The sequence below is a fragment of the Anarhichas minor genome, unplaced genomic scaffold, assembly GCF_050575085.1.
Source record: "Anarhichas minor isolate MPS153535 unplaced genomic scaffold, ASM5057508v1 ptg000007l, whole genome shotgun sequence".
NCBI classification, from domain to species: domain Eukaryota; kingdom Metazoa; phylum Chordata; class Actinopteri; order Perciformes; family Anarhichadidae; genus Anarhichas; species Anarhichas minor.
The window spans coordinates 1,171,140-1,243,228 of record NW_027466453.1 but is presented as its reverse complement, the minus strand read 5'-3'; the positions used below and the strand labels follow the sequence as shown (position 1 = coordinate 1,243,228).

Here is a 72,089-nt window from a genome sequence, read left to right as displayed (position 1 = left end):
GCACGCGACGCATTTAGCATTCTCATTTGAAAACTCTGTTAACATGTCACAATGACGTGCGAAGGAACGAAGGAAGAAGTCCATCCACACCGAACTTCTCCTTTGTCCTCTTTCGGTTGGCAAACTGCAAAACTGCATCTTAGCTAACATCCGATAAGAAATGGGGCGGATGCGAGGATAGTTGTTCCCACACAAATCTTGATGACAGGCATTCATCACGCGTGCAGTATTCCAAGAGATAGTCAGTGAAATAGCAGTTATACTGCTTACCTAGCACTTTTTGAGACAGAGGCAAACCTGGTCCTAAACACAAAGCTGTAGCCCTTTCTGGGTTCTGTTTCTTCTGCTCGTGAAACGACTGGGTAAATATTGGGTATCTCTTCTGTCTTTTGATATAAAGACGATAAAAAATAGATCTTCTTTGGGGACTGCATAGTTCTCTGAAATTAATCAGTTGTATTAATTCAAACACATTGACTGTACACACAGTTCCCATCTCATGAGGTCCATCCAGCTAAAACTAATCCAGACGAATTCAACAGTCCTGCAATAAATCCTCCCTCATGAAGTTTGTAATGTATTTTGTTTGTTTCTCTTTTAGAGTTTGCCGATTGCGGCTATGATTTTATGAGACCATCTCACACAGTACAACATGCATTGATCACTGTCATCGTCAGTGTGTAGGGGCCCTTAGTGCCGCCATCCTTTCTTTATCTTTTGGTTATTGCTTATCTCTTATCTCTCACTTATTTTCTCACTCTGTCAATATCTTTGTCTCTCTGGGGCTGCTGTCTATATTCAGACAGGCTGAGGCTGTGCTTGACCTGCCACGTGTTCTTCTGCAGATAGGTGTTAATGGGATTCCCCATTCTGCTCAGTGATCAGTCGGCCTCAGAAAAACACACAGACTCACCCATACACGTGACTTCACCCACTGATTTGTGTACTACCGTTTCCAAGACTGGATTTTGGCATTTTGGCCGTCGCCATCTTGTTTTTTTGTACCATGTGACCATAATTGAACAAAAGGGGGGAGCTGGGGAAGAGCAGGGCCTGGCGGGGCCAAGTACCTTTAGAACGCTTCATCCGTAATTAAGTTTAGCGGCGTTTTTAATTGGGATGCTAATTTTGGCTAGTGGAAAACAAAGACTTGTTTGTAATGTAGTAACTGAATAAAATAAACAGCCAACTCCTTAAAGTGTCATTAGTTCAACCGAACACTGAACAACAGCTTAATAACGAATCTGCCCTTCTTTGCATGACTTGCACCGCAGCATTGTTCTTGACAAAAGAAAACATCAATAGTTTTCTTCACTTAGCAATAGCGGAGTGTTTTTAGGTTGTGACTGTGCTAAAGTAGAAGTACAGGGCGGTTTCACCAGTGGTGGGCTGTCAGGGCCAGCAAGGCCTTCTCTGCTGACCTAATTGTTGATTGTCATGGTCTTCAACCAATCAGATCTTTAGTTTGACATGTTGGGCGTATTCTTTGACATGCCAGAGCCTTCTAACTGGCCTACTAGTACGTCAGCATTAACGTGCGGCGTGATTGGTCAGTGGGCTAGCGTGACTGTTGTGAAACTAGCTAGCAGAACTTTGTAGTAGAAAGAGTTAAAGTTTAAAGATATGTAAGAAGTTTTTACGTGACATTACATTTTTAGCGTTTTGGCATGTTGGGCGGTGACAATCCCAATATCTGCTGCCTCTGTGGAGCGGACATTTTCAGCCCTCAAACGCATTAAAACGTATTCAAGAAATACAACTGGGGAGGCTCGACTGTCTTCACTGGCGTCCATGAATCGAGAAGGAGTTCTAACTGGAACTGAACCGCAACCGATGTTCTGTACAACCGTAACCGCGTCATTGAACTCTTTGTTAACAAAGAAAGGAGGATGGACTTTGTCTTTAAGTGAACAGCAGCTTTGGTAAGTGACGTGCTTTGTTTTTACATCTAAGTAGCGTTACTACTGTGTTCATTTGTCTATGGTGTCGTTTTTATGATATGGTGAATATTGTTCCCTCTGATGTGAATAATATTTGAATGGTGCTCTTGAGTGTGTGGTGGAATACGTGTTTAAGCGCTGCAGTGTTGCTGGAATGTGCAGAAGCCTGTTGAATGGTGTTATTTGGGTTTTATGTTATTCTACCTGCTTTGTTGTCATATAAATATGTGTGACTGGTTCTTGTGAGTTTGTTCTTGTCATTGTGTTAATTACATTGATTTTGACTTTATGCATCGTGTGTTAATGACGCAGCATCCCGTCATGCTGGCGTCATAATGAGGTTATTAGGAGGTGGTTCAACTGTAGTAGGACAGCACTGAAGGCCCAGGTATAAAACACACGGCCCGCCACTGGGTTTCACACATACACACATGCAATACTATGCTACACACACACTGACCTGTGTGTCTGTGTGTTACGTAGCCAGTAGTCTCGTATTGGCAGACCTATCTCCAGAAAGACACTTTGTGAGGCCACAGCGTGCGGACTGAGATGCATCTGTAGAATCCTATTGGAATCACATTTCATTCCACCTGCAAATGTGGTTTGGATCCAATTTGCAATATCTGAATGCATCATAACTCAATCGTGTTGGTTTCAACATGGATTTGTTGTCGCCATAAGAGTTGACCTCTGTGTAAAAAGTATTTTGTGTTGCAGAGAATCCCTGTAATTTCATTGGTAGCTAGTTGCTAAACAAAGCCTCATCTTCTTCTCCTCTTCATAAACGGAAGCACTTTTTCTTCTTCAGTATTACTCTGATAGCATCCCCATCGTCCTAATGGCCTCATCAGTCATCATAACAGTCTCCAGTCTGCTCCTCATCACCGGCTAACGATTAGCTAACTTCCTCTCCTCCGGCTGTTTTCATTGATTAACCTGAACGACCATTAGCTTTTAATTAAAGGCATATTTCCAATGGCAGTTAACACTAGTGGTTGGCATTTTGAATGGTTAGAGACTCCACAGTTCTTTCACATGTGTTTGATGAGTGTTATCTCAACTCTGTTGAATCATGTGCTAAATAATAATGCTGCAACACAAATACTGTCTGGTTATACAATGATTACATTAAGAAGTAATTAACTAATCTAACTTTAAAGCAAATCATCTCTGTCCTTCACTGATCACCTGGTCTACTTCACACTTGGCGGGTGTATCACTGAGGACTTAAGGACGCTGTGTTGAATTTGGAGCAATTTGGACATGAGACACATTTAAAATGAATCAACTTTGAGTGAACAAGCGACAGCGCTCTGTGCAGCAGCAGGGGGCGGGGCTTGTCATGGACCAAAGGGATGTTGAAGTGGAGACTTTGGCCTGGTGGTGGTGCTAAAGGAAAATAAAAGGTTTATTATTATCATGACTCAGCATCTTATAGGTATGAGATCCATAACCATATGATGATGATGACTTTGTATCTTATAGTTACAAGAAAATATCTCATATTAAAGGAGATCTGTGTCTCAGAACTGAAACCGTCTTATAATTACAAGATCCTTTCTCAAGATATAAGAAAACCAACTCATAATTCTGAGATATGAATATTATAATTATTAAATCCGTTGTAGGTTTAACATTTTTATTATTTCAAGTTTGATCTTGTAATTATCACATCCAAATCTTATAATTACGTATTAATTACATATAATGAGATTTGTGTCTCGCACTTGAGAGATGTTTGTCATAATAATAGAATCTGTAACCATAGAAACAAGACTGTCTTCCCAAGAACAACGACAACATCAGTCAGTTCAGAAAATGCCCCAAAAGTGACAAAGCCTTTTAGCAGCTGTAGTATAAGGTGACGTTGTCATAGAGATAAAGTCTGCATGGGGGGGCTTAAACACCCGAGAGGCTGCTGCTTCTTTCACTAAAACAACCAACTACATCACGTCTTATGGCTTGATTAGACAGGCCCATGATATGATAACAAGCGCCGTCAAAATATGAAAGATAAGCTCTGCAACAGACTTCTAGCAAAGTTTGACATATGATATTAATTATTACAAGACCTACTTCAAACATCGTCCTTACTAATGATGAGCTTCTCTCCAGTGATCGACCAGCTCAGCGATCAGACGATCTGTCAGTGATGTCTCAGGGGGCACGGGAACACATCCTTACAACTCTTCATTCGACAGGGATTGGCTGGGTGGGATGACGAAGCTACTTCACTCTTCTTCACTTCACATCCATCCAGCTACACACCAGCTCATCAGGTAGAGACGTGTGGTACACTGGGGACATCTTTCTTGCGTTCTGTCGGAGCCCCTGCCCTGTCTTGTTTCCAAAGCTAAAGGTTACTATTTTACAGAAAGTCTGCTGTGGAAGCTGGTCAATTACTTTTGTACATTACAGGAACTTTATTTAAATGTCTGCCATCATAGAATAACAACACACTGAAGGCCCATCATCTTAGAAAGGCCAGTCATTACTTTAGTGTTGGGAGAAGGGACGTGAAGTGTGAAATGTTACATTACATATTACAATAGAATGGGTGCATTTTGGCTGATTTGTACCATAAAACCATTCAACTTTAAAGGTGTGTATTACAGTGAAATAATACATGTGTGCAATGTTGTTTTTCTTTCTTATTCTTTTTAACAGGAGGGCATCAAATCACACACTGTGAGGGACAGCAAAATAAAGTGCAGGTGACCTGGTTGCACATTACAAATAGCCAGTTTACTGTATATTTACAGTATATTACCTCTACACTGTGAACCATGTTTGTGTATTCCCATACCAATCTATTTAATATTCCCATACCATGTCTGGAGTTCTGTCAGCTGCTATTTGTTTTCTGAAGCTTCAAATGTTTTGCACATTACAGAAAAAAATGATGAATGTATGGGAGAAACATGATTCCTTTTAAATCAGCCAATACAAAACAAAGTCAATATCAATAAAACCAAATAGTTGTAATTGGTCTAAAACAACAGTCGTGCAGTAAATCCTCCCGTGATGGAGGCTCTGATGTTCCGTTTGTGTCAGAATAGTTTTAAGCAACGTATCCAACGGTTTGTATGATATCGCAATAAAAGTTACGAATACAAGTTTTTTTTAATTTTACATGAATACAGTCTTTTCAAAATACACAGGACACAACTAAGTTAGGTTTAGACAACAAAATTACTTTGTTACGTTTAGGAAAACATCGTTGTTTGGGTTAAAATAACTAAGTGCCGTTACTGAGGTACGCAAGTCACATGACAAATAAACCCATCCACCTCCCCTCCTTTCCTGGGCTTTTGTGGTCTTTATACTTCCCCGTTCATAATTAAGTGGATAACATACAGAATGAGTGGGATATCTACGACTTACACTGCATTATTCTTCATTGGTATAGCTATGAACGCTGGATGAGACCAGCCCGTTTAGAGACGCGTTGATTCAACTGTATGATCCTTTTGGAGGAAGTAGTTTGTGGAGCTTTAGACTTTTAGAGCAGGCTTATACAACCGGGTTCGGATGGGAGATTATGGCATATTTTTGCGGCTCAAAAGGTTCCATGTTCACTTGTTGTGTTGATAAATCAGCGTAACACATTTCCACTGCATGATTCCATCAGTTCAACAACAGCCTTGTCATACTCACCAATCTACTGCCCTCGCTTTCTCTTTGAACAGAAATAGTGTTTTCCATCATTTATTAATTCCAGTCGCTTCGCAGTTTTGATCGCTGTCAATGAAACTCAACACTTCCTGCTCAGATTTCTAACACAAAGCCTTCATACTGTCCACACAATCCATATTTACAGGACAGCTTTTATTGGAAAAGTCTGCGTCATTTTCAGAGTCTTTTGCTTTTGTCATCAGTTATTTTTTTACTGGAATTATGTGAAGTTGAATTATTATTATTATTATTATTATAAGTGACCTTTGGAGGAGCCGGTAGGTGCACTTTGTTGTCTTTGGACAGATCCAGTCTTTATGCTGAGTAACATATATTCAAAATATTCACAGGCATTTAATATATTGAAAGCTGCAAGGCTGAAGTCGTAGAGCCTCTTTCCTGCGCCTGGACCCTAATGAGTTTATCTATAATCTGCTTTCATTGCTGTATTTAGAAGTTTCCTCCTAAAAACAGCCAAGTGGTGTTTAATTGGTGGGACACGTTGCCCTGAGGTTTCAGCTGCAGGACGAGGGTTTTGATGTTGACATTCCTATTGATGTGAGTGATGATAGTTCCTGTCTGCTGGCAGAGGCACACACACACACACACACACACACACACACACACAGTAAACAGGATGCACCCTGTGGTAAGTTCCATTTAACCATCCGTAAAAGCAGGGCAGTTTCTTAGTGTTTATGGAGAGTTTTAATAGACTCCTAATTAACTCACTGAATATTAGACTTTTAGTGTGTGTGTGCGTGTGTGTGTGCCTTTCTTTGCAGTGTAGATGTACCTCAGAATTACATTATGGGCCCTCTCCCCCTAAATAGGGGCGTTTTGAGGCCGATGTCTTCACGCATTAGGCACCGCCTCTTGTGCCCGGCTGCAAGCCTGTAATTCGTGCATGAATGGGACCACTTCAATGTTTACTCACGCATTCAAAAAATGGTCACATATGCAGTCTGGAGCCCTGACCTCATTTGCCCTTCGCCCTCATTCTTTTCTTCCAACCTACTTCTCACTTTCTCTTGTTACAATCCCTTTCTCGCCTCCTTCTGTCCTTTCGTACACTCCATGATTCAGCTTGATGACTGCACTTTTGTTTGAATTAAAGGAATCTTGTAGCACTTGAGGTTTCACCTCATGCTCATCTTTACTGCTCTGTAGTGAGTAATGCGTCCCAGTGGAGACAAATGTCCCTCAAGTCATGGTTTAGTCATAGTTATGGGTTTACTTTAAAGATCTCTGCTGGAGCTTGTAAGGCTGAGCAGACCAACAACAGCACTGTGTTGGGGTGTTACTACAGGTACTGACTCCATGAGTTTGAAGGCTTATCAGACAGCACTGCTTATAATCCTGGGGCAGTAATGTAGAGCTCTGCCAATTTATAATGCTGACAATCATTACAATCTTACCAGTTGCAAATCACTAGGCGTGTCCTCCACTAAGAATTTGCATTGGTTAACTTTTATCTATTGGCGAATAATCGTCAAAACGTGTGTTTTTTCTTGCTCATTGATCTGTTTGATTTATGCATCTATGTATCTATAGAACATTAGTAAAAACAACTAAATCGCTTAGCTGTCATTTGAGAATAATGGACAGCGCTGTTTGTTGTGTGTGTGTGTGTGTGTGTGTGTGGTGCTTAAACGATGTGGAAATCAATAGAGACACGGTTTCTTATCCTGCTGCTTTTTGATCCTAATCCCATTTTCCACATTGTAGCGTTCCAGAGGCAGAAGGACAAGACAGGGAAGAGAAGGGACAGTCAGCTGGAGAGAGACAGAGCTACAAACAGCTGATTCTATTTGATGTTGTATGCTATGTGAGCGCTCTGATTAATAAATGGAAGCCTTTTCTTTCATTTAGAAATAGCCGTGTTGGTATTTACGTATGAACCTTTGTTCTATCTCCACATTTTCCCGTCACTGCGACTATTCAACTGTGAGATTGCCAGTTGAATCAGACACCGTAGATCGAATGGTTGACTATCGGGAGCACCCCTACAAATCATTGTTGGAAAATGAATGTTTTATGGTTATGGTTAAGGTTTGGTTCACTCTGTGAGTCAGGTGAAATGAATCATGGGGGAAGGAGAGGGAATCATATGGGAGCGTCTTATTTTCTTCACCGTACCTTTGACTTTATTTCCCTGCTTCCATCTTTTAGTTTTCCTTCAGTAATTCCCTCATCTCTTTAATCCTTTACATGACATTCATTTGGCAGACGCTTATCCCAAGCAATTTACAATAAGTGTGCAGCATAACTATCCTTCCATTATATTTCTCATGTTTTTCCCATTTATTTTCTTCTGTCAATGTTTCCTTTCACCGAGTCTCTTCTCTGTCTGGATTTCTCTTGTCAAATTCTCGATCTGTTCCTCTCTCATGTACCTTCTGCTTCATACCCCCATGTCCTGCTGACATTTAATCAGACGGATATTTTGCTGCCCTTAATATTTCAGCCATATTTATGATGAAGACTGTTTTCATCTGTCAGTCAAATGAGGAAAATTAATATTTTCTCTCTTGTGCTGAGAAACGCCGCCCCGCGACCTGAAACTGTCACAGGTTTGATCCTCCATCACAGGTTTGACACTCCATCCTGCCAGAGTGTTGTTGAGCAAAAATACAGGCCAGGCTATCGTTTTTTGGCTCATCATCACATTCTTATCTTATGCAACATACAATACAATAGAATAAAATAGATCATTATCGTCCCACCATGAGAACAGTTGTATTTGGCCCCGTTGAGATGAGATTACCATTACAGAGGAGGTGAGGAATGAAATATTCACTGTGCTCTTCTGTAATTTAACTTCTGGTTCTGGACAGTAGTTGAACCAAAGAGACATCACAGCACATGGTGTGTAATAGACATCGTCTATTGTTGTTTGGGACTTGGCTTGAGAACCAGAGGTTCAAGTCCTTCACGGACCGGGTACAGAGTATGGACTGGTGGCTGAAGAGGCACTGCCAGGTGCCCTAACTGCTCAGGGCGACTCATCCTTAGGACATCTTTCAACATTGATGCCTGTGTCTGTGTGTGTGCCAATTTAAGATATAGGTGAGTCAAAAATCATACTCCTTCTCAGACTCCAAACTTTCCAAGGATATCATAATCTCCAATGTCCATCGCAAATAAACATCCCAAAACCTGCTGACAAGTCAAAGAAAAGGATGCTTCATAAATCTTAAGTTTACTTCAGTATCAAAGATATTTGTGAATACATCACAAACATATACTGCTCATAGCTAATTCAGCATACTTTGACTAGCAATATGTGAACCATATACATATGTGCCATAGACAAGGGGCTCAAAGAGAATATCAGCAGCTACCTGTCGCTGACATGGCCATTTGTTGAACTTTCATTTGGTCTTGTTCTGCTGATGGCGTATTGGTTCACAAATAGGCCTCCATGTTAGTGTTAACATGCTCCCATATTTATAAGCAAAATCATTTTTGACTCTATTTTCATACAGAAGTTACTGGGTGGAGGTGAAACATGGCCCACATACATGCTCTGAAAAGGATTCAAATCAATGACCAGCACAGCTGACGTTACCACACGTCCCCAGAGAAATAAAGCTTTAATCTCACCAACAATAACAAGAACACATTAAACAGTACGTTGTTCTTTACAGATGCAGACTTCACAGATTACTGTAGAAACAGAAAAGCTGCTAATATGAATGGCTTATAACTACTTTTCAAAGCATTATTTAACTCTATGATAACCATTAATGAAGCTATTAGTGACATCATACAAAGCAACTGTTGAAAGATCGTAGAAAAGTAAAGTATAACTATTAGAACCTGTAACCTTTTTGATTTCAAAGTATAACCATTAAACATATAAACTCTTTTATTTCATGATAGATGTGATTAACCATATAAACTGCATAGACGCCTTATATAAAATAGTCACTCAAAACAATCCTTCCTCTTCTGAACAGGATCAAACCAGTTACATTCTGTTTCTGCCCTAGAAAGAGGAGGACTCATGTGTGAGGTTACCAGCATCACACCAGGATAAAAGCAGCAGAAGAACTGTGAGAGGGGGGGCTTTTTCCCCAACTAGAGAATGGGATAGACTTCTTGAATAGACCCTTAGGGGTCTTACCCCCTAAGAATAGAGGACAAGAAGACCCTTCTACTGGCTTACCCCTCAGAGGTGGGGAATAGAAGACGCTTTTGCTATCAGAGGAAAGATGGAGCCCCAGACATGACTGAGAGAGCCTGCACTTACAGGAAAACAGCAGAGCAGAGAGAAGGAAAGGGGAGATTAAGAGGAGAGAGCCTGGACTTTATACTTCATAGCAAATCAGTGAAAGCTGAAAAAGAGGAAAAGCCCGTTACAGTAGGAGTGTTAGAATTAGTTCTTCTAGCACTGTGATTGTTTCATTGAATTGAAATTGTTTTATGTGATTGTTAAACTTAAATAAAAACACAGCCTTACATTTTGTAAGTGTCTGAAACCAAACAAAGTATTCCGGTCCTTTAGAACAATTTTTAATAATTATTACTATTATTGCTTGGTTGCATGGGTCGTGTTTACTTTTGTAAGTGAGTGAGTGAGTGTGAACCCAGTCATAGCCCATTCATGGCTGCATGCTTAAGGACCTCTTATGGTTGAAGCACCTTTTATTGCCTGCTATAGCCTGTAACAGTTTGTGGGGTGTTTGGCTAGTCGCTAACAGCGAACAGAACTCCCAGCACACACACTGCTGTACCTCTCCACCACTCAGCCACAGTCAGGCAGCTTGGTGAGTTTTATTTAGTTCTTTGCAAGGTAGCGTGACGTGTCTTATACGACGACTTCGAATCACTTGCCTGTATTCATCGCTGCTTGTTTTTGAGGCTAAATGAAGTGTTCTAGGACGCCTTACATCCCATTAGTGTCGAGGTATTTGGTCATAAATTGATAGTTTGAAATGTATCACAATCCATCCTGAGGGGAACATGAATGGGTTGACCATATTTCAAGGCACTTGTTGAGACATTTCAGACTTCAAGCCGCTCCACTTATAATGTGTGAAGCATGGTTCATTTATTACATTCAGGAGGGCGTTTAAAGTGACTTACAGCACATTAGACATTGAACAGCAGAACATTAATAATAAATAAAGATATGCGCAGTATATATTGTTATAAAGCAGCTTTGTAGGTGTTTTAACTTTTGCACAAGTTCCTTTTTAACACAGGAGACGTTGTACGAGCAGCACGTTAGCAAAGCAGCGGCTTCAGAATTATACAGTGGGTACGGAAAGTATTCAGACCCCTTTAAATTTCTCACTCTTTGTTTCATTGCAGCCATTTGCTAAGCCTCTTAAGCCCGACACCCCCAAATTTGGGGGCACTCGGGCTCAGAACCCCTCAAAATCAAATGCGGAAAATAGCATGATTATTAGCCAGTAGTGTGGACGTGGCCACTTTTTTTTTTGGATGAAACAGCAACGTATGGACAACAACATCATATAAGTCACTTCTTATACACTCCAAACACAACTATAGGCTACTCATATAAGCAAAAAAATATCGTGGCATAAAAGCACCAAATCCGGGCCAGAAATCGGCGTTATGAGTACCGCAAATCAATGTTTGTACCCTCATGCTAACAGCTACCAAGTCATGCAATGCATTTAATAGCATTAGCACACGTGGCGGAACACGTAACTAACTTCTGTTTTACGATCCGTATAAACACTAAACAGTTGTGAGTGATCAAACGTACCTTCATGCTGAACTCCGCCGAAAAAAATCGTAGGTATGCGCCCAAGTTTTATGAAAAATATGGATAATAACGTCGGAGAATTTCCGTTCCAAAGCTGTAGTCCTTGTTGCCAACTGCATACTGTTGACTTCCGACTTGTTTCCAGAATAAGAGCGGTCAAGCAGGCTTGGGCGAGTGGTCAGACTGCCTGCGACCGGAAATTTCCGCCAGGGTACACGCGTCACTTCTGGCAACTTGATTGCTTGAAACTTTTGCCGATCACCACCAAACTCGACAGAGGTCTTCCTCAGACTCTGACGCGTCGAAGGAGGGGTTATTTTTTGAAATCGACCGAGGATAGGCTGAGATCCAGCCACATACACACACATGAACTGAGAAAATCCTACAGATGACAGCCAAAACTGGCTCTGATGAAGTTATGAATATGATTCCTATTATCTGTATTTGGATGTATTGAATCATATGAGTGATAAAGAAAGTGAAATATATAGTTATATAGTGTATAAAAGTATAATGTAACAGCTGGTTCGAAAATGATGACCTCGCCTGACCGCTTTGTACTAAAACCTCATTCTTAACTTTATTCCACTTTAACCTTTTTTTAATAACTACTGATCAGTTATGCTATGACTTGGGAAAGTTTTAGGGAGCTAGCTGCATTATTTCAAAAACCTTTTATCAATGAAAGTGCATTTTTTCCAGGCGAAGCTGAATATTTTCAATTTCAGCTGTGTAATGTCTTATTTTACTATATTAACCAGCAACATATACACAATATTACCTATCTAAACTATGTCACAGGTGTTGTGATCTGATTATATCAACAAAAATTATTAAAATCGACCTTGTAGTTACAGAACTATGGTCAGTTTTGTAGGGCTATGCTTTTTCGCTCAGAGACCTCAAAAACGGCTCCGAGCTTAAGAGGTTTGCTAAAATCAAAAAAGTTCATTTTATTTCTCATTAATGTACACTCAGCACCCCATCTTGACAGGAAAAAAACAGAAATGTAGAAATTTTTGCAAATTTATTAAAAAAGAAAAACTGAAATATCACATGGTCATAAGTATTCAGACCCTTTGCTGTGACACTCATATTTAACTCACATGCTGTCCATTTCTTCTGATCCTCCTTGAGATGGTTCTACTCCTTCATTGGAGTCCAGCTGTGTTTAATTAAACTGATTGGACTTGATTAGGAAAGGCACACACCTGTCTATATAAGACCTTACAGCTCACAGTGCATGTCAGAGCAAATGAGAATCATGAGGTCGAAGGAACTGCCCAAGGAGCTCAGAGACAGAATTGTGGCAAGGCACAGATCTGGCCAAGGTTACAAAAGAATTTCTGCAGCACTCAAGGTTCCTAAGAGCACAGTGGCCTCCATAATCCTTAAATGGAAGAAGTTTGGGACGACCAGAGCTCTTCCTAGACCTGGCCGTCCAGCCAAACTGAGCAATCGTGGAAGAAGAGCCTTGGTGAGAGAGGTAAAGAAGAACCCAAAGATCACTGTGGCTGAGCTCCAGAGATGCAGTAGGGAGATGGGAGAAAGTTCCACAAAGTCAACTATCACTGCAGCCCTCCACCAGTCGGGGCTTTATGGCAGAGTGGCCCGACGGAAGCCTCTCCTCAGTGCAAGACATATGAAAGCCCGCATAGAGTTTGCCAAAAAACACATGAAGGGCTCCCAGACTGAGAAATAAGATTCTCTGGTCTGATGAGACCAAGATTGAACTTTTTGGCGTTAATTCTAAGCGGTATGTGTGGAGAAAACCAGGCACTGCTCATCACCTGCCCAATACAGTCCCAACAGTGAAACATGGTGGTGGCAGCATCATGCTATGGGGGTGTTTTTCAGCTGCAGGGACAGGATGACTGATTGCAATTGAAGGAAAGATGAATGCGGCCAAGTACAGAGATATCCTGGAAGAAAACCTCTTCCAGAGTGCTCTGGACCTCAGACTGGGCCGAAGGTTCACCTTCCAACAAGACAATGACCCTAAGCACACAGCTAAAATAACAAAGGAGTGGCTTCGGAACAACTCTGTGACCATTCTTGACTGGCCCAGCCAGAGCCCTGACCTAAACCCAATTGAGCATCTCTGGAGAGACCTGAAAATGGCTGTCCACCAACGTTCACCATCCAATCTGACGGAACTGGAGAGGATCTGCAAGGAAGAATGGCAGAGGATCCCCAAATCCAGGTGTGAAAAACTTGTTGCATCATTCCCAAGAAGACTCATGGCTGTACTAGCTCAAAAGGGTGCTTCTACTCAATACTGAGCAAAGGGTCTGAATACTTATGACCATGTGATATTTCAGTTTTTCTTTTTTAATAAATTTGCAAAACTTTCTACATTTCTGTTTTTTTCTGTCAAGATGGGGTGCTGAGTGTACATTAATGAGAAATAAAATGAACTTTTTTGATTTTAGCAAATGGCTGCAATGAAACAGAGTGAAAAATTTAAAGGGGTCTGAATACTTTCCGTACCCACTATGTATATATATATAGAATTATAGTATATAATATAGTCCTAAAAGTGATTTTGCTTGGAGGTGCAATGCATTGCTCTCAGTGGGGCTTACAATGTCGTCTGATTCACTGCAGTATGTTGACAGCTGTCTCACCAGCACACACACACACCTGAGCACATTTGCATGGAAACAGAACTTCACAAATGCTGCACATTACGAAACAAAACACACATACACAGTGAGGACTGTACACAGCCAAGTGAAATACTGCAATAGGGCTGACTGTGTGTGTGTGTGTGTGTGTGTGCATTTCAAAGGCAGACTGCCATTTGACTCTGAAGCCTGTGCAGATGACTCACACAAACAAACAATAGGTGTAATGGGTCGTCACGATAGAGCTGACAGGGTCAATGACAAGTGACGAGTCAAATCTCTCACTGTCTGCTTTTCCTCCTCTCTGTTGGCTTCCCTCCTGTCGGATCAAATTGGACTCTGCTGAGTGTGTGTGTGTGTGTGTGTGTGTGCTCCTGTGGGTCTTATGAGAGGCAGAACAGAACAGAGAGATATTTTGACCTTGAAGAAAGAAGAGAGGAAATTAACTTTGTCAATTGCCGGCTGAAATAAATTGTCCCTGTCTGAAAGAAAACATCAATCTACCGAGCGCTGGTTATTCAGATCTCAGGCAGGTAAGAGTCATAGTATTCGTATCACATAATGATGCAACATTGATTTGCTCTCGGTTGTATTAGCTCCACTCATCGGTATATCAGTATAACAATGTACTCACACATTTTTGAGAGATCTCGAAAACATGACGACTTAAGGTAACTTCCCATATAATTCCTTATTAAGATTAAAACAAGACTCTTTAAAAATGGTCACATGTGGCCTGACTTGCATATTTTTTTATTTTAAAGCACTCCAATTTATCTAAAAAAAAGTGACTGAAGCTTCAAAGGCCTGTGTAAATGAATCCATTTTGAACAGACATTTACACATACCTGCAGTATCTTTTGATGGGAGTCTGATGCTGGAGGTGGTAGGGTAGCGAATTCACATCAGGAGTTGGATGAAAAGAGCACCTGATTGGGCTAAATAAAGAACACACTGTTTTGTGATTAGCTGCTTTGTGGGCAAAGAGAAAAAGTGAGATAAATCATCTTGAATTGTTAACAAACTGGATGGTAGAAGAAAGCAAGCTTACAGCTGTAACCGGGGGAACTGAAGAAAGTGTTTGAGAACCACTGGTCTACAATCATGACAGGGGGGAAAACTGAGAAGACAGTCCATCAGGTAAACAAATCCAAAGGGGCAGGCCGGAAATCGAGAAGTCTAAAATCAGGCAGAAGGTCGGACATGCAGATACAGGTTCCAGGAATCAGTTCGAAAGCAAATGCCAAGAAACAGCAAAGAAAAACAAATTTGACGGTTTGGCAGGGGATGAATGGATGAATGGAAGTGGTCTGGTAAATCAACTGAGTGGCTGATGAGGGAATGAGATGGGGTGGGTGAGAAAGTTCAAGTGACTGCAGAGCAGATGAGGGAAGTGGGAAAAGGTGTGTAGATGAGTGTGTCACTCAGGTGATGGGGAGAGGAGTCCATGGGCTTCTGGTGGATGGGTGGCAAATAGCAGTGGAGGAGCCTGGAGAATAGGGAATGCAGCTGGAGAGGAGGGACAGAGAGAGACTGTGACATTTTGTAATTTTGGTCCCGAGGCTCAGCCAAGGAGTAGATAATCTTTCTGTAACCTCTTGATGACACAGTTGGATTCATCAACCAGCGATTTCCAGCGTGCACTTGCTGGTTTGCAGCTGACTGGGGAGCAATGGATGAGCTTTACCAACTCAAAGTCAAAGGCAATGTGACTTTGACTGAAAACCGGCTTGCCTTGGAGGGTTTGGAAGTTACTTGCTGATAGAGATTGGTAGAAAGATGCCAAAGTATCAGTACTATCAAGATATGTCTTGTTTTGAGTATCAATATTAACATCAATAGGGCAAAAACCCAAGAGTGTGACTCTACATCACATTCTGCATAGATTTTCCTGTTCCGATGTGAGGGTCCTGGGACAAGAGGATGTCAAATGTGTACATATTGTAAAGCCTTCTGAGGCAAATTTGTAATTTGTGATTTTGGGCTATACAAAAATAAATTGAATTGAATTGAATGAAGCGATCAACTCATTAGTTCAAAGCCAACATGTTGAGTATCAAAAATGTTCCATCCAATACTTCTGTGTGGGCCAAAGTCTCAGAGCAAAGGACCAACCGACATGGTCAATGACAGGGGTCACCAACCTTTTTTAAACTGACAGCTACTTCAAGGGTACCGAGTAGTACGAAGGGCTACTTATTTGATACAAACTTCCTGAATAACAAAGTTGCACAGATCACCTTTTAATAATATGTGTGAAGAGACTGTCTGATCACATGTCAATGTTAATTATTCCTCACAATAATTATTAACAATGATTTCCACAACATGATAGTAGGAAACAGATATATTTAAACATTTATTTCTCTTGTTCTGTTTCAACATTTGAAAGTCAGAGGTATCACATCTCTGATATTTTAATAAATATCTTTCTTGACAGTTTTGTATGAATAAGCACATTTGTAGCATTTGGTTCAAAATCACACCCGTTATATTTTTGTAAAAATTATCACTTCTAACATTTTTTATGAAATCATTAACTGTCATATCTTCAAATCATGTCTCGTTTGTACTAACCACTTTTGTAACATTTTTGAACAAATCATGATCAACAAATCAACTCTGTCCCATGTTTATATAAATCATCAGTTATGAATATCCTGTGTTGTTTGGCTTTGGAGCGGATGCCATTTATGATCACGACAGGAGTCATCACATGATCAAAGCCGGTTACTTTTGCACATAGCGCCTGCTGGTGAATGATGCAGTGGTAATGTAGACAGTTTGGGAAGTCAAACCTCTAGTCTGGGCCTTTTCGGTCGGATTGCGTTGCCTCGCCTTTACCCCCGCCACCCCTGAGTTGTTGCCCCGCGGACTGTTCTGAGGATTTACGGACCTGACAACGGGGTGCGCTCGCGGCGCGCGTCCGGCGCCAACGGGAAGCGCCCACCATTCAGAACCTGAAAACCCAGTGCGGTGCGGCAGCCTCTTCCTGGCTGTCCGCCGTGCGCCTCTGGGTCCCAACTCTCTTATGATGAAATATTGTCATTTTAAAATCAACATTCATGCAAGCGTTTTTGATTAAAAATGAACAGCAACTAAAATGTTTAAACGGAGCTCGTGATTAATACTATTTTTAGAACATGCCTTGCGGGCGACTCACGTGGTCCCTGCGGGCGACCAGGTGCCCGCAGGCACTGTGTTGGCTACCTCTGGTCAATGAGCTCTCGGTAGTTGCATAACAACTGAGATTTTGGAAACAAGCTTCCTTCATAGGAGATCTGGCTCAACCTTGGGGACATTGTGAGGGATGCAGATGTGTGTCCGAAGCTTTGAGTGGAAGTTGAGGTGCTTTGGGGTTTTGATTAGGATGCCTCCTTGACTCATTTCCCCCGGAGGTTTTCAAGGTATGTCCAACTGGAGGGAAAACCCAGGGAAGACTCACAACATACTGGAAGTATTATATTTTCCATTTTGCCTTGGAATGCTTGAGGATCCCCCAAAGAGTGTTTGGTGTTGTGGCAAGGATGAAGGACTTCTGGGCTACTCTAATTAGTCGGCTGCCACTATGGCCAAGACACAAATGTAACTGAAGATATTCAGACATTTCTACTTCCTTCTTTTTGGGCGAAAAATGTAACTTCCTTTGCAGAATCTATGGGTTGCGGAACCATCGCAGTAGTGCCTTTCTCTTTCTCCTTATCATTTTCCCACTAAGGCACTTTTTCAGCACATGCCAGGCATCATAAAAATGGCGGCAGATCTGAGAGACCTTGCAATGCAGGCAAAAAGACCTGCACCTGCTTGCAGCCTCTTAAGCGGGAATGTCTACCAGCAGGAGCCGCTAGCAAGATGTCATCCATTGTGGCCTTGCTCCCAGAGCTTTAACCCTTCACGGAGGAGGTTTTTCCGACCCCGGAAAACTAAGAGCAGCAAACAGACAATTTTGACTTTTTCTCCTTGGCTCTAGACGAGAGCTGTGAAATCCGCGACACAGCCCAGTTACTCATCTTTGTACATGGGATAATGAAAGACTTTGAGATTACGGAGGAGCTGGCAGCAATGCAGTCAACGAAAGAAACAACGATGGGGAGTGATTTGCTGAAGGAGGTAAATGCTTTCTTTGACAAGCTGGGACTGAAATGGGACAAACTGGCAAGTGTTACAATCGATGGTTGTCCAAATCCAAATGGCTCCCTGTAGCATTTAGGATCCACTTTAATTAAATTCTCACCCTCACTTACAGAGAACTACACGGCCAGGCTCCTACATATGTGACTGAACTACTTCACCCCTATTCACCCGCCCGCGCTCTCAAACATCTCAAACATGTTAAATTATCTGTTCGTCCCACGCACTCGCTTTAAGACCCGTGGTGACGGAGCCTTTGAGGCAGTAGCACCAAAGCAGAATGCTCTGCCTGAACCCTTACGTTTTGCTGTGTCTGTTAACTCATTCAAAAATCAGCTCAAGACACACCTGTTTAGACTGGCGTTTGGGTAACAACTCATGTCCTAAGGCCTGCATTTAAACCATGTTTTACGTTTTTACTTTCTGTTTTTGTGCCTTTTAATGTAAATTATTGGCCCTTATATGGTCACATTGTGCTTTTTATGTTTGTAACTCTGCTCATGTTAAGCACTTTGTGACTAATATAAATACATTTTACTTACTTACTTAAATCTGACAGAGAAAAATGCCAGATTTTTTAAGCGTGAGAAGTTTTGTGAGAAGAAAGGCAAGGACGTCCAAGAGCTCTCAGATGCAGACTGGATGGCCAATCTTGTATTTGCTGTTTATGTGACTGCACTTATGAATGAACTAAATACCACACTCTTTGTACATGAAAGGTACAGCCTGGTGAAGGCTTTATGAGAAAGTTGCAGTTTCTTTCAAACCAGATGGAGGGTAACATTCACACCCACATCTAAGAGAAGCCACACCATCAGCTGATCACTTCTGCAGGTATTCCTCCATGTTAGGGTCACTGCATGGAGAGTTTTTAAGGCGCTTTGAAGACTTCACATGGATTCTTCTCCCTTCACAGTGATGTTCAGCTTGAACTCATTGACCTGCAGTCTGATACACTTCTGGCAGAGCTCAGTATAACTGCTGGATTTTTATTCTATTTTTCTCTCGAAGACGAGAACTTTCCACAAACGAGGAGATCTGCTCAGAAGATGTTGGTTCTCTTTGGATCCATCTCCATATGTGAACAAACATTCTCTGTGATGGAGTTTAATTAATCCAGATCCAGATCCTCTCTCACTGACATCACCTGTCAGCTGTCCTTCACATCTCACCTCACACATTCAACCTGACTTCAGAGCACTCGTTCAAGCCCAACACACACTAGAGTTCTCGCAACAAGAAAGAATAATTGAAAAACAGCAAATGAGGTAAATTGGACTTCAAAGAAAATAGCAATAGCACTTATTACTTTTTTGTATAAAGTTAATTTAATGCTGCTCTTTTTCAAAATCGTTTTTGTGAATGTTGATTAAATAGTGATATAATGTAGACGTTTTTACTCTGCCCGATTCTAATATTTACTCTGACCAGTGGCAGCTAATTAAAACCATACAATTTACAGCTTTTCATAAAGAGATAAAATTCATATTGAGGAGAATTGAGTTCAGCCTTTTGGGCCGGCCCTCCACAACAGGCCTAGTTTCTCATGTGGCCCTTTGGGACAATGAACTGCCCACCCTTGCTCTACATTAACTGTGTGGAGCTTTCCACAATCCATATTCGCCTGTGTGGCTGAGTTGTACTAATAACACACAGATGCACATACACATGAGCATATGTATGGATGTCTTTTCCTTTGAGTCTCTTCCTACACACATACACACCACATACACACCCATTTTTATTCCCATCACTCCTGTCATCCTCCCTGACTCTTCCCATTGACTCCCGCTTTCTTCATCTTCTTTCACTTCATCATCAGCTCAGTTGTTGTTCATTCAGCTCAATTTTCTTTCACCTTTCTCTTCATATATTCTCATTTTCTTCAGCTCAAATTTCCTCTCTCCTCCATGTACTCTGCTTTGCTGAGTTTAAACACCATTGGGGAAACGCTCCAACATCCAGCGACAAAACTTCCCATGACGTTTTAACTCCACATGTATCCTACAGAGTCTGCTCAGTTATAATTAGGCAGGGACTCCAACAAACATATGGAGGCACAGAGCAATTTACACCACACTGACTGCTCAGGAAGCCATGCAGATGTCTGCTATGGAAGGTTGGCTGTTTAAATTAGGTGAGGAGGAAGGTGCTTGGAAGAAACATTAAAGGTTTTGTGAATGCAAGTAGGAAAATACAGCTTATAGTTGTGAAAGTGAGGTCCAGGGACATTTTCTCTCGAAACACTCTTTTTATTCATGCCTCGGTTGTCTGTACGTCGGTACGTCGCATTCTCGTGAAGGCGATATTTCAGGAAATCATGGAGGGAATTTCTTCAAATTTGGCACAAACATCCCCTTGGACTCAACACTTAGATTTTGGAGGTCAAAGGTCAATGTTATTGTAACCTCACAAGACACATTTTTGACCATAACTCAATATTTCATATGGTAATTATGACCATTTCAAAAACCCCACCACATATGCATATGTATACAGAATCTGAGCGAGGCACATTTAAGGTTGCGATGCGGACTTGTGTGGCAGCTAACTGCGTGATGCTATCGCATGAATCGTGAAGAGGAATGCTCACATTGAGAAATGCTGACGACTGATTTAGGCATGAGAGTGAGGCGTTTGTGTTTCTGTTGCTGACCCCAGACACCAGTACAGATTATATCAAATCTGGAGTAGAGGGAGACCAGAGGCTGAGAACTACCGACCGTGATATCCTTCAAAAGCCCACCGATGGACATAAGTCACAACTTCCAGGTCAAAAGAAATACACCAGTACACCATGGAAGAGAGGCCGTTATGCCATCTGAGCATGCTTATTGTGGTTTGTGATGAGGTCAGCAATGACCAGGGCACTTTGCTTGAATGAGGCTGGTGTGATCTTGCTTAAGGACTTCATGATCTGAGCTGCTATGGAAAACTTGTGAGCATGTCATGAATGACCGTGCCTTTTGGCATTAAGCACTCCTTTTGCTTGATTGAATATCAAACCATAAAACACAATAAAACATCACGGTGTACTCAAGTTAAACAACGTAACAGCAGCATGAACATCATGATAACTCAAAAATGTATTTTCTAATTATGACAATTTCATGGAAAATGAAGTGAAGACATTTTGGTCAGACATGGATGTAATCTGATACAACCATGAGGCTGTAATTCTTGCTGCCCAAAGGAAATTAGGTAATCCCAAATCGAGAGAAAACTGATTCAGAAATCTTCAGGAACTAGATAGAATGAAAATGTCTCGAGGTAGTTGGACTCAACCTTTTTGCCTGGTGTAGGTTAATTTTGTATCAGTAGTCATCAAAACAGCTGCTGTCATCATCGTTGCTAATGGGTAGCTTGCTTTCTGCAGCCTACTTCTATTGATTAACCAACAGCCTTCAGACAAAAGAGGTCGGTGTTAATTGAATCAGCTGTATTTATACTGTTGAAGGCAGCTGCTACTGTGTCCCACAGGCACAGCATGTGTTGTAATTGAGAGTATTGATTTTATGTGGACAGATGGTGTTTTTAGATAAGGTACATCCACGACACTGGGGAGATATAAAGACACATTAAAGCTACCGAGCAAACACACACACTTTACACTGTCCACTGGTGTAATGCTGAGCCTTTCCTGAGCTGGATGTGCTGATGAGTGAAGGGTGGGGGGGCGGTTTAAATCTCACACACACACATATTGGCTGATGGGCTACAGTGGTGCTAAAACTTGCACTTCCTGTACATTGTCACTCATTGCAAACACATAAAATACACATAACAGAATATTTTCACTGAAATATTATCATAATATGGGTTGAAAGTGGATTTGGAGAATAGCATTTTGAATATCCAACATACACAGAGCAACATCAGCATCCATTTGGAGTTGTGTTTGTGTTCACCTAATGAAAGGAAGCAGGGTTGCCCGGTCTATGTGGGTGGCTGTGTCCGGTCCATGCCAATTGGGCAAGACACTTAACCCCAACTTGTTCTTGAGGACATCAGTGTATGGATGGGCGTGAATGGGTGAATGACATGTAGTGTTAAAGCGCTCTGAGTGAATAGAAGACTAGAAAGTACTAGTCCATTTACAAGTTATGAGACAAACCAGTCCAATACCACAACTCAAACTATGCCAACAGCACTGCTGTCATCGCCAACTGTATCATAATAGCTACAAAGTATTACCATGAATGTACACTGTGTCAGCATTGGCAGTTTTCTCTAAACATTTCTTGAACGTATATGTCCTAAAATGTAATCAGATACAGTATTTAATCTTAAGTAAAATACAGCTCTGTGAATGAGTAGACCAATTCAATGATTCACAAACTAACCTGTTGTTTGTCTCTTCCTCCTTCCTGCCTGGACAACAGGAAAGTACTGTTTTCACCTCATGTGCTTTCACTTTAGTTAATAATTCTGTTTGAACTCTTCGAATCTTTTCTATATTCATTCCAGTATTGTCCTGACTTATCGGGTGTGATTTCTCCCTGGGTTTGAGAGGCGGGCACTCTGCCCGCTGTGTGTGGTTGCAACGTATCCTAATACAACAGTTTGCTTGATATCTTAAGAAAAGTTACTCCTCATTTTGCGTTTTCCTACGAAAGCCAGCAACATGTGGTAATTTCTGCTCATTACATGCATACAGTCCTTTCAAAATAAACATTCGTCTTCACAGGGAGCAACTCAATTCAGTTTAGGCAACAAAACAACTTAGTTAGGGTGAGGAAAAGATCGTGGTTTGGGTTCAAATAACTCCAGAAGTGCTGTTACTCGAGGTATGCAAGGTACGTGACACATAAATCAAATATTTGCTGTTTTTATACTTCCTCGTTCATTAATACATGGATAACATACAAAATGATTTTTTTGGGATATCTATGAATTACGCGCATTCTTTTTTGTAGGTATAGCTACGAACACTGGATGAGACCAGCCTGTCACATGACATCTGTTGCACTTGTGTACATCCTGGTAGAGGGAGGGCTCTGCTGCTCTCACTGAGGTTTCTTTCTTTTTGCTGATAAAGGTTTTTTTGGGAGGAGTTCTTCCTTTTCTGGTGTGAGGGTCTAGGGAGAGAGGATGTCGTATGTTGTACAGACTGTAAAGCCCTCTGGGGCAAAATTGTGAGTTTGCAATAATTTAGATAAATTCTGACTTTTGATAGAATGTTTGAAAGAGTTACTTTTCTGACCAGGACCACAAATGTATACAAGAGCAGTAAACATTTTATTGTCATGTCATTCTCATTTTGTGCACAAAAAAGCGTGTTTTGTTAGTAATGATTCAGCTGTCTTGCATATTTTTGGCATTAGCAGCCAGGAAAATGTAAACTAGAAATAGCTAAATTGGGTAAAATTTAACCGCTGTTGCTGTAGCTAAAATATTATGCTTCAATTCCTACTGCCAATACGAAAATACTAATCAATCAGCTAAAAATGCAAGGTAAGTATTAGGTTAATACATAATATGTACATTTGTCTTGTAAAATCTAGCTCCAGTACCACTGGTCAGTGTGTATATAACTTATTTTGTTAAATATTCCAAAATTCTAAATGATTCCTTCCAAATGAAGCTGCTGTTCGTATTTGAAATGGTAGACAGAATATTAACATTTGAATGAAAGAGAGATAATATTAAATCTAGACACGACGAGGTGTTCAGACACACAGAATGTTGATCTGTTAAATGTTATACTGTTTGATTGTGTCAAGACTGATTTGTACAGACAGGTATTTCAAATTGTTTAATCACTGGTTTGATGTCTCCAAAAAAAAGTCATGAGTCAACTAACCCCATACATGTTGTACCTGTTCAGTATGATGTACATCTCCCCGGAGTCATGTCACGTGTCAACAGCAGACAAGCTGGCGTCATCAGGGAGACCATGACCCTGGCTTGTCCTAACATGTCGGTCTACAGGGGTCTAATGTGTACCAACCCATCTTGATCTGTAGGTCATAATGAAGTGTCATTAAATCTAGCTTGACTGGTGGATGTGCTGTACTTGAGTGTAGCAATATCTCATGTGCATTCTCATAAGCACAAACTTCATCTTTATCTGAGCGTTAGTGTGAATTCCCAGCAGGCAGTTGGGTCTGTGAAGGGCTCCTGGCAGGGAAGATGAGACACTGTGACCTTTCACCAACCATGGCCTCTGGGAGTTAGATAAAGGTGCTCTCTGGAGTTTTATATGCTTCACAACATTGACATTTGTGTATCTTGCTGCTGCTCCCCAGGCTTTATGGAAAGAAATGCTTTCTTATCACAACAGCAATACATGCAGAGAGGGTGTTTACAACCTATACTAACGAAAATGGTATTCAGTAAAAGATCACTAACATGAATGTGGACTCATTAGAGACGTGGTGGACATCAGAATCAGAATCAGCTTTATTGGCCATGTACGCTTACGCATACAAGGAATTTGACTCCGGTTTTTCGTTGCTTTCTACGTACATACACAGAATTTACAATAAACAGGAAAGATGTAAGCATACATATTTAACGACTATGTACAATATAAATATATATTCAAAAAGTGTATATATATATATATATATATTGAACATAACCCTATACAATGCAACATTGTATGTAACAACAGTGTCAATGGAATTAAGGTAATAGTGCAAACAGAGGTAGTAGTGCAGTATGTCTGATTAATTGTTCATCAGAGTGACGGCCAGTGGAAAGAAGCTGTTCCTGTGTCTGGTGGTTTTGGCGTACAGATATGCTGTGACTGAAGGCTCATAAGTTTGATCCATGCAAAAGCAGATGTTCCTCTGACTGACCCCTCTGATGAACTGTGCAGTGGTGTATTTCAGAGGAATGTGAGACGAACTAATTCCTTAACATGCTTTGCAGAATAAGCCTTAATCCTGCAGAGAGGATTAGTTGAATCTTGTAAGCAATCCTGTTTGCCAACCTAATGTGTCCCCTCTTGCTCTGCAGGTCAGAGGTCAGTGAAGGCAGTGGTACCAGTGGGTGGAGATGATGTCCATGCAAAGTAAGTGCTGTGTCACCACGGCAGCCAGCTCTTTTCTGTCTGCTGATATCTGCTGTATACATCTCCAGCACATAAACACAGTCACAAATGTAAAACGTCCAATGTTCATTTACTCCCAAACGGCTCACTGTGTTAAGTGAAGGTGATAATGATCGATTGAACTTGTCAACATGCAGCGGCCCATCTTTTGGCTGACTGAGGGTGTTGATGCTGCGGCACCTGATTGATCCTCACAACTCTGATAAACAATAACGAGTTTGAAAGTAGAAATCCTCATGACACTACAGACACCATATGGTTTCTTTGACACTCATTTGGCAGTTTTCTGACAGTTTGTCATTTCTGTGTAGTTTAAGTAGATATAGCTATTTTAAAGACATATCTGGTTTTTACTGCTCTGACGCCCCATAATACTATTACTGAATGTCCTAGTACCCTGACAAACATTAGAAGAATACATAAGCAATGTAGAAGGCTGCTCAACTTTAGTGCTGCTTCACTATACTTGAAACAGGAGGTGTTCAGCCTTGAGGCTATTGTATTTAAAAGCTGACCAGGTAGCTACAAGCATAATATTTCTAATCAAAAGTAAAATACAAAAACAAACAACGAGCAAAAAAAAAGGTGTGTTTTTGCCTTTGGCTCAATATCATTAGTATTAGTCACATTTCTATTACTATGACTGTTACTTTTACTGCTTTTATTATCATCAACATTCTATTATATCCACTACTGCTGTTATTATTAGTGACCATTGTCTAATATTATTTCGGGTATTATTAATGCTACAACTGTTATTACTACTCATTATATGTATCATTGTGGCCATATGGATTGACTGTGTTGTATTGTTATGAAGTCGTTCATTCTGTACTGTGCCTGCAGTGAGTGAGGCGGACAGTGTGGTGAAGGTGGCAGAATGGCAGCAGACCTACTACGCCTCAGACTCTGGAATCCAATCAGGAGCCACCACAGTCCTGGATGATGAGAGCAGCACTGAGTACAGCGGCTGTAAGAAGTACATTAGTACTAAAACCAGTACAACCACTGTCCCTGCTACTGCCACCACTGTGGGAGGAGGAAACACAGCAGCTGGCGGACTAGAGAGCCCCACAGGTGAGACGTTATACAGAATCATTTGGCTTCAGTCGTTCATGTTTTGGGGTTTATTTGATTTATTTCTGTCATTCCGTCTTTCTTCTCTCCCTTTATCTTTGGTTTCATCATCACATTCTTCCTCTGTTCATCATCAGATGCGTAGTCTGTATTGTTGTACATCTATGTAGTTCTTCCTTCTGTATTCATGGCTCATGTTTTTTGCTGGAATAAATGAACTGTTTTGACATCATATGTTGTCGACGATATAAGTCCATTTGCCTGTACATTCATGTTTTATTATTTTCGTTCATCAATCTGTCTGACAGACGATTTCCCAGACACAACAAAAATGGATTTTTATGAAACATATATTCATTTGATCCAGTGCTTATTTAAGATGTGTATGACATACTGATCAGTATCTAACATAGTGAACACCTTTAGCTTGTTGTGAGTAAATGCAGGTAAGATTACTTGTTTTGCTCCATCAGAAGAAGCAATTTTTCTGACATTCATCTGTCTTCAATATAACACCAACTTCCATGGTGTGAGATAATCTATCACAGTAAATATGAAGAACCTTTGTTCTATGCTCATTCACTCTGTTACACTCCGCTTCTCACCAATCACCTGACACTCACGGGACGAAATAAAAGTCTCCTCTAGGAAATAAGCCCTGACAAACAAGTTGCCTTACAAACGTAACTCTCCCACTTGGGCTGTTAGTTGAGACAGCTGGCTGTTTCAAGCTCAGTTGACACAGTGGTGCTGGCACTTTCAAAGCAAATGCATGTGCAAAATACAAATATATTATGTATGGTGTACATAAAGAAATGTCAACTGAATGTAAACAGTAATATGTGGGCTGTAAAAGCTATGGGCCATAATTGTCACATCTTAGGTCAGGGGTGGGCAATTATTTTTTCCAAGGGGCCACATGAGACAGGGACTGTTATTCCACCTCTTTATAAAAAGCAGTACCGTATTTTCCGCACTATAAAGCGCACCGGATTATAAGGCGCACCTTCAATGAATGGCCTATTTTAGAACTGTTTTTATATATAGGGCGCACCGGATTATAAGGCGCATAGAATAGAATAGCGTCGTAAGCGTGTCTCTTGAAAGGTGCCATTTTGGGGTCTTTATACACACAAGTGGTGTTGGACTAGGAGTAAGCACAGTACCGGTGTTTACCGCGGTGCGGCTTTGTAGTTTACTGAAACATTTTGACAGAGCGCCGTGTACAACCAGTATGGATCAACCAATTAACCAATTGATCCATATATAAGGCGCTCCGGATTACAAGGCGCACTGTCGTTTTTTGAGAAAATTAAAGGCTTTTAAGTGCGCCTTATAGTGCGGAAAATACGGTACATTGTATAGTTTTGATGAGCTGTGAGTGGTAAGAGTAAATATTATGATCAGTGGTGGAATGTAACTAAGTCTATTTGCTTAAAGTACTGTACTTAAGTACAAATTCAAGGTACTTTACTTTAGTATTTCCAATTTATCCAACTTTATACTTCCAGTCCACTACATCTCAGAGGGAAATATTCTACTTTTTACTCCACTACATTTGTCTGGCAGCTTTAGTTACTAGTTACTTTGCACATTATAATTGTATAATCAAACCCTTCCTAACTACCCAAACTGAACAACAGAGTATAAATGAGTTAAAATGAGCTCCACCTTAAACATCTGCAGCAGGAATAATGATCCAGAAAATATACAAATGTAATATTCATATATAATTAATGATAATTAAAACACTGACAGGGATCATTATTCTGCAAAATTAGTTATTTTATTACTATTGTTTGTAGTCCAATGACCTCATTTTGTGTGAAGGACAGCTGACAGGTGATGTCAGTGAGAGAGGATCTGGATCTGGATTAATTAAACTCCATCACGGAGAATGTTTGTTCACATATGGAGGTCGATCCAAAGAGAAGCAACATGTTCTGAGCATGTTGCTTTAGCAGCTTAGCTAGCAAAGCCTCAGATGTCCGTGCCGCTCTGCATCAGTCAAGTTTTAGTATTTCTCTGTGTGTTTCGTCTCGTAATGGAGATTGAAATTGTAATCCTTAAACACTGTGATCTGTTCTCCACAAACTACACTTTACCTTTGACTTCAGTAAATAAATAAATACTTAGAAGTCCATGTTTTGTTAAAAGCTCTACACTCTGTGTCAATCTTTCTTATTTTAACTCAGGCTGACATTATTTAAGGTGTTAACAGCTAACTCACATCTCCCATAAACTCACTTCACCAACACATTGCTGTGATGCTGCTGCTCGCACACATTCACCAACCTACTAACGTACGTAAATGGAGAAAAAAACAGCAACAGTCGCCTTCAAAATAAAAGCAAAGCAGCTGTATTCCGTGCATGATGTACACATTTACATTTTATTCCTAATCTGCCATTGACGTCCCACCCAGATCTGTCTTAGGTGGTACTTTCCTTCCCTAGTAAACTGCCACAATGGTTGAAAAGTTAAGATGTTATAAGCTATAAACACAGACGGAGCCCTCTAATGGACTGTATGGGTAATACTGTCCTCCAACCAAGAGCATTGCTTTAGCATAGGCTAAGTGAGTGCTGTGTCGGTGAGCAAACAGATCCACTTCTGCTTACCCGGTAATGTTGATCAATGCCATAAACGCTGTTCCAGACTGCGGCATCCATCTGTGATCCAACAGAGGGGCCCGCGGCCTACCATGCCACCTGCCCATCAGACTATCACATTCACACACCGAAGGCACACAGCTACGGATCGAACCGCCGATCCTCTGATTGACGGACGACCCTGCTCTCCACTTAGCCACAGTTGCCCCAACTTGTTGGTGTTCCTGTTGAACATGGACCCCAACTTGATTAGTTGTAAGATCAACTGGGCTGTGTGGAACACAACCCATTCTCCAGATTTAGCCATGACGATGAGGTCTTAGAGATAAAAGAAGACTCTCATGCCTTACTCTCACAGCAGCTGGAGCGCACATCTGCAGAAGGTGCGGGGGGCCAGGACGTAGCCGAACAAAAGTCTGTGTACTCGTAGGCTCCTGTTTTGAAGCCACCTCGATCTGAAAGTATGAACCTTTAAGTAGACAGTGGTGAACCAATCACCCAGCTGAACCAGTTCTTGTAGCCGCTTGATGGTTAACATTCAGAACATCTTGCAGGCAATGCAATGGTTTTAGAATGCAAAGATCCAACACGGGTCTGAAGAATCCGACAAACCTTGATGTCTGCTGTGAGTGAGGACAACAGACACAGCCTGTTTCTGTAGGGGTAATCCATCCCTTTATGACGCCCTTGAACGTAGCAGGAATGCTGTAGAGCTGTCTGGTAGAGGGGGCAGAACTAAAGCCGCTTGGGCTGGGTGAGTCGGGGTTTATTAAAAAGCATGGTGGAGACAGCTCACTGCCCTGGGTGGAAGCGGGATGGGGGTCATTGGTAGCCCAACACACCCCACCGCAGTAGTCATCACAAGCTGGAAGTCAAGGCGAAGTGATGGTGGCGGTGAGCTTCTGCGGGAGGCTTATGTACCGCACACTAGTGAGATATAGTCAGCATCATCACCGCCATCCCGACCCCATTCTCTCAGCAGGGATGACCAGAGGCAACATTGACGAGGTTCTTGAAGCGGTGACTCCATCCATGGAGAAAGGCAGCAAGTGGGCAAATCGCCATTCACTGAAGACAAAAGGGATGGTTAGCAGCAATGTGCCTTATATACTGTGATGTTTGCACGTATGCAAGTAGGCACCTCACAAAGTGACCATATAAGGGCCAAAGGTTTACATTTAAGACGACACAAAAAACTGAAAGAACACAATTAAAACATGGCATAAAAGCATAGGACATGGCGTTAAACAAACGCCAGTCTGAACAGGTGTGTCTTGAGCTGATTCTGGAAAGAATTCACAGAATCAGAAAAATGTAAGGGTGCAGGCAGAGCATTCCACAGCCTTGGTGCTGCTGCCTCAAAGGCTCGGTCACCACGGGGAGCCAGTGAAGAGATGGGAGTATGGGGGTGATGTGAGAGCGTCTATTTGTAATATGAATGTATTACATTATAACATATTGCAGTGGTATTACAAAATGCAGGAGTTTAACTTTGTTCATGAAAATGTAATAATTCAGGCATTATCAATCAACCAACATGAATAAATTATAACAATGTTTACTCTATGCATTTAAAAGTGTCACACACACACACACACAAAGCTCTGACATGCAATCTAATTTTGACTTTACAGAAATGAGACGAAATGGTTGCTCAACAAAAGACCAATATGAAAGAGTAAATTCTTTTAAATTCTCTCAATGCCCTATTACGGTATATTTAGGCCAAGAATATGTACCGGCGTGGTCAACTACACTATAGATGACTGAATATGACTATTCATTATTATCTTTATCTAGTGTGGTGCCCATTTAGGACATGGCTGTTCAGAGCTGGCCTACAGGGGAATGAAGAAGAGTTTGGTTGTACTGTTACAGAAGGAAAAGTCAACTGCAGTCAATGAGCCACGGCCTGTAAAGTCTCGCTGCAGAAAACATGGTAGACTCGGAGAGCACCCGCTGCTACACAGAGTGCTGTTGCTTGTTTATTTAAAGTTTATTTACATTGAATGCGTCGCGTGTTTAAATTGCACCAACTTCGACACTGCACATCCTTGGATCCCCAGCAATACATAGACAGACAGACAGACAGACAGACAGACAGACAGATGGACAGAGATTCCTTGCGTTATAATACGATGATTGAAAATTGATCACGACGGAAATAGGTGTGGCCAATATGGATAGATTTGTCTGGACCCACAGAATCCAGGAAAAGTTTCTGAGTTTCTGAGAATTACGATTTAAAAGTTACAGGCCAAACTGTAAAGTTTGTTGTTATAGCACCACCATCTACTCAAATTTTACCAAATTTGACACTTCACGTTCTTGGGTCCCCAGCAAAACACATATCGGATAAGCGGTTCTCGAGATCCGCGTACCCACAGCCAGAGATTCCTTGCTTCATAGTTAGAATAAGTTTAAATACTGTATTTACTGTAAGTTATTAAGTGAAAGTCAACCAGGTTAGCAAGTGCTCATTGCTCATTGCTAACCAATGCATGGTTATTGGCATAAAGTTTTGAGCTTATTTTTTATCTTTTCATGTAAACTCCAACTCCAGGCAATTGATGCAAAAAGTTACATTATAAGTTTCTTTCTAAGAACAATGAATGCATCATTTATGGTGTACAGTGGCCTACTGCAGATATTGTTAACGGTCAGTTAGCTTAGCTCAGTTGTTAATGAGAAATTAAATCCACAAAGTTTACTCACAAGATATTTGTACAATTGACTTCATAATCATAACTGTTGGCAAACCATTAATCTTTTTAGTGGAGCAGATTTTACTCCAACAGAGGAGGTTAAATCAAAGCGAATGGTGCAACGGTGGAACAACTAAGCTATAATAGCATCCTCTATTTTGAACTCTCTGGCTCTCCGTCCCCTCAAAGGTCAACACTGACAAGATAAATTGTTTTTTGCCAACAATGTAAAAATGTACAAGTAAACAAATGTTCAACAAAATTGTCTTTGCACGCATCATTAACATTGATTAATATCACCTATTGAAATGTATTATTTAAATTCTGGTGTGTAACCTATAGGTTAGCATAAAATGTTATTCACTACAGCCACTGGAGACTAAACACACACTCGTCTGAAAACAGGTTCACTAAAGAATCCGATGTGGCAAAGAGGTTTTTGAAGGGGACGTTTGAAAGAGAATCATTTCTACTAGCCAAACAAATGAAAGTAGTTAAAGGTCTATTAACTGAGGCTGTCTAAGAAGGTGGCAGGAGGCAGACTCAAGAAACTTAACCACAGGAATGTTATTCTCAAAGAAGACTACTCAACACAGTATTGAGCTTTCAAAGCAGAAATATTATGGCAAGATGTTTTGATGCCTGGTTTCACCACGCCAAAGATCACATGACCAGTCCAAAATAGGCCTTTATGGCAATGGCAACACGTGCAGATATGGGGGCCTATAGCTCTCATTAACTTCACTACATTTACAACAAAAATATTCTCATCAACATGAGAAAAGGGTGCGAGGATTGATTTAGTGCAGTGGAATCACGGGAAAATCCCCGCTTACAAAATCTTCAGACCACTCAACCAGACCAGCCGAACCATACGCCATTGAAAGTTGTGTGGCTGCCCCAGAAAGAGAGAAAGGACAGCCGGAATAAGAGCTTAACAGCTAGAACCCAAGGATACCCAAGGTTAGGTGCTCCTGGCTAATGTCCGGTCGCTAGACAATAAGATGGATGTAATACGACTCCTGGCTAATCCTGAAAATGGGAAATCAGAGAGCATTGTGCATACATCATTACAGAAACTTGGCTTCATCTTAACTTCCTGAATCAGGCTATTGCACCTGATGGGCGGACTGTCGTACAAGACTCTGTAAGAAGAGGGGAGGCAGACTGTGTTCACATCAATTATGCTTGGTGCTCAAATGTATAGGCAAAGTTGATGAACAACATCCCCTTGATGTTAGAATTTGTTTTTAATGCTAAGATGCCGGCCATATTATTTGCGCAGAGAATTTTTGTTGTGGCTGTATAAATTCCCCCCGATGAACAAAAAAAAATGCAGTACAGGAATTGTATAAGGTCATCAGCAGACAGACACGTGACAAAACAATCGGATCGTTTTTTATGATTTTAATCAAACAAAACTGAAATCTGTTTTAGCTAAATTCCACCAGCATTGTCTACATCCCCACCAGAGTTCAGAATACACTGGACCATGTTTGATGTCAAGGTTGTCTCCTGGTCTGATTGTTTCAGAACATCTCCTTGCAGGATTTTCAGGACCAGTTTGACCTCTACGTGGTGACATGGTTTTCATCAACAGCAGATCTGTAAACTCCGCTGCGGGTTCCACGGCCAAGTTCACAGTTTCAAGGACAGAGATGTCCTTCAAGCTAGGAAAAGTCTAAAAGTCATATCGGTCACAGGCTGCAACATTTGTCTTGTCGGGTTAGGCCTATATTGATGAATCTGAATGCAGCCTAAAAAGGGATGTCAGTTTTGGTTAATTTTGCTTTTGATAGCCCGACACCCATTAATTGGTACCAAACCAGTTCATTTTTCATAAAAAAAACATAAGAGCAAGATCACCTACGGACAACATGCCCTTCATTTTCCTCCTTCACAAGTAGTAAGGCTAAGACGAATAAGGTTAAATTCACAACCTTCATACTTTATCATCAGCTCTGAGATGATTAAATCATCTATGAAGCACTTTTTCTTCCTTAGGCATGACTACAAAATATCTCTAATGATGATAGAACCCGAGGCTCAACAGGAAATCTCATTTTACCACCCAGTTGGTGTACACAATAATCATCCTCAGGTTCAACAGCAGATGGTTCTATTCTGCTCAGTTAATCTTGGCAATTATCTCACTGCTTCATTTTGTAAATCTTAAATATATGAATGCATACTTATCACCCTAATTAACTACATCAAGTTCTGCATTCAAAAGGATTTATGTGCTACCCTGAGGTTAAAATGTTTGGTTCAGAGTGAAGTATCTCTCGAACTATTGGATGGATTACCATGAAAACGTAAAGACATTCATCTTCCCCTCAGGATGACTTTGGTAACCTCCCAAGTTTCAGTTGTCCAATACTTGGTTTATGACCAAATATATAAACAAATAATGACATTCAGATAAGCCTCAGCTGTACTTTATGTGTATTGCTAATTAGCAAATGTCACTATGCTAAAACAATGAACTCAGTATATTTGCATGTTATGCTGAGTGTATAATATGTAGCATGCTGACATTAGCTCAAAGCCGCAGCTTTACCGAGCTGCTAACATGGTGCTGCTTGAAGTGACCCATCCTACTGATCAGTCACCTTCTATCAACCAAGGATGGATTGTAACCAGGCTCTCCAACAAGTAGCTACCTGTTTGTAAGGGGCTCGCTTAGGGGCTTATTTGTACACACACACACACACACACACACACATACACACACACACACACACACACACACACACACACACACACAAACTGGCAGCCTCATATTCTCTCTCTATCTCCCTATGACAGATTTAGACAATCAGTACTCACTAACCCGGGCTCAGCGTGTCAGGGCCGCCATGTTCCCAGAGACTCTGGTGGAGGGGGAGGAGGCCATGCCCGTCCAATCAGATCCTTCACAGCAGAGCAACGTACAACTTCTGGCTGAACCCTCCCAGCTGCTAAAGACGGCTATAGTTCACCTGATAAACTACCAGGACGACGCAGAGCTGGCCACCAGGGCGGTACCAGAGCTCACCAAGCTGCTGGCGGACGAAGATCCGGTATGTTGCTGTCAAACTGAATAATTAAGAATTCACTAAATGAGCTTTCAGACACACTCACATTCTATTTTCTCTACTCTCTAGATTGTGGTGAACAAGGCGGCCATGATAGTTAACCAGCTGACCCGTAAAGAGGCCAGTCGCCGGGTGCTGGTGCAATCTCCAACGATGGTGGGAGCCGTGGTGCGCGCCATGACGACGGCAGTTGACATGGAGACAGCCCGTTGTGCGGCCAGCGTGCTGCACAGCCTGTCACACCAAAAGGAGGGACTGTTGGCGATATTCAAGTCTGGAGGAATACCAGCACTGGTCCGCATGCTAAGGTTAGACTTGGCCTCCGTGGGTCTGAACATGCTGTTATTGAATAGATGATCATGTCCTTGGGAGTATAAATATGGCTCAGTAAACGATCTGTCATGAAGTGGAGCAAGTGGATCCAAACACAGAAAAGTCCTCCATTATTGTTATTTAAAATCTTTTATTTTGAAGCAGCCAAATCAGGAAATGTTGTGTATTCATCAGCAGTAACGTAACAGGGCTCAGACAGCAGGTCTCAGCTGGGCTCCAGCCCTGCTTTCCCCCCTCTCTTCTCTTTGCTGTCCTCAGGAGAGACACTCCCATGTGGGTGGAAGATGATGGCGATCTTTGTTTGAGAAATTACTATTCCAATGCGGGCAGTATCTCTTTTCGGGGGATACAAACTTGATAGTTAATGTGTATTGGCATGACTGGATGATAAAAGTTGCATTGAAAAGATGCCCCGATAAGGCCTTAAGCCCAGAACACTAAGGGACTTAACTGACATCACCTTTTTTTGTCAAACCAGCTTCAATGAGCAAAATTAAAAGAAATGGTTGGTGAATAACCCTGTACCTTGTACTAAGAACTTTCGGTCATCTAGCTTAGCTAACCCTAACAACAGCGATCCCGCTAAACAGATCTACCAAGCTGGTTTTCAAGTTGTTAAATCAACCAGGGTTTCTCAATCTGGCTGTGAGCGTGTTAGCATAAAAGGGGCGGTGGTTGCAGCATCCGACCAATCACATGTAATTATAGTCAGATCTATCGTGCTCCAGATGGGCAGTGATATTATCAAATCTATAAATGTATTGCCAGCTGTCCTTTCTGCATTTGTCAATTCAAACTGAGTTGCTTTTAGTGTTTATTATAACTTTAACTTCTTTGTATATTTGTAATATTACAACGATCCAGGAACTGAGCTTTGATTGGTCAGTAGGCGGTGTTTTTATTTCTCATCTCGAACACCTTACCTGCCTAAGCAGTGTCAAGACACTTTAAGAAAAGGTGTTGTAGGACAAACAAATAAAATGCATTAGAAATGCAATACACAGTTTTGCTGATAAAAAAAAGACAGAAGAACAACACCCTCTCTGCCAACTACAGGAACAAGGAGTTACAGTAGCTGACCAACGTTTAGCAGAGGCTCAAAGTGGGGCAACACATTTTCATGTGGTGAGCTATTGAAAGCTTTCCATCTCCATTGTGGCAACCAGAGGCCAACTGACAATTGTAACAGATGAGGCAAACATGCAAGTCTTACATTTTAGCACCAAATGCAGACCTTTCCAACCCAGGCAGGGCTGCAGAATGAATCTCCTACACTGAGGCTTAACAGAGGAGGATACTTCACACTCATAATTGATTTGGATAATTCAGAAGTTAAATGAAAGAAAATTGAATCAGAACTAACAGAGCTTCACAGAGAGCAGCCCGTTTGGTGTGTGACTTCCATTCATGCCATCAATATTCAGTATGTCTCTTTCCGTCCCTCTTCACATCTGCCTGATTCTACACACTCTCACACACCAGTGAGGTACTGGGCAGTAATCTAGTTAGACAGGCAATAGGCATTATTATCAGATATTTCCTATTTTTCCATATCTGCTCTTTTCTTTGTGTAGGCTGTTTTATTGCTCTTTTCTTCTTTCATTTTGTTGACTGTCTTTGAATGTATTTCTACATGTCTGATGCTTAATACATTCTCTTTCATATCTCATTTTTACATACAGTATACACAACTGCAAACCATCCATACATATCATTTTAGAGTAAAGCTTCTACGTCCCTGAGGGACAATTTGGCTTCCACAGAGCAGTCAATAGCAGTACTTAGCACAAACATTTATGAAAACTGCATTCCAACCATCCATCATTATCCTGTTCCGATCCCAGCTGATCCAAAGGCAGGGCTCATCCTGGAAAGATCGCCAGATTATCACAGTGCTAAATAGAGAGAACCAATCACACTCACATCCACACCTACGTGCAATTTAGAGACATCAATTGGGGAAGAGGAAGACGGAGGACCCGAAGAGAACCTCTCACGGGGAGAACATGCAAACTCCAAGGATCGAACCTTGGCCTCTCTTGCTGTGAGGTGACAGTGCTAGCTACCACACCACCGAGCAGCCCCTAAATGCAATCCATACAACATATTAATACAGTACAGACACAAATAAACCAACCCTGTCTCCTACAAAATGATGTTCCCAATCAGCTACACTTCAGTCTAACACTTCATACGTTAAGACAGGATGTAAAAGCAGAAACAGTACCAGCAGATCACAATATAACTGGCAGACTATTGCAAAGCTGAGGAGCCAGTACAGAAAGTGCTCGATCACACTTGGGTATTAAATACTCACTAATGTACTCCAGCCAAAGCCATGTAAAGCTTTGTAGGTCAAGAGTAAGATTTTAAAATTGATTCTACAATAAATAGGTAAGCAGTACAAGGAGGCTAAAACTGGGGGGATGTAAGAAGAGCGTTTGGTCTTAAGTCTGCACAATCCGAAGTTGAGCTACATCTCGGGCACTGACGCAGGTAAAAGCATGAATGATTTTGTCTGTATTGCTAAAACATAACATTGGTCTGATCTTGCAAATATACCTGAGTTGGTAGAAATATGAGTGTACCAATTTTTTGTGTTTACTACTGGCAGCCCTGTCCCTACCTCCTCCTTATGCGGGCTGCCACAGACTGTGATAGGTCTGTGAAACATTTGTTTGACGCGTCAAAAAAAGTTAATCTGGGAGAGAATATGTTTCCCGCAAGACAGAATAGATAATGCAGTTTCATTGTATGGGGACAGGATTATTAGAAACCCAGGCTGAATACACACAACTGCACATGATAGTGCCAACATCTTTGTTGTCATTGTCACCAAAATCATTAGAGAAAGCAACAGGAAAAAGAACAGTCTCACCATATCACATCCACAGCAGGGATCTGGGAGTCCAGTAAGAGCTGTCGGTTGTTTTAAACCAGACAAATCAATAGATCACAGCAAATGTTAGAGCTGACTTAATTAAAGAAGTATGAACACTTTGAAAAGAATTGTCAATATTAAATTGTCAACATTAAAAAAATGCTTTTTTCTAAATTAAATCAGTGTTGGCATCAAAGGTAAGCTCATCACCCTGGATGGTACTGCTGGAATGTAGTCACAGACTCCCCTTTAATTATGATAGGACGATGAGAAAAAAGTCTCCTGCGAAAGTCAATGAACATCTCTTTGGTTTTAGGTATGTTCAGTTGTAGAACAGACTGTTCACACCAACTGACAGCGACATGACTCTGTTCATTATTGTGCAAAAGGCTGACTATGAGAAAGAAAGAAGTACCTAACATTACATTTTTAACAACACTGTCGGTGTTATTCACTACACACATCCGAACAAACACACATGACCGAGTGGAGAGATCTCAGAGCGATGGGGCTGATGGGGAAAAATAAGCTTAACTGGCATTTCAGCATCATTTTCAATGATCTCCGTCCATACTAGCACGCCTGAAAATGAATATCACGTGACTCTTCACGAACACTGAGCATGCGGGTGTCGGTCGAAACAGAAAGTAGATTGGTTGCTTAGTTAAAGAAAATATGACAAGTATTACAGTACTCTTTAATAATAAAAAGTCGTACTTGAAACTTAAGATTGTCATATATTCTTCCTCTATAAACTCAAAAAGACAGATTTCGTGGAAAGAAAAACAAGTTATATTTGTCTTAGTTACAAGGCAGGTCTTGCTCTATCTCTCTCACACACATGAAATCTACTTCAAAATGAACACTTTCTAATCAAAGTTATCTAGATTATTAACACATGTCTGTTCTCACTCGTAGCGCGTCGTACTGGGGAGAAATTGTGCTTTTGTTCATTTACAGTTTATTTGTGAACTTCACAATAGTTGTGCAGAACAAAACAAGCAGTAATAAGAAAAGCCGCAGACGTCCGCACCGTAGGTCTGATAATGCCGCTGGACCCGCCGCTCGCTAATCGCTCCAATAACAGCTTTCCTCCTGCACACGTCGGCAGTAGTAGCATTATGAAATGTAGAATTTAAATGCGCAACAGCTGCTAGTATAGACAACAAGGTCAGCAACACCTTTAATCCGTTATCCATGTTGAATTAACCTGGTAGTCGATCGATAATCAAGGCTGTTGTTTGTTTTCTTCCTGTGGCGTGACGAATCAGGGAAGGACGTGTCATGACTGCTAATCAAGTAGCCAACGTAAGTGTCTACATCATCGTTTGCAAAGGTCTACGTTTCCGCCGTCCACACTACGAGGCATCCCCAGACTTTTCAAACTTACCCGGCTTTGCTAGAGTTTCTAAACTCCTTTGTTTTCGGTGCTCTAAAACTCCAGACTAGTGTGGACGCTCAGTGTAAACGTAGCAAAATATATTTGTTTTAAAATGGAAACGTAGTAGTGTAGATGTAGCATCCGTTGTCCTCCAATGACCCAAGTGTGGAACTTAAGTCACATAGTAGCCTGTGGTTTTATATGTGGGGAGAGGGTAACCGTGCTCTCTCTGTTCAAAGATGCAAATCAGCACTAAGCACAAAGTAGAGCTGTGGCTCATGGAAATGTCAGTAGCTTGCTGCTACTTATGGCCTTTGTACCTTATGCCTGAATATTTTACATGAAAACTATTCATACCTGCTGTGGTGCAAATTTGCGATAGTTGCAGCACTTTTTCAATAAAAGGTTTGACTAGATTTGCGCAGGCAGAAGACCAACTACCAGGATCCCAGTGACCCAGAGCAGCTAACGTGAGTTCACTAACGTGAACTGTTTTATGGCTTAACCCTTGTGTTGTCTTCACTTTCTGTATACACTACTTGTCCTAAGGGTCAAAAATGACCCGCCTTCACTAAACCCCTAAAATAAAACAGCTTGATTGCATTTTAAATCCCAAATTTATTTTGCATGAAGAAACAACCTGTCATTCATCACAAACTAAGTTTTTCCTCTTCACAGTGCAGAAAGACTGTGTTTAATCAGTGGAATCCACTTCTCCCAGACCTCTCTTATGGCCGCAAGTTTGTCTGTCACACGCCTTGCAGACTTGACTCACGATTATCAAATCGTATCGTTTTTGATAAAGTATGAAAGACTTTCAGTGACATCATTGCACGGAAAATCGCCCTTCCACTCTCTGCATCCCAAAGACTAGATACAGCCTCGCCTCGGGACCTATACACACCTGCTAAGATTAGCAGCCCGAGCAGGTCAATCTCATCCATCCATTTCCAGTTGTCTGGGGGTGCTGTCATCTGCAGCACCTCTATAGCCTCTGACTGCATTGCCCATTAGTAAACAATGCTTTCAGGAAATGTTTATTCTCTCTGATCTTGTTTGTATTATGTCTGTGAACTTCAGCCAGGTGTGGGGTCGTGGAGGGGACATGCTGCATATTCGCGAGAAAGTTTTTGTTTTCCCTGAGTTCAATCAGTAGCACACGTAATCTCAATTTCTTGTGTGTGTGTGTGTGTGTGTGTGTGTGTGTGTGTGTGTGTGTGTATGAATGTGTGTGTGTGTGTGTGTGTGTGTGTGTGTGTGTGTGTGTGTGTGTGTGTATGTGTGTGTGTTGTGGTGTGTTTTTTATGGTTTCTGTAGTATGAAAATGATTTTATAACTACCGGGTCAAAAATGACCCCTAAGACAAGATGTGTACACTGTTGGTGTACAGCTTTTATGGAAATATGAACAAAGGCAATGTTTAACTTTTTTTCATGTTGGGGTCATTCTAGGAAAAGTCATTGAATTTCAAGTTGAAAAAAGATCATTATAGGGGTTTCCTATGCTGTTACACATAGTGACGGGTCATTTTTGACCCCTAAGATGACACAAGGGTTAAGCTACTGCACGCTATTTTATTGAGTTTCCTTTTTGTGAAATGCTCTGTCTAAATTTGAGTTCCCTCTAGTAAACATGTATGCAATGTATATGTCAAGACTTTTCATTATGAAAGGTGAGGACAGAAGGAGGGGATTTGGTCTATGCTGCCTTTGTCAAGGTTGAACGGACTCATACAGTTTGCCACCTGGTTCGGACAATGGACCCTCCGTGTTGTTGTTTTACTCATAACCATGAGTATGTTTTCAATATACTTGTTCTGCACAACGTGCAGTGATACCTTTATATGTGTGAAAGATCTAAAAAAATCGACCCAAAAGAAATTTGTTGCGCTTATGCCACGTAATATTTGCTTTCTGTGTAGTATTTATGACAAAACAAAAGTTTGAAAAATATATTGATGTGCGAAGAAAACGTCCCTGGTGTGTGAAGGCTTTTAGATGTACAGTATTGGTATTTAGACCTATGAGAAGTCAGAGAATCAGAGAATTCAAGTCATTACAATTCAACCTCATCGGAACATGAATATCTGGCTCAAATGTCATGGCAGTCAATCAAATGGATCTTCCAATAGATATTTCAGTCTGGACCCACCAAAAAGTGGAGGACTGAACATCTACAGATGTCCTACTGAAAAAACCAGCATTGCAATCCCTGGAGCCATCCTGCTATAGCTAAAACCTGATCTGTACATTAACCCTATTAATCAAATCACACCCCTTCCTCTCAGAGTCTTTAGACTTGCCTTGCTGTAGTGAAAATGCCAAATGCCTGTAAGTAAAGGAAGTGTTAACAAAAACAGCCAAGGGTTCAAAGTGTTAAAAGACTGGAATGTTTTCTTAATTGGATAAATTACAGGTATAATATATTTCCAAGCGGTAGCTTTATCAGGTGCTGTCATTTCCAAGTTCTCTCTCTCTCTCTCTCTCTCTCTCTCTCTCTCTCTCTCTCTCTCTCTCTCTCTCTCTCTCTCATACATACATACATACATTGCCTTCTCAACTGCTCAATGATGGAGGGCGGTGCTGTGAGCAAGCAATACTGTATACAGAAGCTTTTTCACTTCATGTCCTACAAACTTGTGTAAAATGATATATTGGTGGCTGATATATGTCAGTAAAAGGTCAAAGATTATTTAATACCCCTTGAAATGAATGAATCTCATGAAATCTCTAAATCTTCTCCATTTCTTCTGTCTTCCTCTGTTTCCTAATACAGTTCACCAGTAGAATCAGTCTTATTTTATGCCATCACAACCCTCCACAACCTGCTGCTGCACCAAGAGGGGGCCAAGATGGCGGTGCGTCTTGCTGATGGCCTGCAGAGGATGGTTCCCTTACTGAAAAAGAGTAACCCCAAGTTTCTGGCCATCACCACTGATTGTCTGCAGCTCCTGTCCTACGGCAACCAGGAGAGCAAGGTGAGGAGCATTGGAGGTGATCCCATTTTTGTCCACTTGTTTATTACATAATTACACCTCCTACTTCCTCTTTCTTATCAGCTGATCATCCTAGCCAATGGGGGCCCAGAGGGTCTGGTGTTCATCACGAGGAACTATAACTATGAGAAGCTGCTGTGGACCACCAGTCGTGTTCTCAAAGTGCTGTCTGTCTGTCCCAGTAACAAGCCAGCAATAGTAGAGGCTGGTATGTCTACATCACCAACCCATTCTTACTCACGTTAGACGGGTACCTAGAGCGTCACATACCAAGCGGAACATTCAGTGTACCGGTAGATGTCTATATACATCTGTTTATATCTGTGTCCAGGTGGTATGCAGGCTTTGGGCCAACATCTTACAGGTTCTAGTCAACGTCTTATCCAGAACTGTCTGTGGACGCTCCGCAATCTCTCAGATGCTGCAACCAAACAGGTACGTATATCTTCACCTACTGCTATACTTCTTCTTTAGGGATGGCTGTGGCTCAGAGGTAGAGAGGGACGTCTTCCAATCCGAAGATCAAAGGTTGATCATTTGAGCTAGTTTATTGAATGATGACTCTTTTACGGGTCAGAGGCCTGATACCTGGTTTCTTTCACAAGAATCAGAGGAAGACACAACTTGTGAATTTGTCGATTTATAGTAACAGCAAAAGTCCATTTATATTTAGCGTGGAGAGCATGACAGGACATTATGTAAACTGAGAGTGTTTCTTTGGCTGCGAGGAATATACAGTAGTAGTCTCAAGCAGACACAAGTTTGTATTTGGCCGGTGACAAAGTACAAAAATAATCTTTTTGATGTTAGATCCCCAGTAGTAATGAATACGGCTAGAAAGGCCCAGTCCACGTTCCTCACAAGCTCTTTGGAGAATATACTTTTAATCCATGGCACCTTGTTTCCCAATTTAAGGAGGTTATTCTTTGGTTAACTGCATTAAAATGACTTGGATAAGAACACTGGCAAGTTTCGTCCTCTTCACTGATTGTACTCTCCCAGCTATAGTAACAGGTAGAGAACACCATCTCTCAAAATAAGCCTTCACATTTATTAATGGGAAAGCATTTGCTTTTTTGGAGGTAAAAAGGAAAGAGGTCGTCGGCACGTAGAGAAACACAGTGTTCCATGCCCTCTCTCCAAATGCTTTGGATATCAAGGTTGAATTAAGTGCAATTGACAGAGGCTCACTTGCAATTGCGAAACAAAGCAGGGAAAGTGGACAGTCTTGGTGAGCAGGATATGTTAACTAGAAATAATTAGACAGGGAATAATGTGTATGTGTACTGGGTGAATAAACCGCCAAAAAAAGTTGGAAAAGAGAGAAAACTATTTTTTTATGAAACCTGTTTGATTTTTTGAGATTCATTTAGAGGGCACGCTAAACACTCAAGCCAAAATGTTCACACCCACATTCAACAGTGCGATAGGACGGTATAATCTACATTGAATGAGGTCCTTGTCTTTTATAAGAAGAAGCAAAATGCATTTGAAAGGGTAGGGGGTAAGAATCCTTTATACACAGTTCTTGAAATGCTTCTGGAAGAACTGGTGTGTGCTTATCTTTGAATGTCTGATCAAATTATGTTGTATAGTTACAACAGCCGTAACATTCTGCATTTCCTTAATGACATTATTAATCTTGTCCTGCTTAGGAACCTGATCTAAGTCCTCGGTCTTTATTGGGTTGTTTTGTGCAACCGGCTACTGGTACTTTGGGGGGGGGAATGGAAAATTTAATTTTCAATACTGCAAAAATGGCATTTGCTGATGTAGGACTTGTGTTTAGCTAAGTGGCGAAGCAGTTTGACCAAATGCCAGTCATGCATCTATGATTGTATGTTACAGTTTTTTGTCATGAAGGGAAAAAAAACCCCAAAGCAATGATTGCACCGCACTCGTGCACTTTCTCCACCAGACTTTTCACCTGCTTCTCCCAGTCTCATGATTCAGCAGAGACTCTAGCAGCTGGCTGCTTTGACAGTTTAGAGTAAACGGAGAGCGGAACGGCAGCCAACTCTAGTGAGCTGGTCAGCAGGGAAGGAGCTGGTCTGGTGCCCGTCTCATTCACTATTTAATGATGGTGACGTCATGATATAAAAAATGTGACAGAATTGATACGTACCAAAAATGCATAAATATGATAATGTTCAGCCCGGTGACACCATTAATAGAGATCCAAAACATTCTGGCTCCTAAGACATAGTGGGAATGCAAGTCAGAACAAATGCCTCATTACTTCAAAGTTCAGGTTATGTGAAGCTGTTTTTTTTTAAATTTCCGACAAGAAATTTTCATTTTGTGTTGATTTTAGTGGCCCCTGTGGACAAAAGCAGTAGTGTTTCCATGAACACCACAGCCTCGCAGCCATACTCCCTTTGGAAAACCTCTCATTTTACTGCAGCAGGGTCTGACAGTCTGCCCCACTCAGTGCTGGTTCTGGTTCCCCGTGCCTCTCTTCCCCTCCAGCAGGAACACAGCCTGGGCTTTCAGCAGCATGGAATCTAGCAGCGTGAATCTTCACTGGCCTAGCTAAGTACATAAATATTACAAAAGAAAACATAAATCCTTCTGTAGCACATTACAAGTGTGCTGAATTCTAAATGTTTTTACATAACAGCTCTAAGACAGAGCACTTAATGCATATGGCATTTTACACTGGATGGATGAGCCTAGTGGATGTCACTGCATCTCTAGACAGAACAACATTGCAGTTGAGTTTCAGTCTGCATAGATATGTTTTTCAGCCCAACATTGATGACAGCAGAGCAGCTAATATTGGTAGCGAGAGCAACAAGCTAACAGACTGCAGAGTTCCATCTCTTTGCTCTGCGATCACAGTGTCTGTACTGTGTAAGCTCCGCCTCCGGTAAAACACAGAGATCAGAGCAGAGAAACAGACAGTAAATGACAGCAAATCTCAGTAAAGACTTGCACTAAACTGAAATGAAGCCAAACTCCAGATGATGCTCTGTCATTCACATCCACATTGCAATGCATTTTAGAATCAAGACATTCCCACACCTCTAGTAGTGTTGGCGTTGATTCACCAGGTGAGTTCCATGTGCTGAAGCTGCTGGAACCACTGCTGCCCCGCTGCAGCCTCTCTCCGGCCGCCTTCTCACCAAAGTTGATGTACAGGTCATTCTGGCTAAAGATCCTCCCGATCACTCTTTAGTGATCCGGTCCCATCTTGATCAGTGGGGACCGGCGGAGCACTGAGGCGAAGCCCTGCGGTGAAGCACTGCCGGCGGGTGCGGAGCTTTCCAACTGCAGGCCGAAGGCAACAGCAAAACCCAGGTCTGTCTATAAAGGACTGGCTGCTGCTGCAGGGGCCCTGCTGGATTCTGAGCTGAAGGAGTTTCTGGTGAACCTGAACCTGCAAATCGTTTTGTCTGATGTCAGGGGGAATCAGAACCAATAGCAGGCATTAAGAACTATATTAAAATGACCAATCTTCTCGCTGATGGTCTCGTTTACTTATGTAGGTCATGTAGCGGCATCAGCACTCCAACACTGCAGTGAGGAGGCTATCACTGATTTTTTCTCTCTCTGTCTGTTTGCTCCCCTGGTCTCTCTAAATAGGATGGATTAGATGGTCTGCTGCAGATATTGGTCACCCAGCTGGGCTCAGATGATGTCAACATGTTGACATGCGCAACTGGCATCCTGTCCAACCTCACCTGTAATAACTCACGCAACAAGGTAACCATTGAGCAATGGAAAGTTTCTGCTATATGTGACCAAACCAAACCATTGGTTATATTCTGCTGCCATAACAGCTTTCACTCTTCTGTGAAATCTGAGTGATACCTAGTCTCACAATCTCACAACCTCATTTTTCAAAATCAGTTCAAATCATAATTTGTCCCCTACAGTGCAGTCATCAGTATGAGATGCTACATCAAGATGTTTACTTTCTCTGACATGACTGTGAGATTATATAATGAATCATATGTTATCTGTAACCTGTTCTGGGTTGATGGAAGTAACCTTCCATTGACCCAGTTGCTAAGCAAACATGTCACCACATCTAGAGGCTGTAGTCAGTCGATAGTGTTGTTTTTCTCAGACACAGAGTGATACTGAAAGTGCAAAGAAATTAAACATCATAGCAGTGGTATGTGTGACACAGCCAGTGTGCAAATTACCCGGTGGCAATCCAGTGCTCTAGTGTTATGCTGACGTCTTTCACAGACGTAAAACAATATATACAAGATTTAATAGATGCAAGTCAAGGTAAGTTACCATATACACTTTGCAAACACATCAGCAAGGCCAATAATGTTAATAATAAGGCCACTCACACAACAATCACGCACCAACAACGCCCTACAACACAATCCACACAACACACTCGTCTCTCTGTCTTTAACCTGAAGCGCACACTAGCCGACACTAACCGACACACAGACCTTGGCTCTGCCTCTTCTCGTCGCAGATTGCTTGATCTGAGCTACCTGTGTTATAATTCTTTATTAGTTTTGTATTTTCAGTCCATACATCTCAATTTGATTATCGAGAAGAACAAAACCACAAAACACCACTGCTCTTGTAACCTCAGTATGTTCTAGGTCTCTTTCACAACTGCAGGTCCTTCATTTGTCCTGGACTGAGAAAAAAATTATCCACCATTGCCTTTTATTAATGATTAATAATAATAATAATAAATGTGTTGATAAAGCTCCAGTCCAGTTTGGACAGGTAACCCATTAATTGGACAGTTTAGGTTGATTCATCCTGCATCATCAGCACCATACAGATGCATGAAGACAATCTAGTTCTGACAGCAGGTCCACAGTGAGCTCATGTTTCATAAATGACAGACAAAGACAACGAGATGCCTTGTGCTGTAATACATATAATTACAATTGTGTGGTGGCGACATCTTTTTCCACTTTCTAAGTGACCAGGTAAAAGCCCTGCACTTGTGCTGATTGCGTGTGTTACCATGGTTACCAAAAGATATGGTTCATGTAGACTACTCATAGAGATTACTTCCTCGACAGCTGACAATCAGCCGACAGTAGTTTTGAATTCATGCTAGATTCACATGTATACTATAATACAACTCTGTGGTTGGGCTGCTTTGCTTTCTGCACAAACCAACATTACAAGCTCAGTTGTAACTGGACCTGCTGTTTTAGTCTGCACCAACATTTGACTGACAGCTTTCAGACCAGCCCAGACAAAGTGCACTAACCAGACAAATTCCCCAGAGTTAAGGTCTTTGCACACCGGGGTGTGAAATATGAATATTATGCCTGAAGGTAAGGTAAGGACGGAAGGAGTGGATCTGGTCTGTGCTGCCTTTGTCAAAGTTGTAAGCTATGGTTGTAAGGAGTAATACAGTTTGCCTTCTCGGTGTTGTTGTGTTGTTGTGTAAAATGACAAAAGCAGCAGTTCCAAAAAATAAAAGTGTGAATTTAAAAAAAGCGCCCCTGATGTGTAAAGGAATTTGGTATGAACCAAAACGTTTAGGTGAAAGTAGCCTTAGCCCTGTTTGACTCCCATGGACTTTATCAACACAACATTTTTTTACATTATAAACTAATTTATGAATGTATATTTATGCATGTTGCATACAAAGTCCTGAATTAGAGGTTGTGAGTGCCATGCAGAGCTTTAAAGCTGGTCACAAGTTGACATCCTGCGTCTTCTTGTGTCAGCTCATTAAAAATGTGTTTAGTTACACTCTTCATCTCAGGCAAACTGCAGTTTGCACTCCGATATTTACAGTTGTCTCGATGCTTTCAAGCCTGAACTCACTAACGCACACACAGTCTGTACATGTCACCCATTTATCGTTCCACTCCATCTTTTAAATAAAGCCGTAGGGCACACCTGCATTCTAGATGAGCTATTCTAGTCGAATGTGTTCTACCTGAAATCCCTCAGACTCTGGTGACTCAGTATGGCGGAGTGGAGGCGCTGATCCACGCCGTGCTTCGTGCCGGGGAAAAGGAGGATGTTGCTGAGCCGGCAGTCTGCGCCCTGCGTCACCTCACCTCTCGCCACCAGGATGCCGAGCTGGCCCAGAATGCTGTGCGGCTGCACTACGGTATCCCAGCTGTCGCCAAGTTGCTGGGGCAGCCGCACTACTGGCCTGTAGTGAAGGTGAATGGAGGCAGTGGTTTGTATACTATTGACATGCAATGGAAGCGTTTTTATGAATCACACTGCTCTTCTTGACAAAACCCGTCCTGCGCAGCTGGTTGAGGCAGAGATGATTGGTTAAGGTTAGGTATTAACCTCGAGAAGTTAGGGTCAGGACAGCCCATTGGTCAGGGCATAGGACCTGAACAAATCAGGTTACCAGTACCTCTCCAAGCATGGACGTCTGGCCGGTCCTAGCGCTTCAATGCTGCACAGGACGGGTTTCGCTGAGAGGAGCAGTGGGTTTCATAATAAAGCACAAATGGAACGAGTAGCCATTACAGTGAGCTAGCATCCACAACACCAGGGCTCTGGCCCACCGAAATGGAACAGGCCCATAATCAATCAATACCACCTGTGTGTACCCTGCAATAACTTGCTGCTGTGAAATGTGCCTATTGAAACAGCCTCAGTGGGACAGGATGAAAAACAATGAAAGTAAAGTGAAGGGGAACGAAGTAAAGGACGTTAATGGCATTGATGGTGTTTATATGTCAGCTAGTCTGAAGGCAGACGATGATACAGACAGCACTTCAGTTGTACCACTGCTGCACTGAGACAAAGGTACAAGACACACACTTATATCGAATAAACAGCCAGAGCAGCACCCACAAACAAGCAAACGCAGACACTATGACACGCATCTTCCATCATGCTTCACTTCCAAACACTTCAGCTGTGACAACACCCGCTGATGTGCAGTGTCCCTTGAGAGACAGAGAGACAGAGAAAGAGGGAGAGAGACACTGAGAGCTCCAGAGACAAAGCTTGTTTAGTTTCACACGCAGACTGAGCGTCACTTAGAAAGCAAGAGAGAGGAAAGACTGCAAGTAACATGAACAAAGCATACGGGCTACATCCTGCAAGCAAGTGTTGGAGGAAATGACTAACATACTGACTATACAGCTATTTCTAGACCCTTACTACTATAAGTAGAATACATCAACAGGAGGCCATCTTGCAAATCACACCGCTACAACGCCAAATCAGGCCGGGGTGTAAAGTGGGCTAATGACCCATTCACCACTTCTTACCCAGCTACTCTAGGTGATCTTTACACCTGAGAATATTCGTGACTGCATCTATTGTGACAATAGTACTGTGACAAATCTAACCACAGACAGACAAGCAACTGGAAAAGTACTAAAGACTTCTGTGGTAGTTCTGCTACAGAAGTTGCATCCAGGATGACATTCTGTCCATGATTTCACACAAGGTGAAAACAATACCAGCCACTCTAAGGCGACTGGACTGAGTACTTAGCCAAGATATAAATCAGTATATTATTTTTAAAAAAAGCTTTGATGATCTGAATGATTGTGACCAGAAAGACATCTAATGTCGAAAGACAGAAAAACAGGTTATCAGAGAGGACAGTGAGCGCAAAGTAACTGTGAATCAAAAACTCCACCACAACTTATATGCATATGTATACAGAATCTGAGCGAGGCACCTTTACGGAGTGAAAGGTTGCGATGCGGACTTGTGTGGCAGCTAACTGCGTGATGCTATCGCATGAATCGTGAAGAGGAATGCTCACATTGAGAAATGCTGACGACTGATTTAGGCATGAGAGTGAGGCGTTTGTGTTTCTGTTGCTGACCCCAGACATGAGAGCTTCTGCGGTCAGATATCTCACACAGTACAGATTATATCAAATCTGGAGTAGAGGGAGACCAGAGGCTGAGAACTACCGACCGTGATATCCTTCAAAAGCCCACCGATGGACATAAGTCACAACTTCCAGGTCAAAAGAAATACACCAGTACACCATGGAAGAGAGGCCATTATGCCATCTGAGCATGCTTATTGTGGTTTGTGATGAGGTCAGCAATGACCAGGGCACTTTGCTTGAATGATATCAGCATGATCCTGCTTACGGACTTCATGATCTGTGCTGCTATGGAAAACTTCTGAGCATGTCATGAATGACCGTGCCTTTTGTCATTAAGCACTCCCTTTGCTTGATTGAAAATTAAACCGTAAAATATAAAACCTCAGGGTATACTCAGGTTAAAAGTCCCAAACAATTGTACTTGTAAAACATAAAAAAAATTTTTCTCCATAAGTCATTTGAACTATATTATTTCTTTTTTGTTTTTAAGATATACGTAAAGGTGTTTTGATATTATAGTTGACATTTTCTTCAAATTCTTCATATCTCTAAAATCTCTACAACCTAAACCAATAAACCATAATAATTATATTGAATCAAAACAAATCGGACTTGAATTCTAAAAGGGGAGCGAGGGACTTTTTACACATGTCACATGTCAATGACTTTCAGCAGGTTGAGGACACTCCCAGCCCCATAACCGGAGTACACTCAACTTCTTACCGGAAACAATATTTTTCACTATATATATATATTGTGTATATATATATATATATATATATATATATTGGTTCAAACAAAAACAAGTCTAGTAACTTCTTTCCCATCCTTCACACTCCACCATCAAGGTACTATAACTAGCATTTCATTATAAAACCTTGTGTATCCTAACGTAACGTCATCAGCAGAGTACTGAAGAGAATGTGATTTTGCGATAGTGGCTTATCTTTAGATTCAAACAGGATCATGCAAACAATAACCTCCTGTGGTCGCTCACGGAGGTCCGCTTTTAAAGGGTTAAGAGAATAAAGAGAGGTGTTGGTCAGGATGCCAGTTCCTGTAAATCCTTGTGTGTCATAAAATGTTTTCTTGGAGCTAGATCAAATGATTGATGTGTAGTTGATAAGTTATTCAATAATCTAATTTCCATACAAGTAATATGCATAGGCCTACCCCCCCCCCCCCCCCCCCGTTCCTTGTGGGTGTCAGTGCCTGCTTGGTTGTTGCTGTTTGGCTTTGCCTTAAGATATGATCGATCCATCTCCACTTTCTCCTCTTCAGCTCTGCTTCTATTGCTTCTGTTTGGTGCATTCCGACAGGTTGATGTTGTTGATTGTGTGTGGCCAGTAGTTTCCTAGAAGGCGTCACAGACAGTGATTGGTAAATGACTGCAGCTTGTTGATCATGTTAATGGTGGTCTTCTGAGTTTCTGATCCATACAGCAGCAAGGTCTTAACGTTGGAGTTGAGTGAAATATCTTTGGATTTCCAGTTTAAAATGTTAAATGCTGTTTTTGCTTTCCCAGTTTTTGCCTTTACATCTTCCTCTGCTGCTCCATCCACAGCTATAGCACTTCTTAGGTAAGTGAATTCAGTGACCTCTTCAAGTGTCTGATTCTCAATGGTTATAGGATTATTGCTTTTGTTGTTGATCCGCATGCTTTTGGTTTTCGATCCATTTATTTTGAGCCCAAGTCTCACAGCTGAGACGTGTTCTGCATCTGTTGATGGGTATGTGAGGGTAGTGTGATGTCGTCAGCAATGTTGAGGTCTTCAAGATCGTCTGTCAAGCTCCACTATATGCCGGTCTGATTATTGTTGGTGGTTTGGTTTATGATCCAGTCGATACATAAGAGGAAGAGGAAAGGAGAGAGCAAGTGGTCCTGTCTCGCACTTCAACCTTTTCTTGTGCTCATCCCTTGGTGGAGCACTTGGCACCGCATCCCCTGATAGGTGTTCTTGATGATGCTGATGTATTTTGGGGGGAAACCATAGTGTGCCATGAATTTCCATAGCAACTCATGGTCTATGCTATGAAAAGCCTTTTCAAAATCAATATATCGCTGGGATCGCTACCATCTGAACAAGTCTTTTGAGGAGCTCCCGAAAGTCCACCTTTGATGTTCTTCTCATAAGACAAAGTTGTCCCTGTACATCACTCATCTTTGTGTACAAAGGCAGAAACCCATAGATTATGAAGCAGCAAACAAGGAGGTGAAGAAAAGTGACAAACGTAACAAAGGGAATTACACTGAGGACTTGGCACAACAAGCTGAAGAAGCAGCTAGGAAAAACAACTTGAAGGAACTCTACCTAACTACCAAAAACTAGCTTTCAAATGTAGACGGACAAACACACAGATCCATGAGTTCAGTGATTGAAGCAATTAAAAGCCTGGGCTATGTTGTGCATTTATGCCGCGGCAGAGGTACTACACTGCTCATACCGCCTGACACTCAGCCGGTGTCAGCTGAGTGCAGAGTGAAATTGTTCTTGCAGCTAATTCAGGCCCCAGTCATTTTCTCCTATAGATGACTCCTCCACACAGTCTCTGGACACACACGCGCACACACACGCACACACACACACATACACAGATCTGCACGCAGATCTGTGTATGTGTGTGTGTGTGCGTGCGTGCGTGTGTGTGTGTGTGTGTGTGTGTGTCTCAATTTCAGAACCGCTGATCCATAAGACACTAAAAGTCTCTTCACTCTAAGTCTAACATGACTCAAAATTTGGCATTCTGATGTACAAATTAAACTTGATGTTTTAATGTCAACTTTCACACTTCATCTGCTCTGTGCACCGCTGCCCTCTGCTGGGTCAGTCTGGCAGGAAAAGCCACATATTGTGTGGGGGGAGTTGTGCGCCGATGCTGTTTAAAGACCATGACAAGACCAGAGCCAAGAGCCCGTTTGACCATATATGCATATATGCATATATGTTCACTATTGCGTATGCGGTGCGTCTCGGCCATCCTGCTCTGTGTGCGCTTTAAACTTGGGGAACTTTGACCAGTACTTCGTGAGCACAACCAATAGCTGAAGGCTACTGCTTGTGCTGCAATTGAAGATGGATTCTAGACGTGTGACCATACAATAACAAATCATTCATAATGAAGGGATGAATCCGAAAGACTTTTCATCTAGGGCCAATATGAGGTTGACATCTTTGGTTTTGAGTGAAATATATTACCAACTATCAGGTGGGTTGCTATGGAATTTAAGATCACCAGAGGATGAATTTGAATGACTTTGCTGATCTTTTAACTCTTCTTCTTGCATCATCATCTGGACAAAATAAGAATATACCCAATGTTTTGATTTATTATGCCTGCTGATGAACCTGGTAAACTGTACCTGCTACACATCAGAATGTTAGCATGCTGATTAATTCATCATTTAGCTCAAATCCCAGTTGTGCAGTACAACCTCACAGAGCTGCTTGTCGGGCTGGAGACTCTTAGTCTTGTTCCCTTATAATTTGAATATGACCTTACTGACCTCTCTACAAAGTCTGTGGCTCTCAGACCCAAGCTCACTGGTTCTTCTCAAGGCATACACTTTGAAAAACACGTCACAGATATTTAGTTTCATTTAAAAAAAGGCTCAGTGATTTCCTTTAAAAGCTGTCCACTGTAGTTTCTTTCATCAAATGTTACTCAAACATGAGGAAAGCGAGCATTTTGGGGGACAAAATTCAGCAGTCCAAATGCAGATTTGTTCCTTCATTACCATGAACACAGTGGGGCTCACTTATGTGCTTTTAATTGTTTTTGGACAACAATGGTGCTGGATGGCTCAGAGAAAAAAGATACGTCAGGCTTGAACACACAAACAGTACTCGTTAGTAGATACATGTGCTGTTGGTGTGGTTCAGAATGCATCATTTAAAAAAATGACAAAACAATTGTACTAGCCCTCACACTTTTACATCTGTGCCCATCTCTCTTTCTCACTCCTTGTAGAGTGAAATGGGCTCTTTCCATTTTGTCCCTCTCTCACTTGCGCGCGCACACACACACACACACGCACACACTTGCTCTTGTCTCTCAGTCGGACAGCTCTGCCAACTCAGACTGATTATATTAATGAACTGAGGTGCTGGAGTTTAATGATGTGGAATAGAGAAATGGACAATGTGACTTTATAAGGAAGCTTTACAGATGTGCAGTTGGTGAGAGGCAGAGAGAGGGAGGAAGAGAAGCAATAAGGGTTAAGTTGTGTTACTTCTAATGTTTAAAATGACATGATATCATGATACTAAACCGCTGTGTTCTCTGCCCCTTGGCTGTCTGTTTGTCTTTGATTTAGATGAACGTTTTGTTCAGATGCCAAAACTATAGTTTTCTAATAGATCAATATCTTGATGTGTTGTCTTCTGTAATGGCACCACCATTACTGCAGTAGCAGAGTACAACTGAACACATTGACATTGACAGTGCGAGATGTTTGACTTTTAATATGTTAATGTAACCTTCACTTGAATAGAAATTAAATTTACTATATTTTGACATATTTTGTTGCAAAACCAGTTCAGAGGTAAAATTATTTTCATACATTACAGCATTTTTGCAAGAAAACACAGTTATTAAATAATTGATTCCCTCTTCCACGCTGCCTGTTACTACTGTAAAGAACATCTGCAGGCCCAGTTCATCATCTGTGCTGGTCATGGAGAAATTGCAATGACTCATTGCACACAAAGTAGCTGCTCCACTGGAAACCTGCAAGAAGGTGCTGCTACACCATTCAGTTACTGTAGGTCCCTGAGACTTAAATCAATACACATATACCTGACACTGAACAGCTAGGCTGTGGTACAAAACCCTGTTACTCTTGCAATGTCCCCACAGGCCTGGCCCCCTGACTTATCTTATTAACTTACCTGACTTTGAGAAATGTACATATGTATGATACAGCTGGCAGTCGGACCAGCTGTCTCCTCAGCACTGAGCGAGAGGACCGTCCAATAATCCTTTTCATCTCATCCCTGTGGTTTGCTTTGATATGATGCAGACTGCTGAAGTTCATTTGGAGACATCACATGTACAGCTGCCTTTCGAGCTGACCCAAATAGATCTTGGAGCGCCCTGTTGAGGACGATTTTTGACCTCTGTCCTCTCCTCAGGCTACAGTTGGTCTGATCCGGAACCTGGCGCTGTGCCCAGCCAATCAGGCGCCAATGAGGGAGGCAGGTGCCATTCCACGATTGGTCAACCTACTGCTGAAGGCTCACCAGGACACACAGAGACATGCCTCCTCCGCACAGCAGACATACCAGGTCTGGACCATGCGAACGAACACACACACACAGAGAAGCAATGTGTGTGTGTGTGTATGTATTGTACTAATGGCAAGCACTCAGTATGTCGTTAAACATAGCTTAAACAGAGGATCAATCTTGTCTTTGTCTTAATCAGCCGCTCAGTAATGGGCTTCAGTGTGTGCTTTAACCTTAAACACAGTTCTGCCTGGTGTGTCATTAGCAACCACTGCTGTACCGTTTGATTAAATGAATACAAGCCTTCCTTCGTGCTTTCTTTGACACCGCTCTGCTTCTGTCTCTGTTTCCAGGATGGTGTTCGTATGGAGGAAATAGTAGAGGGCTGCACGGGAGCGCTTCACATTTTGGCCAGAGACCCCATGAACAGAGGAGAGATTGCCAGCATGCAGACCATACCACTGTTTGTACAGGTATACTCTCATCAGGCTGCACAAACTACAGAAACAGACAACATTATATCAGCATCATAAACCTGTATTCTTTCATTTTTGTCCTTCACAGTTTGCAGTGGATACTGCAAGCTGTTTGAGGGATAGAGAAGGAGGTAGAAAGCTCCCATTGGTGGAAAACATTCATCAGATTCCAGACCTGATATTTGTGATGGATTAGAAGACAATCAATAAGCAAAGTTGATGAAGAAGATGATGAATGTTTGCATTGACATGTCTGAGCAATGATCCCAAATCAGCCAAACACTTTACGCCGTAAATTGAAATAAATACATTTAAATAAAATGATAATAGTTGGTTATATTGGGCAAATATTCTGCAATGTTTGAAATGTTTGATCTACAGGTATAACCTCCTCACACCACCATTAATGCGTCACTGTTCAGACTCTACTACTGTTGCCTGAGCTGCAGCGGGTTGCCAGATTGCCAAGTATTCCCCATATCTTGCATTTTCATCTTCATGAAAATATCCCACTTTTTGCAGAAAACACACAAACCTGGCAGGTTTTACCAATAGCACTGTGTGGAGTGTAAATGACAAGATCACTTGAGATCAGTACGAACCATTCAGCAGTACTTTGATATTATTAAGGACATGATGATACCGTCTGTTTTCTTTAAAGACGGCATGTAATGAAGCAGCTGATCAATGGTACCCTTACAGAGGAAAATAAAAGAATGACTGAGAATTACAGCCGGCTAGACAATATTGCACACCCACACCTACAGACATATTAAAGTCTCCAGGTAGGTTCATCTGTGAAGTGAGAACACACCAGCCATACAAACAAAATTGAAGAGGAAGTACCAAATGTTTTGACAGAAAACAAACAAAAAGTATGCAAATAACCTGTGTTAAAAATACACGGCAAGTCTGAAATGACAGATCCATGTGTGTGTGTGTGTGTGTGTGTGTGTCCAGCTGCTGTACTCGTACGTGGAGAACGTGAAGCGAGTATCAGCGGGCGTCCTGTGTGAGCTGGCCCTGGACAAACAGTCTGCAGAGCTCATCGATGCAGAGGGAGCCTCAGCACCGCTTATGGAGCTGCTGCACTCCAACAACGAGGGAATAGGTACGTCTCTCTCTCCTCTCCTGCTTCACAGGCTCATCCCAACAACTATCGCCCAATGTGTGCTGTTCTATGCAAAGCTAGTTCAGACTAATGCATGTTTATATCTGCTGTAATATAACTGTAATGGATGGAGTTAACCTTTTCTAAAACACTGAGTGTGTTTCCACTAACCTGTTCAATGGAGACAGACTTAGCAAACACATCAGGACCTACATGAAGCAGGGGACTTAAACCTCCTTTGAAGCGTTTGCTCCACTGGAGAGACTAAAAGAAGAGGCAGTGTTAAGAAGGCTTTAATGTTGTCTGGAAATAATTCGACATATTCCACAATCTAGTTTAAAATCGTATTTGTTCATCCTCTTCATTGCTCCAAAGTATCTTCATACAAAGGTTCTTACGATATCCTGCGAAAATGTACTCCTCATTTTTCCTACAAAAGCCTGCAACTCGTTACATGAATACAGTCTTTTCAGAATACACGTTGTCTTCATGGGAAACCTAGTAAGGTTTAGGAAAAGATCGTCGTTTGGGTTAAAATAACTACGGAAGTGCCGTTACAGAAGTACACAAGTTACCTGACAAAAACATCAACGTTGGCTTCTCATTTCACTGGAGGAACAAACAGCTATCGCCTCTGGGCTAAAAGATGGCTGTTTGTTGGACCCACCCACCTAATGTGTGTGATGTCAGTGGTTTTTATACGTCCCCGTTCAGGACTACATGGAAAACATGTGAAAGAATTCCACGGGATAACTACGAATTCCGGCGCATTATTTTTCGTAGTTGTTGCTACAAATGCTGGATGAGACCAGCCTGATCTCTCACTCACTCAATTAGCCCTAAAACTCCTTAAACACTTCCCACGTATCTTTAAACTATAAAACTGGACTTACCCCTACCGTAACCATAAACAAGAGCCGAGTCAGATAATCTCCCACAGAAATGTCAAAGAAAACGTATAAAAGAAGAATCTTTGTCTCACTCTTTAGGCAGAGCTGTAACTGTGCTGCCACTGCACAGGTAAGAGGTCTCCTTGCCTGACTAGCTGGTCCAGCTAATTAGTTAACCAGCTAATTCAACTGAAAGGGGGGACTCTATTCAGAACAGGCATATACAATTGTGATCTGTGTGGAGAGACCGTCACCGTCCTGACATGAATACATGAAACAAAGAGAATAGTTATACTTCTGTTGTGCTTCACATGGTTGTCCATCGTTTAAGCTTTGATGGGAGCTCTTTTAGTTACATAATCTTGTTGCGTCGTCTTCCTCTGCAATGATTTAATGACATAGTGGATGGACACATACAGTACATTCATTTTCTTTTGCTGATTTACTTGAAATGTGGCTTATATATGTGGCTTCATATTGGATAATCTAAACACAGCAAACAGCAAACTGTGTGTGTGTGTGTGTGTGTGTGTGTGTGTGTGTGTGTGTGTGTGTGTGTGTGTGTGTGTGTGTGTGAGTGTGTGAAAAAAAGTGGAATTTCTGAAGAAAAACATTCTGTTAATTCTCATGATCACACGTTTGCAAATTCACGGAGGAACTTAATATTTATGTGTTGGGTGAAATGAGTGCTTTAGTGCACCAGAGAGGACGAATGAGGGCCCGGCCTTTTCCTTTTAATCAGTTTATAAATGACTGTGTCGTTGCCGTCTCTCCAGCCACCTACGCCGCAGCAGTGCTTTTCCGAATTTCGGAGGACAAGAGTTCAGACTACAGGAAGAGAGTGTCAGTGGAGCTCACACACTCACTCTTCAAACATGACCCTGCTGCCTGGGAAATGGTAAGAACCCTGTGTGTGGATGAACACAAAGGTTTACCTCAACACCAACCAAAGACTACACTGCTAAATGATAGACCCCATAGATCACAATCAATGTGTTTCAATAGTTATACACGAGTGCACCCACTATTTAAAAAATAAATATTGCTCAGGTCATGTAAATACATTTTTTCCACAGCACACCAGTTATTTACATTACCTTAGAGAGTACTAGAATATCGTACTCAAGAACAAGAAGTTGTGTAAAAATGAACTTAGGTTAAAGTAAAATTGTAGGTCAGTAAAAATATATCCTGAGTAACTGTTACCATTTTCTTGAAAAGAAGAAAAAAATTTATACGATTGTATGTTTTTTATATATTATAAAATGTTATATGATGATATATGAGACTACTGTACTGATCAAATATCTCTCTATCTCTCTCTCTCTCTCTATATATATATATATATATATATATATATATTAGTGCTGGGCAACTTAACGCGTTAATTTCGCGTCAACGCATTCATTAATTAACGCCGACAATTATTTTATCGTGCCTTAACGCATTTTTTTTTTTTTATTGAAAGACAAGAGACAATACATATACATAACAACAAGAGGATGAAAGAACAGTGGGATAAAAGCCAGCAAACATCCTATAGTCAGTTGTGTATGTATATGTGTGTGTGTGTGTGTGTGTGTGTGTGTGTGTGTGTGTTTGTGTGTATGTCCTTGAGCCTTTTGAGATGGGAAAAAAATAATAATAATAATAATTAAAAAACAACAACAAAAAAAAACAGGTAAGTATTTTTAATTTATTATTATTGTAACAGACTGTCTCATGTTTATCGTTTTGTATTGGAGATATGATGTCCCTTCAGGGTTGCCGTAGAGAAAAGGCGACTTCCGCTTCTGGTCGGGGGGGCAGAAATAAAGAGAGAAGCTGCACCAGCTGTTGCTCTCCCTGGAGACTACTGGACATCGCTGCGGTAAAGTCAGCAGACACTCAGATATCCGTGGTCAACTCAGCAGACACTTACATTTTAGTGCACCTATATGCTGAAATTCACGGTAAACGCATTTAAACGGCACAGATCGGGAGCGAGCGAAGGACTTTGAAAGTTAGCGGAAAGATTAATGTGAGACAACATCCGGTTTCTTCAGACGAACATCCGGTTTTCAGAATAAGATGCCAACAAAGTATGAATTATATTCACATTAAGTATAAAACATGCTACCTGCATCTCGTGAACCAAATGGTATTGCCCTTTTGTTCATATAGCAGTACTTTTAAAATAAAAGTGCGCAATACACTACTTTTGAATTCATTATTGAACTTTGCCATAACAATGCGATTAATCGCGATTAATCGCAAAAAATCCATGCGATTAATCGCGATTAAATATTTTAATCGTTGCCCAGCACTAATATATATATATATATATATATATATATATATATATATCATTATTAGCATTTTGCATAACATATATATATATATATATATATGTTATGCATATATATATCATTATTAGCATTTTGCATAACATTATGAATTATAATTACCTACCTGTGTACATAACCTTGTTCTTAGCTGTTATTTCTTGTTCTAATAAATACATTGTGAGAGATGCAAAAGAATGTTAAATTCCCTGTATGTGTACCATACTTGGCCAATGAAGCTCATTCTGATCCTGATGGTTTATGGAGTACACACTCCTTCAACAGGATTCAGCTCATGTTATTTTCTAGACTTGCTGTACTATTTCCTAATCCTCACATTGCGTTTGTTTTGTTTTTTTCTCCAATACAATCAAATGTGGTGTCAGAAGGCCAGGTTACCATTGGCTTGTGAGGGCTAGAGGCGGGAGGCTCAGGTGGAGCGTGACTGACACAGTCCTCACATTACAGAACGTGTTACCTAGCAACAGTTACTGGTAACTCCATATATGGACAGGCTGGTGCTGGTGATATGATTGACGAACAACAAATTTAGACAGCATAGATAGTGCTCACTTTAGATGAGGTCACACAAAATACTTAACTAACGACTAGTAACTACCTGAATTAATCATGAATTGCAGTATCAATACGCGTTTATAAAGCATATATTAACATAGTCACTAACCATTAGTGCATATCTAAATCATTATATATATAAATGCATGAATAATGTGCATCTAAATAAGTTATTAATCATTTACTAACACTTTTATAAAGGATGTTATTATCACCTACAACTCCTTAATAATTGTTTTTTAATACTTCATTTACAAATGCAGAATCCATCATTTATAAAGTATGAAAACACAATCACGAAACACATAATAGACCAGGTTATTAATCAAGAGTAAAGCATTTATAACTGTTATAAATAGGATACTAATGAGTGTTGATGTAGGAACAATGCTTTAAAAATGATGAATTAAGTGTTTACTCATACTTAACTAATGCTTTATAGCGTAGTTATTATAAAGTGTTACAAATAACGGAAAATGATTGGGAAAGGATCAAAACTTTCAACTGTGTTAGAAAACTTAACAATGTAACTCATGAGCATAACACACATTTCTGGATATCATCCATCTCCTGTATGCCACCTACTCTCCCCACCTTATGAAGACCTACCTATGCATCCACACTACCCTTCCACTCCCAAGACATCTAAAAAACAGCAGTATGGTAGAAATATAAGCAGTGACCCAGTACCAATACTGGTACTACTCGCTGCTGGACCACACCTATGTTATGTGGTTAAAACACACACATTCTTCCCAAACAGGGCGTTACTTTATAATAACCATCATTATCATCAGTTTGTGTAACTTGAAATTATTAATTTACAAATAATATGTATTATAGCTGAGAAGAGACTATAAGAATTACATTTGGTTTACTTTAGTAAACTATGTATTAACAGTTTAGTGTTACACACATTCTAATATTTTATATTAGGTATATGTCTAACATCTATGCACATTATATATAGACCAGAAAATAATGATTAACTATTAACAAAATATTATCTATCAAAATAATGTTTAGAAATGATTAACACAGTATTTATTAACCATTTAAACAAATGGTTATAATCATTGTTTATAACTTGAAAATAGCCATACAAATAATATTTAGACAGTTTACAAACCAATTATTAACGTCATTAAAGTGTTGCAGATATCTGATCCGTAACGTTTACAATTTCAGATTTTTTAAAGGTTTACTTATCATTTTGTGATCATCAAGACATTTTTAAAATTTAATTTGATAATTAATAAATATAATTTAATTGTTAACAGTAAAATAATGATGATGTCTGATTTACTATCAATTCAGCATTAGTCACTATGAAGTTTGATGGGTTTGTTTCTTTTACTTTCTTTTATGTTTGGTCTAAATAAGAAACCGTTCATTTATTTGTCTATGATTCAGCGTTTTCAAAGCAATAAACTGTCTTCAATTTCACTTTTTCATCCACTTGTGTTTTCCTATGTTACAGTTCAGGGCTGATGTTGACTAAGAATTGTTTTCTATTCTATTTGGTCAGTAGAATTGGTTGGCAAGGTTGGCCTGTGTGTGTGTGTGTGTGTGTGTGTGTGTATATGTTTGTGTTTTGTGTGTGTGTGTGTGTGTGTGTCTCCACCCTCACCCTCTCCCGTGATAAATACTTTATTGACCTGTCTGCTTTAGACAAACAGTGTTGCCAAAGCGGTGTAACACACATTGATTATTTGTTCATCTCTGTCTCTGTGTGTTTCTCTCCAGGCCCATACTGCAGTTCCTTTGGAGCATACATACCTAGCTGATGGTAAGTACTTTGAGTTACATGGAAATACTCCCAAATACACATATTTAATATTTAAGTGATTTTTTTAGGATCTCACACACTTAAATAGGACACATGACTGGTGTGGTGCAATCCTTTCTCCCTCCCTCTACATCAAGTAACACGGCTTGGTCAGTGCTGTGTGGTGTCGACAGCAACACTCACACACACACACACACACACCCCGCCTTCACGGTCAGAGCAACGGATGGAGTATATCGTACAGTGGGTACGGAAATATCACATGGTCATAAGTATTCAGACCCTTTGCTCAGTATTGAGTAGAAGCACCCTTTTGAGCTAGTACAGCCATGAGTCTTCTTGGGAATGATGCAACAAGTTTTTCACACCTGGATTTGGGGATCCTCTGCCATTCTTCCTTGCAGATCCTCTCCAGTTCCGTCAGGTTGGATGGTGAACGTTGGTGGACAGCCATTTTCAGGTCTCTCCAGAGATGCTCAATTGGGTTTAGGTCAGGGCTCTGGCTGGGCCAGTCAAAAATGGTCACAGAGTTGTTCCGAAGCCACTCCTTTGTTATTTTAGCTGTGTGCTTAGGGTCATTGTCTTGTTGGAAGGTGAACCTTCGGCCCAGTCTGAGGTCCAGAGCACTCTGGAAGAGGTTTTCTTCCAGGATATCTCTGTACTTGGCCGCATTCATCTTTCCTTCAATTGCAACCAGTCGTCATGTCCCTGCAGCTGAAAAACACCCCCATAGCATGATGCTGCCACCACCATGTTTCACTGTTGGGACTGTATTGGGCAGGTGATGAGCAGTGCCTGGTTTTCTCCACACATACCGCTTAGAATTAACGCCAAAAAGTTCAATCTTGGTCTCATCAGACCAGAGAATCTTATTTCTCATAGTCTGGGAGTCCTTCATGTGTTTTTTGGCAAACTCTATGCGGGCTTTCATATGTCTTGCACTGAGGAGAGGCTTCCGTCGGGCCACTCTGCCATAAAGCCCCGACTGGTGGAGGGCTGCAGTGATAGTTGACTTTGTGGAGCTTTCTCCCATCTCCCTACTGCATCTCTGGAGCTCAGCCACAGTGATCTTTGGGTTCTTCTTTACCTCTCTCACCAAGGCTCTTCTTCCACGATTGCTCAGTTTGGCTGGACGGCCAGGTCTAGGAAGAGTTCTGGTCGTCCCAAACTTCTTCCATTTAAGGATTATGGAGGCCACTGTGCTCTTAGGGACCTTGAGTGCTGCAGAAATTATTTTGTAACCTTGGCCAGATCTGTACCTTGCCACAATTCTGTCTCTGAGCTCCTTGGGCAGTTCCTTCGACCTCATGATTCTCATTTGCTCTGACATGCACTGTGAGCTGTAAGGTCTTATATAGACAGGTGTGTGCCTTTCCTAATCAAGTCCAATCAGTTTAATTAAACACAGCTGGACTCCAATGAAGGAGTAGAACCATCTCAAGGAGGATCAGAAGAAATGGACAGCATGTGAGTTAAATATGAGTGTCACAGCAAAGGGTCTGAATACTTATGACCATGTGATATTTCAGTTTTTCTTTTTTAATAAATTTGCAACAATTTCTACATTTCTGTTTTTTTCTGTCAAGATGGGGTGCTGAGTGTACATTAATGAGAAATAAAATTAACTTTTTTGATTTTAGCAAATGGCTGCAATGAAACAAAGAGTGAAAAAGTTAAAGGGGTCTGAATACTTTCCGTACCCACTGTATATCGATAGTCCACACCGACAGAGGGTAAGAGAGGTGGATGGGTCAAACACCACAGGACTTTCAGCTGTTTGTCTCCCGTGCGAAACCTGAAGTAAAGTTGACATTTTGTTAGTCACACAAATGTTTATTCATTCAAGTTAAAGTCAACCACGCTCTCTTCTTAAACCTAACAAAGTAGTTTTGATGCCTAAACCTTCGTGTGGAAACGGAAGTCTATTTTGAATTATTTTGAATTCTTACTGAAGAACTTCAAGTAAAAAATGACGCCTCGTGGTAACAAAGATAGTGACTGCCAGTCTCTGATCGTAACTCCTCTGATTTGCAGCAAAAGCAGCATGCAACGGTCCAAGAACTAATAATATATAAAACCATGCCTATTCTTGACCGATCAGAACTTCTGTCAACAATTCTTAGACCGTATTTATTATTTATCATGTAATTATTGACATCCTCAGTCCCTTTTCTTCTCTATTGATGTACTCCACACATATAGGCAGCTATGCTTTAAGAATGAACATCCACGTTGTGACAACCAAAGCAGGAGAAAATGAGTCAATGAGAGGAAAACCAAAAATGTAAAGCAAGGATAAATGCTCATTATCTATTTTAAAAACATGATTTGGGGCGTCGGACATTGCTTTGTATAATTTGTCAATGTCAAAGAATGGAAAACCGTTCAAGGATATTTAAAGCGTAAAATGAAAGTGTGAGGATATTGGAGAACACAGAAACACACTGTAACTGATATAAATCCAGTGGGGCAAGAAACAATAGTGTGACGTCATATGTGTGACGGGAAACTGAAAGTGAGCACAACTAAAATGTGGTCTTGGTCTTGTTGTACTTCAAAAACCCACAGCTCGACTGCAGATTGACATTTGTTGTTTGTTGTCTGCTGCAGCAGACAACAAACAACAAACACAACAACACTACGTTAAAATAGATCTGGACATATCGACATGCACAACAATCCCCTGCTCACATACAGGGAGATAATATTAGTATTCTTGTCATCTACCTCCTCAACAGCAGGGCAGAACACACACACACACACACACACACACACACACACGTCATGAGGCAATCATGCAGGTAGGCTCCCTGCTGTTGACAGAATAGACTTGGGCCATGAAGTTGTGCGTGTGTGTGCGCGTGGGCGTGTGCGTGTGTGCGTGTGTGTGTGTGAGAGAGATAAAGCCGTTATGGAATAGAAGCAGCAGGGATGGATGGTTAGCTGTACTGAAAGAAAGAGAGAGAGCAACATTAGAAGAATGTCTATTTTTATTTCATATTGCCATTTCTCCCACTGCGGCTCTCATTTTACAATGTCATTGACGGTGTTGTCACCAGTGTCCATTCGGACTGCAGCAAAGCACTGGCGTAGTATAGGTCTTAACTCTACTGGGAGGTATGTGTCTGAAACTTTGGACAGGATCAGGATCATAGCCATGACTTCAGAGAGACAACAGCTACACTGGCTGCAGCATCAGTAACCACCAATAAACGAGAAGCTGCAGAGAGAAAGCTCCCTTCACTTCACAGGTTACAGTTCTCTCCACTCTGGTTTTCGACATATTGACACACAGACCTGCAGCAATAGAACAGGACTATACCCAAATAAAGCAAAACCCATGCAGTTTTAGATTAGATTAGAAAGCTTTATTAATCCCCAGTGGGGAAACTCATGTGCCACCCAAAACTCATACAGACGACACAGTCCACAGTGCACAACAGACAAAAACACATGACAAAGATTAAATAACACTTCACATTTTTTTGCATGTAGTATAGATGTTATTTTCACCCATTATAAAATGGTGTATTTGAATATTCCTGCCTACTGTGGTCCCTAAACAGTGTTGAATTGCATACATTGGGTACGACTGGAGAGCTGACTCTTCAATGAGCTTAACTGTGTTCATGTGTTGTTCATATACTTGTATCATAATGTTTTAAGCCCTTTTACATTCTAAACTTGTAACATTTGAATTGGTGCCTAAAACAAAACACAATGTTTATTACAGGTTTATGACTAGAGCAACGTGTTACCAAAACTTTGAGAAAATGCAACGTGAAAGTAGCAAATATCAATATGACATCTGCCATGAAGTTGGGCATCAGGACCAATAACAGCATTCTAATGGATAGGCACAAATAATGCATCATCTGACATTGTCTTTACTGCGTTTTATCATCTCATCTTCATATCATCTCAATCATTTAACTTTTCAAAACTAATATTTTGAACCAGGACCATCAGTGAAACATACAGTGTGTCAGATGAGGTAGGCAACAGCTTCTATTTTGATGTCAGATACATATTTAATCAATAATTAGGTAAATGTAATTATCCAATCAGACATTAAAGGACTACAGCAGGATACATCAACAATGTGTTGTATCAAAACAATGCAATAACTCCTGTGTGTGTGTGTGTGTGTGTGTGTGTGTGTGTGTGTGCGTGATTGAATTGAATACCCTCATATTGGTCCTATTTAAAGCTGGTGTCCCTCTTTCCAGGCGCTTAAACCACCACAGTAGTGCACACACACACACACACACACACACACACACACACACACACACACACACACACACACAGCTGTCAGTAGTTGTAGGGGGAGGCCAGTTGAAGGTGCTGATTGTATGGTGTAGTTGTCGGAGCCAAATTAACTCATTTATTCAGTATTCTAATATGTCTGAGTTACAGCTTATGAAAACCTCCATTCATGCTCCACTCGTTCATCCTCAGGCCTGTGATTTTTACATCTTGTGTTTAAGTGCCTGCAGAATGCTTCACAATGAAGGAAATAATTAGGGTTCACCAGTCGGCAACTTCCAGTCCTGAAAAGTGAAGTGACTGCTGAAGTGCCTTAAACCTGGCATCAGGTTGAGGTTATCTAAATTTATAATAACAAGCACTTACTGACTCTAATTTCTCAGAAAACCTGAATTAAAAGAGAAAACACTCAGTATTTTTCATTGGTCACAGCTGGTGGTGTCCTGCAGGCCCCTCCACACTGACGCAGAGTCCTTTTATAGAGTAGCTGCTCTTCGCTCCTCTGATCTCCTTTGTGTGTGTGTTGCGGGCCCGGTTTTACAGGATCCTGTCCCCACTACTGTAGATCTCCTCTTTGGCCTGACTAAGCTGTTTGACTTCTGCAGTAAACCAGGGTTTATTGTTGTTGTATGTGCAAGGTTTTAGTCGGCACAAACAAGTTGACTTTTAGCTGGAAAATGGCAGATTACACGTTACATGTACATATGTCTTTTATAACGGAACATGCATTTGATGTCAACACTAACTGCTGCATTGTACCTAGTTAGTTTCACACAAAACTCATCACTAGGTTCACTTGCACCATCTCTTATGCCATAACTTAACTAAGCTCACTGTAAACATGTAAACATCTCATCCTGTGCAGCATTAGGATCATTTAGCAGAGAACACCTCTGTTATCATATATCTTAGTAATAATTCAACTAAATGTATTGATCGTTCAGTCTGCAGCAGTCTACACAACAACAGTTACAAGCAAATGTCTGTTCTAAGACACCAGGTGGTGACACAGACAATTCCCATCTCCTGTGAATGCAGCATTTTTAGGGAGTGAAAGATTTAGTTGTGGCACATATGTGGCTGCACATTCATTTTTAATAAAACATGGAAAATATGCATATTCTGGGAAGTGCATTGTGAAATAGCTATGGCTGATCAGCCTGTGCTCTCCTGCGTCTGTGTTTCAGAGTTAGATGGCTGTTACCCCCCCTATGGCTACACTGATCTGCCTCTGGACAGCCTGCCGCTAGATCCTGACCTCCACGAGCCCTACATTCCTGACATGACCTATGACCCAAGACAGGCCTACCCTGAACCACTCTAACAGGTAAACACACACACACACACACACACACTTACAGCACTGTGTTGGAATTTTTACTTTTAGAAGTTTTCACTTATTTTTTGTGAAGAACGTATGTCAAATGTTGCACTTTTGACAAGATTCCTGCCAAACACACTTTATTCTTAAGAATCCCCTGAAAAATCATATAATAATACAATAATAATAATAAAAATACTACTACTAAAAATACTATTACTACTGCTACTACTAAAATATTATAAATAATATTTATAATACCGGTGATAATAATAAAAATAATATATATGATAACAATAACGATAATATTAATGATGTATATTTATATTGTACAAATACGATAATATAATAAATCAAGTGATAACAGTGACATTATAATTTGCTTTTTGTCAGTGCAGGCTCATGTAAGAGAGGTAATAATAAGAATATAAGAACCCCCCATGTTACCGTGTCATTTTGATATTTCCTTTATCAGTGTTGTGGTTTCTCAGTAAGTTACAGCCACGAGACATTGTGTGCTGATACTGTTCATTCAAAGTTCTGTATGTTTCTGGATCTATAATGTTCTTTTATGTGTGCATCATATGAACAAGCACAATCTACAGACATCCAAGAATGATCCGCTGACCTCACAGTTGCCCTCGACACCCCATATTCCTTTTCTGGGCTCGGCGCTGCAGGACCTTTTTTTCATTCAGACATAAAGGCTCTGTGAAGCGCTCTTGGTCTGGCCATTCCCTGGGACCACTTTGGCTTGGGAGCCTTTACCAGGAGCTGTTCCCCCCTCCATTACAGCTCCCAGGGTCACAGGGACACGCAAACCCCTCCACCACACGAAGGTGCTGAGTCTTAGAGGGTGAAAACACATGCCAGTGTTCATTAGAATAAGAAAAGTTCAAATGTACCTAACAACTTGTCAAAGTAAGTAATATGCCTATGTAATAGAGTGGCACCTTCACAGATCTACCAGTGAAACCCAGCCAGCTGCTGCTATGATAGGCAACACTGAAAGGAAAAGAAGGGCTGTAGCAACAATACCTTTAATCATGGCATGGAGGGAAGGTTTTGTTGAGATGTCTAGTTTTTACAATTGGCAGTGGATTATGTGGACACCAGCTATTTTGTTGGGTATTATATAATATCCTTATGTTGTTTTTCCTGACATTTGGCTGAGCAAGATCAGAGTAATTATCCTGTTTAAAAGGGTGTTGGTCAAAACAATGTAGTAATTGTTTGCTATCATAGAAGCAGCTTCTGTAAATGGGCAGCAGTGTAGTTGATTTCCTGGTGTGTCACTATGTTCAGACTATATATTGATGTCAAGCCTCTCTTCAGAAAAGCCTCTTCCGCTCTGACAGACTGACTGCTGGGAAGTCACAAGCATTTAACTGACATAACACAAAACAACATGTGGCCTGACATAACCCATGTGTGACATCAACCACTCTGTGTGAACCACCCTGCAGAGGTTAAATGCCTGTGGCTCCACACGACGCATGGACTATGTTGTTTATGAAAGGTGAATTGTTCTCACTGTAAAGCTAGTTGCCTTTCACCCAGCACTTTAAAACGTCCTCACATTTTTTTCTAATCATTTTGAATCCAGTTGAAGTTGAAGATCATGCTTAAGAATATTTGCTGTTTTTTGTTGCAGGATAATGAGACAGAAATGCTGAAAAAAACAACGAGAGAATGAGCAAATCACAGGAAAGAGACTGGAGGAATGGATGGAGGAAGAAAGATTGGAGTTTTTAATCACAAAGGGAACCAGCCCTTTCCAAAGGATGGGGAAAAAATCCCATTTGGCAATCATGAACTATCAAAAGAGGTTGCTTATTAAAAAGAGATTTATTGTTGCTGTAAATTAAATATGTAACTTTGTTATAATGTTTTTCTGTGGGGGTGCGGTGTCTGAAGTTTTGAGGCATTGTTACACAGGTAACGTTTTGAAGCAATGAAAATATAAGAATGCATTACATTAACAGTTTGGGACTTACAGCAAGCAGAAGGGCTTAACCAAAGTCAGCTGATAACCCTCATCAAATGTTTCATCATTTCATCTGTAAAGGATTTATTAGTTAGAGAGCATTTGAATTTGCTAAAATGTTACGACATTAATGTTAAAGTATGATGTCATTGATGTCATTTTAGTTTTGATATACAGAGATTTGTTTCCCCACATGTGGATACCTCATTGGAAACATATTAGAGTGTAAGACGTTCCTTTACATTAACTTAATATAACTCCTAGTTCAACCAAATGTTTTACTGACATCACAGAAACATTCACTACAGAATGATGAACCACTCTAAGATCTTTTCTTGCAAAACGTTGAACAGGAATAGATTTTGCATCGTCATTACTGACCACCATTGCTATCATATGCTACCCATGTAACCAGCCTTCAGCTGCTGTCCTTTAGATGTCTCCTCTGTGTATTTGAACAGTACACATGTCCCAGGGTGTCCATGTGTGTTTTTTGCATGGTAGTATTGTGTACTCATTGAAATATTCTTCACCTTTACATACTGAGAAAAAAAGACATCCAGGTTTTACAAGTCAATTTAGATTGCACCAGCCATTTGGAGGTGAGGAACTGGACTACAAATCCCACCATGTCCCAGCCTCACTTTCACCGAGTGGGAATTCTGTTCAAAATGGACTACAAATCCCTTTGGCATCTTTGGGATCAGACTACGAATCCCGTGATTTTCCAGTCATACCCAGTCGGACTCACACATCTCCAGTGGAAATGGACCATAGCCCTCTAATCGGCTTGTGCACACCTATGTGGATACCATGGAGTACACTGCAGAGTACATTTACAACAGTAATGGAAAATTACTTTTGTACTAGGGTGGGCTGAACATAGAGATGTTGATGACTGTATGTCACTGTCAGTAGAGGGGTGGGGGGGCTAGCTCTAATAAAAGATAAAGAAACTTGCTGCTGCTGTCAGGTTGAATTAAATATGCTTTTTTTTTTCTACCTAACCATCACATCATAATAAGGTCTACATGGTCAGCATGTCGTCATGGGCAGCCAGTCTCATCGCGTCTGTGCATAGACTTTGTATGTAATCTACTCGCGCGAATAATTCGCGCCGCGTTTGGTGTGAACGCAGCATGAGACTGTTGTTAGCCCTGTTAGCCTGGCACTCTCAGTCAGTTAATTAGTTGAAATGTTGGATACAGACAACAGCTTACTAAATCCACTCCAGGGTCATCTCCAAATCACCTAAAGCTGCAAGCTTGTTGAAGCCACTTTTCACTGCAGGAGCTTTTAGTTCTAGGTTCTTGCTCATATTTTTACTTACAAACCAGAATATTTCAGATGAATGTTATTAAGGCAGCAGTACAAATGGTCTGTAGGTGTGTTGTATGTGAAATCACTAGCTTTTTGGTTTGCTCCACTACAGGCACTGTGACTGCTTGATTAGTCACAGTCAACAGCACGACAGCCAACCCCTGAAAATAGCTGAACTTGAGTTAAGTATCACCTCCTGAGCGGAGCCCAAATTTGGTTCCCGAAAGTTGCCCCCAAAATGGACAGAGAAGGGTGGAAACACAAGTGGAACCTGTGAGAATGGATAAATGGAACGTTGTATTTAATTGAGTTCCTGCAGTCTCAAAAGGATTTAGGTTGGCCCAGCACAGGTAGGAAGATGTACCTCAATATTTCCAACTAAATGACTAGGAGTTGGATAGAGTCATTACGGGCACCTGAGAAGCAGGCATCCTTAAGCCAAAGTATCTATACTGTGTATCCACTGCACCCCTGTTAGGAACCATTCCCTTGTTTTGGACTAACAATTTTAGATTTGTAAGATTCATGAATGCCCAAACGTGCATGCAAATATCTTTCTTTCTGGGTTCAAACTGGTGACACACCTGAAGGTTAGTCAGTATGCTGTGGTCACTAGAGGTGGGCGAAAATATCAATACTGTGGACACCTACGTCTCTGTTTGCAGAACGATTCCAGCGTCAAAAGGGATACGTTTCTGTCCTCAACAGGCATTAGTATTTCATCAAGGAGTAGAAGTGTCTGTGCTCTCTTTGCTTCTCACTGCTGGTGTCGTTTTGTGTGCATTCAAACAACACA

General features: G+C 41.1%; 1 protein-coding gene across 2 annotated transcripts; it reads left to right on the top strand.

Annotated features, from left to right (window-relative positions):
• Window positions 1–25,118: 25,118 nt before the first annotated feature.
• LOC142935782 (junction plakoglobin a-like) lies at window positions 25,119–67,989 on the top strand. 2 transcript variants are annotated; one of them, XM_076080019.1, is made up of 15 exons: window positions 25,119–25,134; window positions 26,020–26,250; window positions 34,376–34,629; window positions 34,714–34,952; window positions 42,015–42,216; window positions 42,298–42,442; window positions 42,566–42,669; window positions 45,820–45,939; window positions 48,133–48,351; window positions 55,138–55,290; window positions 55,584–55,703; window positions 56,667–56,817; window positions 58,484–58,605; window positions 62,354–62,396; window positions 67,853–67,989. In XM_076080019.1, the coding sequence occupies exons 1-15, from the start codon at window positions 25,119–25,121 to the stop codon at window positions 67,987–67,989; spliced, it is 2,256 nt and encodes a 751-aa protein (XP_075936134.1). The 2 variants fall into 2 exon arrangements, with proteins under 2 accessions (XP_075936134.1, XP_075936135.1); XM_076080020.1 differs by having other exon boundaries at window positions 25,122–25,134; window positions 26,020–26,134; window positions 34,344–34,629.
• Window positions 67,990–72,089: the final 4,100 nt, after the last annotated feature.

What these genes read in the sequence shown, in the direction of transcription:
- LOC142935782 (XM_076080019.1), top strand. An exon ending in CAGATGCTGCAACCAAACAG is followed by an intron (nt 42,670 to 45,819) that starts GTACGTATATCT and finishes CTCTCTAAATAG; the next exon opens with GATGGATTAGATGGTCTGCT. An exon ending in CCGCACAGCAGACATACCAG is followed by an intron (nt 55,291 to 55,583) that starts GTCTGGACCATG and finishes CTCTGTTTCCAG; the next exon opens with GATGGTGTTCGTATGGAGGA.